The following is a 63,766-nucleotide window of genomic DNA, read 5'->3' on the forward strand; positions in this document are numbered from 1 at the left end:
TGAAACACAGAAAAAGGTTTGTGCAGCGTGTGGAGAAGGTGCTGTGACTGGCCGGATGTGTCAAAGGTGGTTTGCAGAGTTTCATGCTGGAGATTTCTTGCTGAACCATGCTCCATGGTCAGGTAGACTGGTTGAAGTTGATAGCAATCCAATTGAGACATTAATTGAGAACAATCAATGTTATACCACGTGAGAAATAGCCAACATACTCAAAATATTCAAATCAATAAACTTACTGGTGAAAATAAAAAATACCTCTTTTATTTTACAGAAAAAAAAACATGTGGGCTTCTTGCCAACACAATATATGGTCCTACCATCAAAATACAGACTGCTTATGGGGGACAGTTTGCCAAACCATCCTGGAAGCATAGAAAATATAGATCAAATTCTGTAACAATAGGTTTATGAAAAACCTTCAAGCCCCAATTCTGAGGCCCACTAACTGGAGCAATGTTTTACGGTCCAACTCCCAGCTGTCAAAAATGTGGTCAGTGCCCGCATTCCATGAAGCGGATCCTTCTTTCCCCGAATCCGACCGGCCACGTGAGACCCACGGCTTCAGCACCAAGGACAGCGCTCACGTGATCTGGGGCTCCAGGGCAGTGAGTGTCTCAACTCTGCAGACAAGACAGTTTTCCAAGTTCGAAATGAAACTACAGGATATTAATGCAAGACACAATTGAGTCGCTCAGCATTTTCATTTCATTGGTGAAGAATCTGGGTCCCCCAAAACATCAAACGACCCACTTAACATTCCAGAGCCAGAACGCTAGAACTCGGCCCCCTAACTCTGAGCCCTGAGTCCCTCCCCTGCACCACACTGAGACCCAGGGTCGGATTAAGATCATCTTCTTGCTGCTCTGCAGAAAGCTTCCCTGAGTTTTCAGAACTCAGTCAACCTTGGCGCCAGGAGCGAGTGTATGTGGGGGGTGGGGCGGGAGAGGGGTAGAAAACACAGAGGAAAGAGAAGATGCCATCGCTCCTCGTTTGGGAACACTTTGCTGATTACCCTCCGGGAGTGCAACCAGTTGGAAAGACAGAACAGGTAATGAAGCACAAGTAAGTGGATGGCTCCTGCCAAGATCGCAGCTTGAGAGAATGGACGGCAGATGGGAAGCCTGGGCCAGCCAAACCCAGGACAGAGGCCAGGGTGGAGGGACCATTCCCCAAGCCCCAAACCGCAGTGCGTCAGCAGCACACCTAGAGACCTCAACAGACATGCGCCATAGTAATTCTTGGTGTTAAACAGGCACCCCCCCCCCGCCCCGCATTCAGAGAGGGACCCGGGCCAGCTCAGTCAGCCACACCGCAGTGAGAACAAGTCCATGGCTCCCCCAAATGCGAACCCTCCCATGGGGTCCTGGAAATGGGACAACTTGTGTGAACTCCCCAAGCCTGAGACGCCAATGGCATAAAGTGAGTGGGCTGGTCTAGAAGCATCCTTCCAGGACCACCGTCCCGGGATGTTTTTCTAAGTGGGATTCAGGGGGCTGGGAAGATGCCCCTCCCCCAGCTTTCCCTGCTAACCAAGAGCCATCACCCCTCCGAACTCACCAGAGATTTTTATGTGCCTGGACAACAACGTGACTGTAGAACCGGAAGAAAGGGTGGACACTAATGCACAGGCTACGTGAGGCCAGTTGGCCGGACACCAGGAGGCAGCTTTTATTCTGATGAGTCCGCTGTCAACAGGACTCACCCTTACAGACTGATAGACTCAAACTCTATTAGGATCCCAAATCAAATTTGATCAATTCTGGGGATATTGACGTACATTAATAAACCTTAAATGAACCCGACGACCAGAGCGCCAACTAAATCACAAGGAGCAATGGAACTGTCAAAGAGGTTGGAAACTTACTCGGGCCGACCGCAATCTCTCCATGGGAGCCAAATTATAGAAACATGGAGGAATCCGCCAAGATGAGTTAATTAAATTACTTGATTGCTTCATGGCATCAGGCTCTCCTGCCCTGCCATCTTCACAACTGGGGTTCACCTGCCCTCAGACCAGCCCCCCAACACCGCCAGACAAGCTCCACCCAGACAGGGGTGGGTGGGCCCTGCCGTTCTAACCTGTCTGACGCTCCTAAACCTTCTGCTTCCGTTCGTGACCAATTACTCTTCCGACTGACGCTTTCTTGGTGTGAGTGAGTGTAGGTGTGTAAATGTATTACATAAATGTATTTACCGTAGAGTCATTTTGATCTTGTTGAAACTCTCTTTCTTTAAGGTCACTTTGTGTTCACTGTTCTGATCCATTATGTGCTGGTCAGTAGGTATTGACTACCACTTCTTCGCCAAGTTTGGGACGTAGTTACGGTAACGTGGCAGTTTGGGAATTAGATATTGTTACATCACAGACCACCCTCAGACTCAGGCTCAGTACCACAATCCTTTGCGATTTCTCCTGCACTGTGGGTCAGCTGACCGTGGACAGGTCTGCTGCTCTCTCCGGGGGTCTGCTGGGGACCTTCTGATCTGAGTTGAGCTCAGCTAGGCCACTCTGGTCTCGGTGGCCCTGGCCCTCCTGGGACTGGCAAGCTAGCTGAGCACTGTTCCTCTCAAAGCAACAAGGCAAAGGACGCCAAGCAGAAACCCACAAGGCCTCCTGCGGCTGGGGCTTGACTGGCACACCCTCACTCCCACCTCCTTCTATTGGCCGAAGAAGTCATGTGGTTGAACCCACTGTCAAGGGCCAGGAGGAGCTACAGAGGCACGTGACAAGGGGCAGGGATACAGAAAGGAGTCAAGAACGTGGCCAGTGACTCAACGGCCACAGGCACCTTGCTCCTGCCCCCTGTGCCCCCCAGCGGCACGACCACCACCGATGCCGTTAGCACACTTCAGGCTTGAGAACATTGTGGCACACATTGTCTCATTTGACCCTCCAAGAAACCTCATAGATTAGGACTACTGTCTTCCCTGCTTTGTTTGCAGAGAAGGAAACCGAACCCCCGAAGCATGTTGGTGAGTTGAGAGCAACAGGCTTGAGCCAGTTCCTCTGTCTCCAGATACGTGCCCTTGCCCCTGCCGCGCGGCTTCTGCCTGCCGGGCAGAGCTCCACGCGGAGTCAGGCGCCTCCTCCCCTTCCTGGACCTGCGGCTGGCCCGCGTGCTCCGGGCCTGGTCCCAGACCCTCGCCCGCCCCGGCTCTCAGTTGGCCGTCCCCCAGCTGGCTCCTTGGGCCCTTGTCCAGCCTCTCCCCCCCACACTGTCTCCACCTGCGCCTCCACCGCAGCCTGCAGCCCAAGCTGGCGGGGGTGTGGTGTACTCCCTCCTCAACCCACCGTCCTGGGGGACGGCGTGGACTCCACTGTCAGGGGTCCAGGCTCCTTCTGTCTCGTCTCTTCCCTGTGCCTGGATTCGACCTCGTGGTCAGGAAGGAACATGTAGGCAGCAGGGATGAGAAAGGGACAGGGAGAGCAAAGAAGAGCGTGTGAGTGCGGAGTCTGAACACAGGGCCCCAGGGGAGGCTGCCAGGGACCCCTCACTCAGTCCCTCCTTGGTCACATGACCACGCCCCGCTACCAGGGAGTTTGGGAAAGGTGTTCTTTGTTCTTGCAACCTCGTAGCCAAAAAGGATGGCGTTAAGCAAGAAGGGAGAACCACAATTCAAGGACAACAAGCCCCCTACACCATGAAAGGCATTTCCATTTTGCACTGTAGCAGATGGTGAGTCATTGAAGAATTCTGGGAAGTGGGGGGTGACAGGCCTGATTTGCATACGGAGCAGTCGCTGGGGGTGCTGTGTGGGGAGAGCGCTGGGAGGACAAAGGAGGGGAGACCTGTAGGAAGCCCACCTCAAGGCACCTATGGCCAGACAGGCAAGGAGGAGGAGGGCAGAAAGGGGGATGCCAGGGAAGTGGGGGTGAAGGGAGCAGGTGATTTCTTAGAACAGGAAGGGGGCGTGGCAGGCAGCCAGAAACCACCCCCAGCTTCTAGTGAGACAACAGCAATGCCCAATACATTGTTGTTAAAAAATTAAATGAAAAAAAAATAAATGAAGCCCTGGCCAGGTTGCTCAGTTGGTTGGAGCATCATCCGGTAAACCAAAAGGTTTCGGGTTCAGTTCCCATTCAGGGCACGTATCTGGATTGCGGGTTTGATCCCCGGTCCAGGCGCTTGCCACAGGCAACAGGTCAGTGTTTCTCCCTCTCTCTCTGCCTCTCTCTCCACCCGCTTCCTCTCTCTCTGAAAACATACCCTCAGGTGAGGATCAATAATGAATAAATAGGAAGAGAGGATTAAGTAAGGTAACATTTGTAAAGTGTTCAGAACCACGTCCAGCACACCATGAGCCCTCAGAAAGTGAGGAACTCTCTGGAGTTGGGAAAGGCTTAGCTTAACCGACTTTCCTACCGGGCCAGACACCCTCCTCCCCTCCCCTCCACCCCCTCCTCCGGCCCCTGTCCACACCCCAGCTGCGGGGAAGGAGCAGCCAGCACCCTGGTCCTGGTCGGGAGGCCCTGTCGGTGCTGGGTCAGCAGACAAAAGGAATGACCCAGATGGACCAGCGTTGTCCAGCCGGGTCACAAAGACCGCGCTGGCCCACCCAGAGCAGCGAGAGGGAGTTCTACTCTCAACCCAGCGGAGTGGGAAGTGCTGGGCCCATCGGTTCGCTCCGTGAGGTTTGGGGGGCGGGCGGCCGCAGGTTAGCAGCACTTGCTCTCCTGATGGGGGGTTACCTTTCCAAGCCCGACCCCAGCCAAGTCAAGTCAGCCATATTTAGAATAAGAATGTTTAAGAAATGGCGCAACTTATTGAGAACATCATAGTTTTTTATTTTACCCTTCTCTATGTTTTTACCATTTTTCTCTTGTGAATGTGTGTTTCTTTTCAAATAAGAGGAACATAAAATTTAAAAGCATTTTTTGACAACCCAATCTGCTGGCCTGCTGTAGCTCTGATGAAAGGTGGGACCGCGGGTTCAAGAGGAAGCTTGCTGGTTCTCATCAGCCACCCAGGGCAGAGGAGGAGCCCCCTCTCCCCCACCAAGCCCCCTGGCCAGGAGCCAGCAGTCTTTGCTCTTGGCCCGAGGGCGCTCCCTTCACCCCGTTGGTCAGCCCTGGACCCCGCCCGCCCGCCCACGCTCCAACACTCCCTTAATTTCAGCAAATATGCTGGGGTGCCTCCTGGGTGCCAGGAGCGGAGGAGCAGAGATGACGAAGCCCTGGCCGGGGCCTGGAGGCGCTCCCGCGGAGAGACCTTTTAGGACCGCCTGCTCTGGAGGTCGGAATCTGGCTGGAGCTGAGCGCTCACGCACCTGTGGCAGATGGAGGTGGAGGGGCCTGGGCCAGACACCTGCGGGACACAGCAAAGAAGGGATTTATGTTACCACCGCCCCCGACCCCCCTCCGCTGCCACCTTCTGGGAGAAGCCAAACTAGAGATACACACAGTCCTGGACCTGAGCCAAGGACAGGGACCCAAAGCGCTATTCCTGGGCCTAAAGCACCCTCCCCTTTCCACTTGGGACACAGCCCCCCTCCCCTATGCTGGTTGGACTGTGTGAGCATTCTTCACTACAGCGCCCCCTCCAGGACGCCAGTGAGAATGCACCCCTCACAATCACACTCTCCCCATCTTAGAGCGCCCTCCGGGGGCGGGGCAGGGCAGGGCAGGGCCTCCCCTCCACCCTCATCGCTCTTGAAAGGTGTCACTCTTGAGGGATTGGTCAGCGGGTTGTTTCGTAAGGGTAAGAGGGAGGCGGGGCCTCCCGAGGGGACCGAGCCCCCGTCTGACTTCATCAGACTAGAAACTGAGCCACTCAGAACCTGATCCAATGTGGGGTTTTTCCCCAAACCAGTTTAATTAAAGTCAGTACCACCTGAAACCCAAGACGAACGCATGTCCACAGGGTCTCCCAGGTGGCTCCTTGGACACGGGCACTCTCCCTCCCTGAAGCCTTTTGGAACAAACACGGACAGGCTGTAGGCACCGTTCCCACCAGGCCCTCGCTGGCCAAGACCCAAGGGCCACTCTGAAAAGCCTCCGGGCATCAATATTTCAAGCCTCCGGAGCTGCCTTTGTTTTTATGCAAATGGCTCTGCCGCCAGATGGGCGAGGGCGGGCAGCCTCCAGCATCACCAGGCTTCCCTCCTCCCAGCCCTGCCAGCTGCCGGACCGCAGCCTGGCCTCGGCTCTGGCCTGGCCTCTCCCTCTGTCTGCACGGCGGCCTGCAGCCGGGTCCCGAGCCCTGGGGGACACAGAGGGAGCCTGATTGCTGTGCTGGGGGCTCACAGGTCGAAGGACCTCAGTGTGAGGGGAGGCAGCGGGTCACTTCAGTGCCAGGCCAGGTGGCAGTCGTGGTAACACCCAAAGAACCTGTGAGGCCAGCAGGACAGGGCTTAGCGCCCCAAGATTGCAGATGAAAAGCCAGGGCTCTGGGCAGCTAAAGGAATTGCCCGAGGTCACCCCGCCAGCTAGTGCGGGGCTGCTCCGGGAGCCCTCCCCGCGTCCAGTCCCGCCTCTAATCTGATACCACCAGGAGCTGTGATCTGGAGGCACCACCCCCTTCCTGGCCCGGCCTGCCCACCAGCCTCATGGTGCCAGCCTCCATCCCCACAGCCGGACCCTCTGACCCCACTAGCAGCCTCGGCCAGGCCGCAGCTGAGCCCTGCCTGGTCCCCAGAGCCTGAGCCCTCGTCTGGGAACTTAGCCCGTGGCCCCTCCTCCAGCTCGGCGGCCTGCCTCGCTCTCGCCCATTCCTGCCCCCTCGGGACCAGGAGTGACAGGTGCCCCACTGCTGAGTCTTGCCTGGTGGTTCCACTCGATGCCATGACCCCAAGGGGCTCGTGGGGACCGTGGCCACCTGTGCCCAGCCTCCAATGTCGGCCTCTTCGTTGGAGTCACACACCCTTCGGGTTCCTCAGCACGACATTCTTCCTGAAGCTACTGTCAGCCTGACCCCCCTCCGAGAGCCTGGTCGCACCAGCCAGCTCCCGTCTGTCCCTTCGGCCCAGCATCCCTGACTGTGCGAGGACAAGGTCCCAGGCACGGCACTCAGTCCTGCTGGCCCGTCCCACCCCTCCAGGGTCCAGGGCAGTAAGGGGGATGCAAGGGACACTCAGTGCCAGACCCTCCATGCACACAGCCCTAACCCCAGGGGCAGAGCCTGCAGGGACTGGTCGGCTCCCTGTGCGGTCACCGTGCTGGAGTCCGCTCGGCCAAAGGCTGCTGTAGACCCGCCCTGCCCCGGGGAAATCAGGAGACCTGCCGGGAGCTCCCTGGGGGAACCTGGGGCATGTCCCAGCCCTCTGTGTCTGTGCCACTCAGAAATCAGGATCAGTGACAGCCAAGGCCCCGTCGATGTCTCTGCATCTCTGAACCAGGGGTCACGATTCCCAGTCACTGTCTTTGTTTCCTGTCCCTCGAGGCCAGCAGCTCAGCGAGATGGGGTCAACGGCCGTAGTCGGCGTTGCGGGGGCCCAGGACCTTCTCCCGGGCGAGTCCTGGAGCGTCCTGCAGAGTCGGGGCGCCACCTGGCCGTGCTGCGGGGCAGGGGCTGTCTGCCCTGGGAAGGGGCTGCAGCAGACGTCTCCCAACACCTCCCGACATCTCCCGACTCCAGACTTCGAGTCTGCTCCTGCGCCTCCCAGAAGAGGCAGGAGCAGACTCCCGCGGGCCTGTCCTTGACCACCTCGCTCCCTTTCTCCCTCGTCTGACAACAGTCCAGCAAGGTGAACAGCCAAGGCCCCTGCAGAGCAGAGAGACTCGGGAAGGAAAAAAGCAAAGAGTTGTGGACCCGAGGCTCAGAGAGGTTGGGTAACGGCCCCGGGCCACACCGCCAGGAGCCCAGGCCCGTCGGAGTCCCGAGCAGCAGTGCACCGGGTGGTGCTGCCCGGCAGGGTCCTGGACGCCGTGCCTCCTGTTGGCGAGACGTTCCTGAGCTGGGAGTCGGCAGGTAAGCCAGGCTCTCGCGGGCATTCGGCCTTCCTGTGCACGTGCTCCTTTGCATGTGCCTGGGATGCCCTTCTTGTACCGTCTTCTCTGTGTCAGGAGACCCCACTGTCCTCCGAGTCTCCGCCCAGGCTGCTCCGGAGAGGGAGCTCCCCCCTCCCCTGCGCTCCCACACCACGCGCCTCTCTGTCCCACCCCCGCCGCTCCCTGCAGCCGGCTCAGAGCTGGGCACTGTGCGTCCGACCGTCATCCAGCCCTCCCGCCTCCTGGGACGCGGCTCCCGATGTTTCCATTGTACAGTCACGAGTCCACACCTGTTTGCTGTTGGCCCCACCCTCCCCCCACTACTTCCCTGTCTCCACCACGGAGCACAGTGCCGGACACATGCCAGGGGCTGAGCAATCCCGGCTTGCAGGAGGACAACCGGCCTGCCCCGCTGTCCTCGGTGCCGAGAGACGGAGCGGGTCCTCGCCGTGGAAATGTGAGCCTGGGCCACTCGGGCCTGACGCGGTTTCCTATTCACTCGCATCCTTCAGCTCCCCCTCCCCCACCCCGCTGCTTCTCTCTCCCCCTCCCTGCCAGGTCTAGTCCCCGGGTACACAGTGGGGGTGACGGAGGCTCCCCTGAGAGCGCACGGCCCTGCTCGTCCTTTTGCCCCAGAAACTGGAGCGTGGGAGTTTGGGTCAGAAGGGCAAGTCCAGACCAGAGCCCGAGAGGCCCCAGGATGTGATAAGGGAGTTTGTTCTTCTTCGAGGCTCAGTGTCCATTCGATCAGGTGGGGGCCCCCGGCCCCGGCCCCTGCTCCCGGCTGGTGTTGGTAACGGAGCCGGAGGTCGGAGTGGAGAGCAAGGAGATCAAGTTCACGGGCAGGGACCAAACTGGACTGCGTCACCGACCTGCACGCTGGGGAGAAGGGGCCAGAGGACGTGTCCGGGGAGCGGAGGCCAGGGTGACTAGGAGGTCAGACCTCAACGGGGCAGCATGACAAGCAGTTAGGACTGTAGCCGGGGGTGTCGGGCTGTGCTCCCGGGCCCAGGGGAGGTTCCCAGGAGTAGGGGAGTCAGGGGTGCGGCAAGCAGATGCAGGACCCCGGTCCCACCTCTGCCTCGGGCAGAGCAGCTTCTGTCTGTCTGTTTTATGGGTCGAACACTCATGCAGAATTCCCTCTGAAGCGAGGAGGACGACTGGCCCTGCCCTGGACTGCAAACGCCCTGTGTCTGCACCTCAGCCGCTTCTGCCTCCCTGTCACCCGGTGGGGTAAGGGCGCCACCAGAGGCCCCAGACGTCTGCAGCGTCCTTCCACAGCCCGCGTGGCCTGTGTGGACACTCCCCCATGTACACCCTCTCTCCCAGCACCCCACACTTGTCTTCACAGGGCCACTCTTCTGGGCTTTCACACCATTTGCACTGAAAGGTCCCTCGTCCGGGACCGCCTTCATCACCTGTGTGTCCTTTTCTCGGCCTCAGAACCCCTCCTTGAGCTCAAATGCCACCTCACCAGGGAGCCCTCCCTGACTTCCTCAGGCAGAGTGAGTCCCACTGACACCCACTGGCCCTCTCCCACCTGCAGCCACATGGCTGCACCCCTGATGCACAGAGCTGGAGTCTGCAAGTTCACCTTTCAGCTCTGCCCTCTCCGGAACCAGATGACCTTGAGCAAGCAAACATCCCTGTGACTCGGTTTCTCCAAACTTGGGGTAACACTCGCATCCACTGCTGTTGTGGGGAGGAGCAGATGAGACCTGCCGGAAGCACGAGGACCCAGGCCTGGCAGGGTGAGCCACGGCCCAGCGCCCCGGCCTGTCTCCCGCACCTGCCCCACTACAAGACTTCCGAGCACACCAAGGACATTTGCATTTTTGTCTCAGTTTACTCTTTGGACACAAAGGACGGATTCCTGTACCAGTGAGAGAGAAGAGAGGCAATGTCGGGGAGAGAGTGCTGGAAGCAGCCTAAGTGCCCTTCAGTGGATGAGCGGATCAGAAAACCGTGGTCCATTTACACGATGGGATTCAACGCAGCAGAAAGACAGAGGGAGCTCCTCCCCTTCGCGACAGCATGGATGGAACTGGAGAGCATTATGCTGGGTGAAATAAACCAGGCGGCGAAAGACAAATACCGTATGATCTCACCTGTAAGTGGAACCTACTGAACAAAACAAACGAGTGAGCGAAAGAGAACCAGAGACGTGAAAACGAGGAGCAGACTGACGGAGCGGAGGGGAGGGGACGGGAGAGGGAAGAGGGGGAGGGGCCTAGTCAAACAACCTGTGTGAACAACCACGGGTGGAGACTGACTGAGGGAACAGCGGGGGGGTGGGGGGACAGGGGGAGAGCAATGGAGGGAAATTGAGACAACTGTAATAGCACAACAGTAAAAAACGATTCCTTTAAAAAATTAAAATTAAAAAACAATTTAGATGCTGGTGTTTGTGGTATTGCCTTGTTTAGCTGGGACTCTCGTCGCCGCATCATGCCCACAGGCTGCCTCGCTGGCCCTCCTTGAGACACAGCAGGAGGTCTCTCTCCCAGGGGGGCCCAGATACCCCCGGGAGAGGCCCTGGTGGAGGTGAGGCCCCGCCGCGTGGAGCCCTGAGAGCCAGAGCCCGCATTTCCCTCCGCCACGTCCCCAGGCCCGCGTGGCTCCACGTGTCCTGCGTGTGTCCATCAGACCCCACAGCACTGCCGCGAGGCAGGTGCTGTTAGCCTCGTCCTCACGTTACAGACGAGGAAACGGAGACCCAGAGAGGTTGGGTGCATTGCCCAAGGTCACACAGCTGGAAGCTGAGCCTGGATTTGGACCCTGGCCGTCGGCTCCACGGCCTGTGCTGAACCGTCGTGTTGTGACGGGGGTGACCGGCCAGGAGATGTTGTAAAGAGCAATGTCCGCTTACAGCCCCAGTGCGGTTCTGTCCCAGCTCCGCGCCTCTCCAAACAGAGCCCCTCTCGACAGGGAGGCCAGAGAGCACAGGGCTGTCCCCTGAGGGGACGAGGGGCCCTCTCTCTGCAGTGTCCTCCCCGGTCCTAGCTCTCCTCCGGCCCACGGCCTTCCCAGAGGACCTGAAGGGCGGCATCTGGTTGGAGATGGAGAACGGGGCTGGGTCCCAGCCGGTCAGGCCAGGTTCTGGCCCCCAGGTCCAGTGGGATGTCAGCACACCCCCAGCTGCACGCCTGCTCTGGCCCTGCTCAGAGGCGGGTGGGAGAGGCCTGGACAACGCCCAGGTCCCTGTCACAGGAACCTCAGGGCCAGGGTCTGTCACTGAGGAGCCCAGCAGAGCCAGGACGGGCTCGACCACCCACGTACGGGCCAGGTCCCCTACGAGCCGGGGGTAAAGTTGGGAGGCGCGAGCCCACCACCGCCTCCACCCTCTGTGCCTACACGTGCCCACCGGCTCTAAGGAAAGGGCCCCTGAGTAGGCAGCGAACCCAGGCCCTGGGTCAACGTCTGGTCTGGGCACCTTCTGCCGTGAGGGCGCAGCGTTGCCCTGTCCCAAGCTCACGTCGCCCGCTGTGCCCTGATGCCCTGCACCCCACACCCTGCCGCACCCGCCCCCCGGCCCTGATGGGTCCCCTCCCAAGCTTCCTCCCTCCAGAGAGAAAGGGAGACAGCAAGGGCGATCCCGTTTCACGGTGGGATCGGGTGTCTGAATCCAGGCATCAGCTGGCCGGCTCCTCCCGGCCAGAGCTCCCGCCTGCGTCGACTCCAGCGGGTCCCGGCCACAGACCGCAAACCCAGCCGGAGCACCCACGGGCCCGCCAGTGGTGCCTTCTCCTCCACCGCCCGCTGGTGAGTCGCTGGCTGTGTTGTCCCCCCGTTCTCTGCAGCTGGACCTTAACCGCCGTCTCAAAGGGCCCCGCGCCCCTTTCCCCCACAGCCCCCGAAGCATTCTGGGAAATTCAGCTGGGAACGTGGCAACAAGCACGAGAAGGAGGGCTCGGTGCCCAGCATGCTCTTAGGGAGACGTGTTATTCTCACGGTCCGCGTCCCTAGCTCATGGGGCTCGGAGCCTTCTAGAATACCAGTTTCAGTCCCCCAGGGAAGCCTGGGCCTTGTCTTTGCTCCAGAAGAAAGCAGCCCTCGGACCCCCACCCACTCTGCCCATTTCTGCTCCCGGAGCTCTGCAGCCCTCCTGGGTGTGAGGAGGCCCCGGCGGCCCCGCTGCTCAGTGGCCCCCACAGGAACCGGGGGGAAGCCCAGGCCCAGAGGCAGACCCGGGCTTCCTCGGGGCTTTGCCGGGCCGGGCACAAGGGCCGCTTCCACCGCCCACCCCACACAGCCCTGCGTGTTCCCGTCAACGAGTGATCCAGCTACCATTCCCAGGGGGTCTTCTCTGGGCAAGGCAGCACAGTAGGTTCGGGGTGACCCAGCCTAGCCGTCCGTCCTCCGCTCTCTCTGTAGAGACTGTTATTAACCGTGGTAATAACACTGTTATTACCATGGGAACCAGGGCACAGAGGGTGACTTTGCCCAGGTCATACAGCTTCATGCACTACACCCTGGAACATAGTAGCTTCAGGGTGGTTCCTTAGGGAGGGGACCCCAAGAAAATAACTTGAGGTTGGGGGTGCTTGCAGAAAGGAGAGGCAAGCATTTGGCATTTTGTTGTTTGGTGTCAACATTTAACCACAAGACCTGTGTCCCCACCCCCAGCTGCCTGAGCCGGAAAGGGGGGGAGCGGAGAGGTGCAGTGGATCCCCCCCACCCCCGCTCCAGCCCCCTGAAGGACACCGCATGGGGCCACAGACTCCAGATTGGCTGCAGAGACTGGATGAGGCCCGCGGCCCGCCACTGCTTGGCGGGGAAAGAGGGCGCACAGTCCCCAGCTGGGGGGGGTGGGGGCTTTGATCTGGGTGTGGAGGAACCGCTGGAGGCCTTGTGCAGGGGTGACTGGACGCACCTGTGAGCAGGAGCACCTGGGCACCACGTGGGGAGGCCGCGGCAGCAACCCAGGCCGGAGGGGAGGTCCGCACAGACCCGCAGTGTGAGAGGCAGCCGGGCAGCGGTGGGGAGACAGGGCCCTGCGGAGGCGGATCCCACAGGATGTGGAGACCGATGGGGTGTGAGAGTGGGGGAGAAGGGTGCCTTTCCCTGAATGGAGGACTGGGCTCGGGGGAGACGCAGTCGGGGGCGAAGAAGACAGCGTGAGCCCAGACGCAACAGGAGCCAGAGGAAGTCCCAGTTAGGCTCTCAGAACCAGGCCAAGGCCGGGCGGCCGTTGCCGGGGCAGCCGGGGCAGCCGGGCCCAGGCTCCTGGACACACTGGGACCGACCTTCCCGCAGCACAAACGTTCACTCCTCTCATCACCTGGACAGCCCACAACCTGAGGTGTCTCCCCGTCTTACGGGGGGCGGGGAACGGAGGCCAAGGGTCAATGGCCTGCCCTGGTCCAGTGGGTCACAGTGGCACATCTGGGCCTGCGGGCTCCAGAGTCAAGGCTGTCACTATGGTTACAGGCCCACAGGATGCGGGGGTCCAGGAGAAGGTCCCGCAAGTCCTGCCCCGCAGCGGCCTCCCAGAGCAGAAGGTGCCTTTGCAGGGTCAGGAGGGGCTGCTCCGGCCTCCGCGAAGAAGAGCAGCTGGACTGTGCACCCCGCTGCTCCCCCCGGAGCGAACGATCCCGTGACCCTTCTTTCCAGCGTCTGCTGCTCCTGCTCAGGTTTGAAACAAAGGAGCTCTTGTCATTCCATCTCGACGGGACGACGGCTCTGTCCTTGAGCTGTCCCCACAAGGAGAGAGAGAGACAGCCCCTGCTGTGCCCGCCCCACTCTGACAAGGAGGAGGGCCACAGCCCTCCCTGCCTTTCACTTGCTCCGAGCGACAGAACCTCCTCCTGTTCCAAGAGGCAGACAGACTAGGCGGGGGAGGGTCGGGACACCTGGATAGACATCTGTGACCAGGATGGGGTCAGGGCTGCAGGTGTGTGCACGGAGCCCACAGGTGTCTGCATATTTGTGCACGAGCACATGTCTGTGCACGGAATCGGGAGTCCTGGTGATTTTACGTGCAGCAGGTGTGTGTCTGTGACTATGTGCATGGGTGGGCGTGCGCCGCCATCTTGGTGGCGTGTCTGAGTGCGTGTCTGTGCATGTCGCACGCACACCTGTGTGTATCCATGTCCCTGGGTGTACGTGTCCCGGGTACTTTCCTGGGCTGAATGGGAACGGACCACACGCAGCGCTGGGTCCGCTGCGGTGGGACTGACCGGGAAGAAGGTTGGCTTTGGAACTAGAAACTTGAGTTCGAGTCACGATGGCATCACTGAGCGGCGGAAGGACCTGTGGGCAGTCACACACCATGCTAGACCTCGGCCTCCTTGTTTGTTCCGTGGGGATGATGGGCCCCAGCTACGCTCAGACCCTGCGCGGGAGCACGTGGCCTGCCTGAGTGTAGGGCCCGGGGCACCCGGAGGAGGCAGCTTCACCACAGCAGGCGGGTACCAGGAAGGCCACCTGGCCTGGGTCACCGGGACAGGCCTCTTCTGTCTGGCCCTAGGCCAGCCCGAGGTCGGCCTTCCAGCCACTCCTCCCTCCACAGTCCCCTCCGTCACTCAGCAGCGGGCAGTGGGAAGCCACCCTGCGCCAGGCCCACCTCCCAGCCCCTCGCCCACCCACCCCCGGCCACCCACCCTGTGACATCTGAGCCCTCCCTCTGCACAGCTGTGCGGTCCCGTCCCTGGGGCCCTCCGGGCCCGTGTGCAGTACACTCTGTTCTCTTCGCACAGTGACTTCTTCCATCCACTCTCGGACTCTGAGACGGCTCCCCTGTCACCTGGGGTTGAGGTTGCTAAGCAACCAGAGGCCAGTGGTGGGAAAGGCCAGGGAGGGGCGGGGGACACTGATGCTCCCTGTAGCTCTGTGACCTGGAGAGGCCAGTCGGACAGCCTGGCCCTCGCACAGACGGCTGCGGGACGTCCACCCTGGGAGAGGCACACGACGGAGCCCCCCGAGACCCTGTCTGCAGGAAGTGCCTGTCGCACCACAGAGCCACAGGTTGCAAACAGGCCGAGGAGAAGGTGCAGGGCTCAGGGGGAGCCACGAAGGACCCCATACTCGCGGGCAGAGCACGTTCCAGGACCCTGCTCAGCACGATGGGAGGAGGCCCCCAAAGACCCCAGCCCCCCAGATCCACCTTCCCTGGAGCACCCACCCACGCAGAGCACCCAGCTCCACCCAGGGGCCAGGAAGGCAGCCGGTAAGAGCCAACGCTAATCGTGGCTCACACGATTGTTGTCAATTAGTGGCTTGTTGTCACGTGGTTCTGAGGTAAGCGAGCGGGAGTGTGGACTCACTTTGGAAAGACTACAGGCTGGCCTCGTCGTCTGTCAGGGGAACTGCTCCCCGGGCCGGGACCCCCGGCCCCGCCAGCCGGCCTTCAGGGCACTGAGGCTGAGACCAAGCGTGAGCGGGCCTGAGGGAGGGACCCTGGTCCGTTCGTGGGAGTTCCAGCCCGGTGGGCACGCTCTCCTTAACCAACCCCCACCCCGGACACACACACTCAGTCACGTACTTCCCCCCCTGCCTAAGATGGTTTTTAAAACTCAGATCATTTCCCATACACATACTGGACGTAGGCAAAAAAAAAAAAAAAAGTCTCATTATTAGGAAACATTGCCTTCCAAATAATTTTAATTTAATCTTTAAATAAAAGAAATGTCTGCTCCCTCTTTCTTTATGGCCTCTGTGTGCTGTGATGTACGGGGCCCCCACCTCGGCTGGCGGAGTTCTCACTCCCCAGGCTCTTTCTGCTCGATCCCTTCCACTTGCTCGTTCACGCAGACTCGGGGTGAAAACCGATCCCAAGGGCGGAACGGTGCCCAAACCGCCAAGAGGTTCCTTCCCCAGCTGAACACAAGTCACTCCTTCATCCAACGACGTGCCTTATATCAATGACCCAGGGCCAGCCGTCCCGGTCCCAGCTCCGACATGACGAACTTCTTCCCCTCCGCAGCTCGCAGCAGGCCGGGAAGACAGAGCGTCCTCATGCCGCGGCCCTGAGTCCCCTAGAATGGATGCGTGCGGCTGGAAGGAAATGGAGGTCGCTCTGGTGGATTTCGACAACGCGGACGAAATCCAGGAACAGCCAGGCTACGCCACAGCCTTCAGCCCCACCGGCCCGAAAGGCCGGCCTGGCAGCAGCCCCTTCTCCAGCTGGAGGGTCCTCGTCAGCGACAGCAGCGGCCACGAGACGGCCTTCTGCAAGCTCCCCGGCGACTTGCCCGACCCCCCGGAGCCCGAGCCGGCAGCCATGAATGAAGGGAACCAGAGGGTGATCATCAACATCGCTGGGCTGAGGTTCGAGACCCAGCTCCGGACCCTCAGTCAGTTCCCGGAGACCCTGCTGGGGGACCGGGAGAAAAGGATGCAGTTCTTCGACTCCATGAGAAACGAGTATTTCTTTGACAGGAACAGGCCCAGCTTTGACGGGATCCTGTATTATTACCAGTCCGGCGGGAAAATCCGGCGCCCGGCCAACGTCCCCATCGACGTGTTCTCGGACGAGATCACCTTCTACGAGCTGGGCAGCGAGGCCATGGACGAGTTCCGGAATGACGAGGGCTTCATCAAAGACCCCGACATCCCGCTGCCCGCCAACGACTTCCACCGGCAGTTCTGGCTGCTCTTCGAGTACCCTGAGAGCTCCAGCGCCGCCCGCGGCGTGGCCACGGTCTCCGTGCTGGTGGTCATCATCTCCATCACCATCTTCTGCCTGGAGACGCTGCCCGAGTTCCGAGAGGACCGGGAGCTGAAGGCGGCGGCGAGGGAGCCCAGCCTCCACGCCAACAGGACCGCCCTCTCCCACTCCCTGTTCACCGACCCCTTCTTCATGGTGGAGTCCGTGTGCATCTTCTGGTTCACCTTCGAGCTGGTGCTGCGGTTCGTGGTCTGCCCCAGCAAGACGGGCTTCTTCAAGAACATCATGAACCTCATCGACATCATCTCCGTCATCCCCTACTTCGCCACTGTCATCACGGAGCTGGTGCAGGAGACGGAACCCACCGCCCAGCAGAACACGTCCCTGGCCATCCTGCGGGTCATCCGGCTGGTGCGGGTCTTCCGCATCTTCAAGCTGTCCCGCCACTCCAAGGGGCTGCAGATCCTGGGGCAGACGCTGAAGGCCTCCATGCAGGAGCTGGGGCTGCTCATCTTCTTCCTCTTCATCGGGGTCATCCTCTTCTCCAGCGCCGTCTACTTCGCCGAGGTGGACGAGCCAGAGTCCCACTTCTCCAGCATCCCCGACGGCTTCTGGTGGGCGGTGGTCACCATGACGACCGTGGGCTACGGCGACATGTGCCCCACCACTGCGGGGGGTAAGATCGTGGGCATCCTGTGCGCCATCGCCGGCGTCCTGACCATCTCCCTCCCTGTGCCCGTCATCGTCTCCAACTTCAACTACTTCTACCACCGGGAGACGGAAAATGAGGAGAGGCAGAGCATCCCGAAGCAGATCAACAAAATCCTCCACAGTGAGGATTCCAGGATGGGCAGCACCGGCTCCCTCAGCAAGACCAACGGCGGCTGCTCCGCGGAGAAGTCTGGGGAGTGACTGTCCCGCGCTTCCTGGCCCCTGAGTCTCTGTGTCTCTGCGTCTCTGCGTCTCTGTGTCTCTGTGTCTCTGCATCTCTGTGTCTCTCTGTCTCTGCGTCTCTGTGTCTCTGCGTCTCTACATCTCTGCGTCTCTGTGTCTCTGTGTCTCTGCATCTCTGTGTCTCTGCGTCTCTGCGTCTCTGCGTCTGTCTCTGTGTCTCTGCGTCTCTGCGTCTCTGCATCCCTGTGTCTGTGTGTCTCTGGGTCTCTCTCCCTCCCCCTGCCTCTTGCTCTCTGTTTTCCCAAAGACCAACATGCACGGCTCGTGCCCAGCAGGCTGTCTGTGACTGCAAGCCGTTTTAATAGACGTGTTCTGCTGCATTTTCTAAGTCAGCCCCCCGCAGGGAGAGTTCCTTCTCCTCTCGGGGGAGGTGGGCACTTTGGGTCCTTGCTGCTCGCCTGCGGTTCCGAGCCCAGCAGTATCAGCGTCACCTGGGTGGGCCAGGAGAGGCGGAATCCAGGCCCCGCCCAGACCCCCTGACTCAGAATCTGCATTTTAACCAGATCCCAGGAGGTTCCATTTCACAAGGAAGATGAGGAGGCTCCAGCTTGCTCTCCCTTGGAGGAAGCACGTTGAAAGGCTGGGATTGCCACGAGCCGTGAGTGAGAACTCGGGGTGGTTTAACAATAGTACCCCACCTGTGCGTGGCATCGTGCGCATTTTCTGAAGCGCTTTCCCTCCCATTATCTCACTGTACTGAAAAATAAGTGGTAGAACACCCCGGTCGGTGTAACTCAGTTGGCTGGAACATCGTCCCGTAAACCTAAAGGTCACAGGTTCGATTCCTGGTGAGGGTTTGGAGTTCGGTCCCCTCTCGGGGCATGTGCAAAATGCAACAAATTGATGTTTCTGTCCCTCTCTCTCTCCCTCCCTGCAAGCTGTTTTAATAAACGTGTCCCTCCCACCCCCTCTCTCTTAAAACAATAAGCATGTCCTCAGGTGAGGATTAAAAAAAAATAACCACTAAAACAGATTTTATTATTATTCTCATAATGTAACAGGGTACAGCCAACAGAGGTCCCCCAAATGGGGATTTGTTATGGGGTCCAGAACTCAGGGTGTCCGGGAAATATTAAGAAAATATATTTATATAGGATGTCCTCACCCCCACAAGTCTGAGCTGGGGGATGGGACGCATGGAGCAGGGCCATTGAGAACAGTTTTGCATAGCAACGGTTTTGCAGATAACCTCTAGAACAGTCATTTAATGTATCTATAACATTTACCTGGTTTCACGGATATGTTAAACAGCTGTGGCCATGCTTTGAGCCAAGGGGATGGGAGTGACTTCAACCCATGATGTAACTGGGAGGCAACTCCCCCTGGTTACAGAGCCTGCGTCAGAGCTTGGAGATGATTGGCTCCACACCACGGGGCCACACCTGCCCGGACTTACTATGGCAGCCCAGAAAAGCTGGAAAAATGCAGGAATGCTGACAGCTGTGGCCAATTGTGGGAGGAGTCAGAAATGATGCGGCAGAGGAAGATTGGCGCTGGGATTTAAACCCAGGCGCGGCAGCCACGGGGAGCTTTCTGGGACCGTGCAGCATTAGGGTGCGCCCTTTTTGCTATGTGGCTTAGGAGGCAGGAGAGACTTTGCCTGGAAGAAAAGGGGTGAAAGGATTCTTGCTGGTGGGCCGTGAGAAGATGCCTCATGGTTTTGGATTAACTGGATCGTGGTGGCGACACAGCGGATGGTGCCAGAACCGAGGGGCTGCCTGAACCACGGACTTCCACTTCTCTTCCTGAGATACCGCACCCCAGACTGGGCAGAGGGGAGAAGGAAGGACTATGCGTTTGTGGGTGTTCTAAAGGACTTGAGTATTTTTAATGAAGACATTAAGTCATTCCTCTAAGTCTGTATAACTTTAAATAAGTAAATACTCCCTTTTCCTTTTCACCAGTCTCTGGCATTGAGAGACGTCTTTCCCTGGCGGTGAGCAAGGTGAACCTAGTACAGTCGGCTGGGGGGGGACCCCTGGAGCACAAGGGTAACTCCATTCGGTAACAGTGTATCATTCACCCCTCCCCCCGGGTCAGTTCTGTAACAATAATACTTATGCAGAACAATCAAGGGGACAGCCACTTCCCGAAGGTCACCAGAAACAGTGACACGGTCAATGCTGGGACCCTAATCTCCCACCTACTGGTCTAGTGCTCTTCCCACCAGTGGGTGTGATGGACTGGGGGGTGGGGGACGGGCTGAGGGCTCTGTCCTTCAGAGGATTCAGGCAGCACACTCGGGCAGGAGCTCCCTTCCCCGGGGGTCGCCCCATCTGCGTGCAGCCTGGGGAGACCGTATCTGCCTGGCCCCAGCCCCTCGGTCCCTTCCTTGCGCAGAAGCATTTCCAGGTGCCCTTCACCTGGTGCATCTTCCTGAATTTACGCACAGACAGGTGCCCCCGAGCGCAGGGCCTCCTGCAAAGAGGAGGAAGAAGCGTCCACATTGGGGCCCTGGAGGTCCGCCCCAGGAAAATGGTCAAGGCCCCTGCCCTGGGGTTTGGCTCCCTCTGACTCATCGGGAATTGACCTGTGGGGCAGCTGGGGTGGGGGTAGCAGGGTGCTAGGACGTGTGCCTGGAGGCCAGGCCCGCTGAGGAACTGCCCTGTTGGGAGAGGGCCCCGCTCAGCCCCCAGCTCCCAGGAGGAGGGGATGGCGTTGGGGATCCCCAAAGGGGGGGAAGGATGTCTGCACTCGGTCCTTCCCTGCTCACGCCCTCAAGTATGGGGGCCCTGCCTTCCTTGGGCCCCATACTCAACATCTGGTCACAGCTCACAGGTGACAATGGCCCCGGATCACTGCACGGCTCCACTCCACGGGGCCCAAACCACAACCCACGACACACAGCCCAGAAACGCGCCCAGCCCCATACACAGCCTGCAGCCGCAGCACCACTCTGCACGGTGCTGAGGAAGCAGGTGGGGTCTAGAGGCTGGTGCCAGGGTGTGAGGCTGCAGGAGCTCCCCCTGCCACTAGGGGGTGCTGTCCCCTGCACGCCAGCACTGAGCCAGCTCGCTCTTCCCCAGCAATCCAGGGCAACGGGCTCTGGGAGCTCCCTCCCCACCTGCCCACCCAGACTCCTGTTTGCTGCAAGATCTGATGTCAGCCCCCTTGCAAGCTGTCCAGGGGAACGCCTGAGCCTTCAAAAGGCCGCGCTTCTCCACAGGCATCCTGGAGAGTCCCGCCTCCCAGGGCAGCTTGGACTCTGCCAGACCCCACGCGCTGACCCAGCCTGACCCCCCTCAGCCAAAGCCTGCTCCCGGGAAGTCCTGCTCAGGCCACCTTCACACCAGTGACGAGGCCCCTCCCTTCACCCCCTTCTCCCCTCCTCATGAGGTCCTGGTGACGGCAGGGAAGGGGGTTCCCAAGGTGCCCCTGCCCCTCCTGGCAGCTGTCCAGCCTCCTAGAAAATAAAATGCACCCACCCCACGCAGGGAAGCCTCTCCAAAGACCTTTTGAAGAGAGGAAGGAAGCTGCTCTGGCCTCCCCTGAGGCCACTGTGTCGCCTGGTGGCAGATCCTGGAGGCAGGAGCGCAGCCACCTCAAATGCAGGGATGAAAAGGGGCAGGGGGTGGGAGGGGGATGGGAGGGGGCGGCCGGGACCAGGAGGGGGGCAACAGGAAGATCAGACAAACGTTTGTCACTGCCTCTCGGGGGAAGCAGAGGCAGGAAGTCACCTGCGAAATGTCACCAGATAATGAATGCTGCTTCACTGTCACTGAGGTGTCGCCTGTCAGATGCACGCAGAGAGGGTGACAGCGAACCTCATCAGGAATTCTGGGTGGATCTTCTGTCTCTCCGGAGCCAGCAGGGCCAAGCTGGAGCCCCTCCTTCCCACCACCACCCTGTTGTTCCTTGTTAACAGCAACAATACTCGCAAACAGAACAGAAAAAAATAAATCGAACAAATGATAATGCTGGGCTGCCTGGGTGATGGTGGGAATTAAATAAGAAAATATATGAAATTCCTTGGCAAAAGATAAAAACGTGGACACAAAACAGGATGGAGACAGAGGAGGCATAGGATGGGAACCTGCTTGCAGGTGAAAAACCCTTCAAAGGCCACAGCTGTGCCCAGCGTCTGGTGCGTGGCAGACGCTCAACAAATAAAAGAAGGAAAAGAGTGAGCGAGAGCCCCGGCCAGGTGGCTGAGTTGGTTAGAGCATCGTCCTGGTACGCTAAGGTTGCGGGTTCGATCCCTGGTCAGGGCACAGGCAAGAGGCAACCAAGGAATGCGTAAGTGGAACGACAAATCATTATTTCTCTCCCTTTCTCCCTCTGTCTCCCTTCCTCTCTTCCTCTCAAAAAAAAAATCAATAAATAAACTGTATTTAAAAAGAATAAGGGAGAGCACTAGAGATGGCACAGAGATTAGATTATGTCCCTTGGAAAAACAGTAACTCCCACCTACCGCACGCGGGGCACAGTGCGAACCTCTCTGAGCCCCGTCTCGTGGACCAGGCAGCGGAGGCACAGAGCTGTCTCGCACTTGCCCGAGGTGCCGCAGCCAGCAGGCAAGTGAATCAGGACGCAAGCCCAGAGGCCGGGCTGCCAGTCTGCCCAGAGCCACCTCTGCTCACAGCTCTGTCTCGGGAGGGCCTGCATGGCTGAGCCCAGGGGGGCTCCTGCCTTTCAGATTCCACCCACCCCTCAAGCCACTCCAAATGCCCCCTCTCCTGTGAAGCTTGCTCTGCTCTTGCCTCGCCAGCGCTGTGTCTCCCTGTCCCTCCACCGGGAGCTCCTAGAGGGCGGAGTCTGGCCCACCCAATCACTGCAGCCTTAGGACCTCAATACTCCATGCCTGGCACATGTAGTCAGTGTTCAGCTGGACTGACCGAATTAAAGCGTGATGACACTGGGATTCTCTGGTGTTGAATGATGCTTGGCAGTGTGCATGAGCTAGCTATCGCCGCATAACAAATCACCCCAAGATTTAGCAGCTTGAGACAACCTGCATTTATTATCCCACAGTGTCCGTGGGTCAGGAGTCCAGGCGGTGCAGCCGGGTCCCCTGGCTCAGAGTCCCCCGTGATGTCAGCCAGAGCCCCAGTCACCTTAAGTCCTAACCGGGACTTTAGAGGGACCCCAGGCATTGGCAGCTTCAGGTTTTGAAGGTGGCTCCTTCTTTCTGTTCCCCCCACAGGAGGGTCCTCTACCCAGCGTAGACATCTACAGGCCAAATACTCCCTTCCCTCGTGGAGAGAGCTCGCAGTAAAGAAGACAGCAGTCTGGGTGGGCAGGGCCTGGGATCTGCAGGGACCAGTGTCTGGCTATGGTGTCTTAGCTTCAGTCCTCGGCTCTCTGAGGTTCTTCAAGACCTTCCTGCCGTGGTCTGGAGGGAGGGGTACCGACGTTGCAGATGCCGGCTGGCGTTCTGAGAAGGAACCTGACCCACAGCAGCCATAGAGAGAGGCCAGCCCGAGAGGAAGAGGACGTGGCACGCTCCACAGGAAGTGGGTTCTTGGCGCCAGCCGTCAGAGAGGCGGGCCTGGGGCAGGTGGAGGGGAGCCCCTGCCTCCATGAGAACCTCCGGGTCTTGCATCCAGACCTCTCAGGGGGAACTGTCTGAATATGAGCGTCAGGGCGGGAGGCAGTAAGACGGTACGGGAGGCAGACAAACGGCCCCTCAGAGATGCCCACAGCCTGCTCCCCGAAACCTTTGACTATGTTAACCTGGCAACAGGGACCTTGCAGGTGTGACTAGGTTAAGGATATGGAGGTGGGAGGTTACTCCTGGACACAAGGGTGAGCCCATTATAATCACAGGGTCCTAATAAGAGGGAGGCAGGGGGTCAGAGTGGGGCCATGTGCCAACAGCAGCAGAGGTCGCAGTGCAGAGGCCGCCAGGCAGAGGACGCGGGCAGCCTCCTGTAGCAAGGAGAGACAATGAGGGGATGGTCCCCGTGAGCCCCCGAAGGAAGGCAGCCCTGCTGAGATCGTACATCTGGGTCATTTCCAGACCTGAGTCTGTGATCATTTGCTGTAGCAGCAGCAGAAAGCTCGTGCAGCTGGAATCTGTTGTGAAGAATCATCTGGGAGCACTGCCCGGTGTGGCTCAGTGGGTTGGACGCCGTCCTGCAAAGCAAAGGGTTGCTGGTTCGAGTTCCAGTCAGGGCCTGTGCCTGGGTTTCGGGTTCCGTCCTCAGACGGGATACACATGAGAGGGAGCCGATCGATTGTTTCTCTCCCTCTCTCCCTCCCTCCCTGCCCCACTCTCTAAACATAGATAAATAAATAAGACTCAGCCGGGAGACGGAGTGGGTCAACACCACGGCTCCCACACCTGACCGTCTGGGTGCACGTCGCTTTCGTTCACTCCCCTTTGCGTCACCAGAGCCCGGGCTGGAGTCGCGCACCCACACTCCAGCCGGAGCGTCAGAGGAGCAGCACCCTTCCCAGGACCATGTGGGGAAGGCGGGGCACTCCCAGAGTCCCCCGGACAGGAGGTGACTTACCTGCGAGGTGCAGCCCCTGCAGAGAGAGCCCCCAAACCATATCCAGCCCAGAAGGTCAGCCTTTATTTCATCAAGGAGAAAAGTCGTCCCGGGAAGTGGTCCAGAGTCCTCAGCTCCGAGGCCTGAGACATGGGGGGGCTGCAAACTGTTAAAAACATAAACTGAGGCATATTTTCAAAATTTTTTTAAGAGTTCATTTGAGCCCTGGCTGGCATAGCTCAGTGGAATGAGCGCAGGCTGCAAACCAAAGTGTCACAGGTTCGATTCCCAGTCAGGGTACAGGCCTGGGTTGCAGGCCATGACCCCCAGCAACCACACATTGTTTCTCTCTCTCTCTTTCTCCCTCCCTTCCCTCTCTAAAAATGAGTGAATAAAATCTTTAAAAAAAAGAGTTCATTTGAGCAAAAGTTGATTTAAATTGGGCAGCTTTCAACCCAGCAAACAGAAAGGAGCTGCGAGGAGCAGCACGAAATGAAAGACTTTTGCGGGCAGACGGGAGTGGGAACAAGGAAGTTACAGGGGCAGGAAGCCGGCGGGCTGTTGCAAAGTCCCCGTCCTCCAGAGGACGGCAGGGGCCTCGGGCAGGCGGTTCCTGATTGACTGGTTTAAGATCCCACTGCTGGGACAGCTGGTACTGTCATGAAGCTACGTCTCAGTTTGGCCCTAACCCCTGATATGACTGGGTTTGGAGCCAGGATCTTTAAAAAGGCAACTGAGATTAACTGAGGCCGTAAAGGCAGGGACCTAATCTCGTAAGTGGAAGAGACTCCAGGGACTTTTGGGCAGAGAGGAGAGGCCACGTGAGGACACAGTGAGAAGGCCGCTGCCTGCAAGCCGGGGAGAGAGGCCTCGGGAGAAATCAGCCCTGCCGACACCTTGATCTTGGACTTCCAGCCACCAGAGCTATGACCCATAAATGGGTGTTGTTTATACCACCCAGTAGGTGACACTTTCTTGTGGCCGCCTGAACTGACTAGCACGCCACTGGAGACGAGGAGGAAGATACAGAAGTCGGGGTGGTCAGAGGAGAGAGGGTTACACAGGTGCCCAAGGACCCTTGCCCGGGAGTAGCCCCCAGGCAGGAGGAAGCCCTTCCTCCCTACTTGGGTCTAAATAAATCCTTGGAATCCAGGCTAAGTCCAGAGCCACCAGGTAACTAGGATATCTTCACGGCCCCTTCAGCACCAACCTGCCAGTCAGGCCGTTCGTCTGACTCTCAGGCCCAGGACGCCGATTTCTAAAGTCCCCAGACCCAGTCCACTCTCCCCCTAACTGGCACGGGACTCCCTGCCCTCAGGAAGCAACTTGGAGAGCCTCTACTCTTGGCACGTGATGCGAACCCACCAAGGCCGCAGGCCAGGTACTGGGGCTCGGGCCCAAGCACCCCTTCAGCTTGGGGCCAGCTGCCCCACCTGCCTCAGAAGCAGAGGCCGAGAGGCTGGCCACAGAGTGACTCAGGGAGTCCCAGGGCATATGCCAGGCCATCTGGACCCCCAGTCTGCCCCCAGTCCCCTTCATTGCTTATGAGTGACTCTCTCTCGATGAGAAATGTCCCCCGGGGGTCAGGCACAGGGGCAGCTAAGGTGTGTGGCTGAGCTTGCAGGACTTCCCAGGCCACAGTTCAGTCTGCAGGACGTGCGGCTGCTCCCTGCCCACGGCACCTCTTGACACGCGAGAGGCCTGTTTCCAGAGGCTCCTTGTTTCCTCGCACAAGCCCTAAAAATAAAGCTCCTAGGACAGTTATTCTGGTCTCGGTGCTCGGTGGAGCCCGGGGAAAGAAAGGGACTCTCAGGTTTCGTGGCTGGGGCCAGAGCAGAGAGAGCAAGGACAAAAGGTGGGAGGGGCTCAGCACCCACAGACGGAGCCTCGGCATCGGTGCTGAGGAAACTGAGGCCGCCAGCTCAGAGGAGGGGTCCAGGCCATGAGCAGTGACTGCAAAGGAGGCACAATTCCACCAGCCAGACCAGGGAGACGGCTTTGGTCTGCACCTCACCCAGCCTCGGCCCCGACACTGCAGGGAGTTTCTGATGCACCGGGTTCTGGCTGCTCTCCGAGCTCCCGGGGGCTGTAACTCCGGGGGGTGCAGGGCTATGCCACCAACTCGAGGGTAATGCTGCCCCTAAGCCCCTCGGGCACTTACAACAAGCCACGCTTGCTGTCCAGCTCTAGTTTAAACCTGATATCATGGATGATGCAGAGCCATCCGAGAGGGAGGACACCAGAAAACAAGGACTGAGAAAGGAAAGGCTAACCAGTGAGACGTGCACTGAGTGTGGGTTTCAGGCGGGGGCCACGCCTTCTGGGTCTATGCCTCCTGCCCCAGCTGGCCCTGTGCCTCGAGCATAGTAGTCACTCAGCGAATTCTCTTCAGTTGGCCACTACCCTGGGAACCCCGGGTCGGGTGGGGAGGAGGACCCGGCAGGGTGTAAAACAGGGCGTACAAAGTGGGCGTTTGGGATCTGATCACCAGAGGGCGCTCCAGGACAAGCCCTGAGTCCCGGCCGCCCTCACATTCAAACACGCCTGCTGAGCAATGGATACCCACTAAGTGCTATGAAGGATACACAATGATTTTTATGTGGCTCCTGCCCTCAGCAACGGGGTCGTCTCCTTAGAACGATGAGAGGCGTAGAAAGAGGATAATGTACCCCCTTTGTCTACTGGTAGCTTCCGTTTATGAAGCGGGGGTCAACCTCCACACACAGCACCTGTGACTCCCGTCTCTCCCTCCACCCCGCAGGCCTCAGCCTCTCGAGTCTCTGCTCAGATCCTCCTTCTCCTGGAGCCCCCCCCCCCCCCGCCACCCTCAGCGCTCCTGGTCATCCCCGACCCCCTCTGCGTCTTCCCACGACGCTTAAAACCAGGCGACCTGCCACACACGGAGTACCTCCCGCGTCCTCCGCGGCACTCCGCGAGGCTGCGGTTCCCCCTGTGGCGCTCTCTGATGGGCGCTGCACAGAACAGCGCCCCCCACGGCAGGCACTCGGGACACGCTTTTTAATAAATAAGGCCGGTGACCGTTCTAACTAGTCCCAGTAAACCCAGTGTCCAGGAGCCATCCAGCAATTCTGCGGTTCGAAGCATCTGGGGCAAGTGGGCTGCAAAGGAGGGGTCCGCTCAGGGGAGGTGACCTCGGAGCCGCTGTTGAAGAGCAGGGACAGGTCAGGGGCCGTGGAGAGGGGCAGCAGGCAAAAGGAACAGCAGGTGCCACGGTTCCGGGGCCAGCCCTGCAGGTGTGGCCAGGGCAGGCTGGACCAAATGTCCCTCAGCTGGGGGCTGCCACACCCCCTGCCATTCGGGGCCCCGGGCACGAGCAGAGCCACTGGGCAGCAGCCAGGCGCGTCCCTCCGCCTACCCGCGGCTCTCCCTAGCCCCCGGCTCCCGCTGCCCGCGCCTGCACAGTCTCCGCTGTCCAGGGCTCCCTGACTCGGGCAACCTGCCTCGGCTCCTTTCTCCCGGCGCTGCGAGCAAGAAACAAACTGCGCAGCGCGGAAAACAATCCATCATTGTGTCATAACATTTCCATTTCAAAGACTTCCTTTCCAAGCTGCTCTCTGGCCAAAAGCTTCCTCTCACCCACAAACACGAGAGGAACTGGCAGGAAGAAGGAGTGATGGGGTTGCGAGGAGGAGGAGGGCGGGGGCTCCAGGCCGAGGACTGCGCCCACCCGCCCCTCTGCAGGGCCCGGGCGGGCGCTGGTGGGATGCTGTGTCTGTCTGCCTCTGTGTGTGTGTGTGTGTGTGTGTGTGTGTGTGTGTGTGTGTGTGTGTGTCTCTGTCTGTCTACATATGTGTGTCTGTGTGTTGGTGTGTTTCTGTATGTATGCACATGTGTGTTTGTGTGTTATGTGTCTCTGGGTGTCTTTGTGAACGCATTTTCTCAGCACTCCTGATTCATGCCGCTCGAGCAGAGACTTGCCGGCTCCCGTCCGAGGCACAGCTCCCCCAAGTCTGTGCCTGGCCTCCTCGGGTGCCAGGAGCTCTCCTGGGTCCTGAGGTTCAGGGCACAGGCACTGGGGCGGGACCCATGCTGAGCAGTTAGGAAGTGGGAAGGTGGGAGCCAGGTGGAATGGGGGTGTCACCTCAGAGGACGCAGAGCTGCTCCTGGAGGATGGGGAGCCAGTCTCAGGCTGCAGAGAGTGGGACGGGCGAAGGACGGGGCCCTAGGCCGGCGCTGCAGGGTGCTGGGTGTGGCCGAGACAGCAGCCACGCAGCAGCAGGCGCACGGGGGCTGGGGAGGAGGAGAATGGCCATGGGGATCCTGGGCTGCCCTCTCCCTGCGCTGGAGGAAACCGGGCAGTGAGTCGGCCCAGCCCTGCAGGGCCCTCCCGGTTCCCCTTGGGCCTGCGGGCTGGCCCTCTCCACGAGCAGACAGCAGACGTGCTGACCGCACCTCCCAGCACTCCCTCACCCTCTCACAGACCCCACAGACCCTGCAGACAGCTGTGCCGGGGGCAGAGCCAAGTGTGGGCCCCTCAGCAGAACCCAGAAACGCCAGGGACAGCTCAGCCACCCTCTCTCCTCTTCCCCGCCCTCCCAAAGCGCACTGAGCCATTCATTCCCCAGGGACGCATCCCAGGACGGGAGTGTTCCGGGCTCAGAGATGGGGGGGCATGGTTATAGAGACCTAAGAGGGAAGAGGAGACTGCGGCAAGCAGCGTGGCTGTCAGGGACCCCCTGAGTGACTCATTCATTCGTTCGCCAGTCATCTGTTCCTCCGACCACACCTGAGTTGGGCTCTTCCGTGAGCCAGGTGCCCAGGGCACCAGATGATAGACACACAGTGTCTGGGAGGGGGACAGACAAGGACACAAGGGTTAGGACACTGAGCACAGGAGGGCCCCGGCCTGGTCAGCAGCATCCTGACGAGATCTGCGCTGAGGGGAGGCTTCAAGGACAGTTAAAGGTCAAAGGGGTCGGGGTGTGGAGAACATTCCAGGCAGAGCTTTCTCAGCAGCCAGGGAAGCCCCAGGACCAGAGTGTGGGGCTGCCAGCATCCCATGAGCCCCCAGAGGGAGCCGCCCCACGGTGTGGTCGCTGCCCTCTCGGGACAGGGGCGGCCACCAGGGCCAGGTGGGCGGGGGGGCCGAGGTGTGATGAGGGGCCACTTGGCCCAAGCTCCTGGTTTATGAAAGTCAACATGGTTAGGCTTTTTATCTCCAGCCGAGGCTCAGATGTTTAAAATACGATTTGTTAAGCATAAATCATTGAAATAGAACACGATTCCTGTGAGCCTGTTCGGCACTTTTTTTTTTTTAATCTACAAGAAGCCTAAAAATAATGAAGGTGGCCCAGTTCTGTCTCGTTGTTGGCAGGCACACGGCTCTGGTCTCAGATAAGGAAAGGGAGGCTTAGAGCCCTTGTCCTCGTCCTCGGGGGCCAGGGCTTCCTCCCGGGCCCCTGCCTGCTTCCCGACCCTGTACGCTGTCCTGGGAGGCCTGTGACCTTGACCTTGTCCTGTACCCTCAGCCCGAAGCCACCCCAGGCCCCTCGGCTCACCTGAGACCGAAGCCTGAGCCCCTCCTCCCCCAGCCCGGCCCTGTCCTTCCTGCCCGAGGCCCCACGCCTGTGGCCGGCACTGGCACCTCAGATAGCATCGCTGCCCAGGCCCCTCCTCTTGTCTCTCCTTGGGCACGGCTGACAGGGACCCCACAGAGGCCCCCAGAGGGGCCTGTCACCAGGACCCCATCCTCCCCTCCACAGCTGCTGCTGGGACACACACACACACACACACACTCACACACACACGAAGCCCAGTCTCCTTTGTGAAGCGCCGGGCAAACCTGCAGCTTCAGGCTGCCGGCAGGGTCCCTGTGGGCAGGGGCGCAGTGGGGACAGCAGACTGAGGGACCGCACCGGCCCCTGTGAGGGGAAAGACTCGCCTGGCCCCTGGCGCAAGGGACACACTCTCGGTCGCTGGCGGGTCAGCTCTGGAGCCTCTGGAACCGAGGGCGGACCTGTGGTCTGTGGCTCTTCTCCAAGGTCATGGCGACCTCAGGACCCACAGACCTTCCCAGATGCCCTCTGCCCACTCCCCTAGCTTCTTCTCCCTGAGGCATCGAGGCCTTCTCCTCACAGACCAGAGTCTTCCTCTCTCAGGCCCCAAGTCCCAAGCCCCAAGCCCTCGCTCCCGGCCCAGCCCTTTCCCCAGAAAGATCTCTCGGAGGAGAACGGGAAGGAGAGACTTTCCCCAACCTGAGCTTGAAACGGCCAGTCCCCTGGTGAAAGTCTCACCCATCAACAGCGGCCCCCACATGCCCCCACCCATGGGGTCCCAGCTCCGCCAGACGCCCCACAACAGGGCGGGGCTTCAGCCCCAAGGAAAGCCAGGCTCTGCAGAGACATGGTGTTTATTGGGAACTGATTTGTGTGTGTACACGCGTGTGCAGGCGTACAGGCGTGGGCACACGCGTGTGTCGGGACAAGGGTCGCAGCCAGGTGCCATCAGATGGCTTTGGCCAGCCCCACGCGGTTGTTGGCCCTGTCGAAGACGCTGTAGTACTCGCGAATGAAGACGTCCCCGAGGATCCACTGCTCCGAGCTGTCGTCAGCCTGGAAGCCGCTGAAGCAGATGCCCTCGTCCTGCAGAGGCGGGGGGTGCGCTGAGGCCAGCGTGCTGAGGCCGGCGCCAGCCCCGCAGCACGGTGCCTGCAGGCCGCCTACCCCTCTGCCCCCACCCCCCCACCCCCACCCCCCAGCACTCTCTCATCCGTTCCGTCCTTTCATCCTCGAAATCACCCTCCGGGGCAGGCGAACAAGTGTCCGACTCCTCTCCCTCAGCAGGTGAAGACACTGCCCCTCCAAAAACTCGGTGAGGAAGTCCAGAGTCAGCTGGTGGGGTTCCCTCACCCCACTCCTCCTCATTCGTTCTTGCCCGCACCCCGGCTTTCCACTCTCAGCCCCTGGTGCCATGGAGGCCTGCCGGAGCAGGTTGGGGGCCAGGGGGCCTGACCAGTTTGGGGTGCTTAGCATGAGGTCAAAGCAGGTCAGTGGGGGTGAGGGCTGGGTCCCCACAAAACCCAGGCTCTGTGAGAAAATGCCAGCAGAGCTCTAGGCCCCTGGGCTTAGAAACTGGAGCTGTGGGCGGAGGTTCCCAGGGCGGAGGGGGGCAGGGCCGGCTATGGCCCTGCCCGCCCCCTCCCTCAAGCCCCTGGACTCGGTCCTTCCCTTCTGCCCCATTTCTCCCGGGGGGCGAGGCTGCAGCAGCCGCAAGGGAGACCCAAGGACCACGGGGGCCCCTCAGAAGACCAAGTGCTCGCTCCGTCGGAGCCCTGCCCCTAATCACCAACTGTGCTGACCTTCTGGGCCGGCGGGGGGCGGGGGGGAGGTCGAAGCGAGCCTGGGGCTCCCTCTGCTGAGATTCATACCTGGCTGGTGTAGGCAGAGGGCAGCAGTGGGTACTTTCTGCCGTTGATCTCGAAGACAACCATAGGCATGCTGCTCAGGCTCCCGCAGTTGATGTCAAACTAACCAACCAACCAACAAAACAGACTCACAGATGCAGAAGAAAACGGGCGGCTGCCAGAGGGGAGGGGGCGGGGCGGGGCCGGGGGCGGTGGAAACGGTGTAGGGGCCGGGGAGGTACAAACTCCCAGCTGTAAACTAAGTAAGTCGCGGGGTGCCGTGCCCAGCTTAGAGCAGTCTGTGTTATTATTACGATATCACTACTAACAGTCACAGTTAGTGCAAGATTGTTACTAATATCACCGAAACTCTGTACGGTGACAGATGGGCACTAGACTTACGGGTGATCACCGGGTAAGATACAGAAATGTCGAATCACCGTGCTGTGCACCTGGAACTAACACTGTATGTCAGCTAGACTCTACCAACTCATTGAAGACTATTGTTTAAAAGGCCAGAGGGAGGCCCTCTGCAGGGGGGGATGGGTGTGCCGGGGAGCCACGGAGAAGGTCCCGGGCCATCCTCTGCGCTGGAAGCCACGCAGCGGGGAAGGGCCTGCCTTCTCAGAGGACCCTCAGGTTGGGGTTTGGTCCCAAGTCATGGTCCCCAGAGTCACGCTGAGGGGGGACCAGCTGTCAGCCCACCCAGGGGCCGGCCTCCGGCTCGGGGGACTGGAGGTCAGGCTCCGGCGGCTGCATGGGGCCTGGGAGCAAGGCCCCGAGATGTCCCGACACCTGGGGCTCCCTCCCTTGGGCCCCCTCCCCGGGGGAGGGGGGTCTGGGAGGGCGTGAGAGCCTGGCCTCACCATGCCGAACTGGCTCTCGGTGGCTCCGATGGCCTTCTGGATGTTGAGGATGCCGCTGCTGGGCCCGACCAGCAAGGAGGTACCCGTGTCCAGGATGGCCTGGCAGCCGCCGTCACACGCCACCACCACGCCATCGACAGTGACACTGCAGAGGGCAGACAGGACAGCCCCGCCGCGTGTCCCCTCGGGTCCTGCCTTTCTGGGTCCCCTCTGGCCTCTCCTGCCAGGACCCTCAGGCAGGGAGGCCGGCCAACGCCCCAGACCTGGTCCTTCGGGCCCCTTTCTGGAGGCCCCATAACTTCCTGAGCTCAGAGGAAAGGCCTGGAACCGGACCCAGGGGCTGGATCGAGACCACCCACCTTCAGTGGGGTGAGGACCACAGTAAGACAGCAAAGGCACGCCCACCCAGGGTGGAACGGGCACCTCGCTCGTGGCCTGAAGGGCCGAGTTCCCTCCCCCCCAACCCCGCACATCTCAGGCGACTTCCCTGACCTTCCTCTCTCAGGCTTCTCATCCACAGAATGGGCACGTTAACGGCCGCTCCCTCGACCTCCTTAAGGCCTTTAACTCCACATTAGAAAACTAGAAAATGAGGACGCAGCCTCCCTGGGCTTCAGCGAGGACCGGACGAGACAGTCACGTCGTCACTCAGCCGACGCCCCGCAGGCAGTGAGTGCCGGATCAGCCTGGCTGGTCCCAGGGGGTGGCCGTCCCAGGCCGCGGCCCTGGGCGGCGTCTGCTTTGGACTCCGATGGGATGCGCTTCCGAGCTGCCCACACCAGGCCTCCCGCCCCCGCACCAGCGGCCCCGGCCACCGCGTGCCCACCTGTCCACGGTGAACTGCCAGTACTCCTGCACCGTGATGGGCACCCAGTGCAGGGAGCCTGTGTAGTAGGATGGGTCGATGGCCCCCAGCGTCAGCATGCTCCCCTGGCCGTTCCTGCAACAAGGACAGGCGTGCTGTGGCCCTCGGGCCCGGCTGCAGCGACTTGCCCGAGCTCGGCAGCCCCCCGGGGGCCCAGGCTGCGTGAGGGGGTGTCAGGAGCCACGTAGCCCCATGGGCCACAGGGCTGCCAGGCTCCGCTCAGAGCACCCTCGGTTGTTCCCGGCTGTCACCCTGCGTCCCTGCGCTGTCGCCCAAGGGCATTGACTGTGATCAGGAGAGAGGGTCGTCAGCAAAGTCCCACACACTTTGCATGAAACCTGCCCCTCAGCCGAAGCCCCTCTGTCCCTTCTGAGGCTCTGGGTCACAGCCGGGAGACGTGGCACACTGGCGTCACCTGCTTCCCACTCTGCCGTCCCCCCATTCTTAGACCTCACCCAGCCCTGTCCCCCCTCTGGGCCCCAGCGCACACTGTCCCCTCGCCTAAGACGCGCTGTCCCTGTCTCATCTGGACGGCTCCCACTCAGGCCTCAGCAAAGCTTCCCGGCCCCTCCACAACCACCCTCGGTGAGACCAGGCCTCCCCGCTACGGTTCAGCCTGTAATACAGGGAGACGTCCCCGCGGTCCTCTCCACACTTGTCATCAGACCGTGTGTGTCACTGTGTGTTGTCTGCGTCCCCAGCTAAAAAGTTCCCCTGCCCACAGGAAGGACCCACAGACATCTGTGGAGTGAATGAGCGAGCGAGTGAGTGAGTGAATGAACCCGTCTACCCCTGGCCTGGGCTCCCCTGACATCAGCCTTCTCCCGGCCCTGCCCCCGCCCCTCTGTCCAGCCCAGCGGCACCGTCCCAGGGGCAGGCGGGAAGGTAGGGGCCGCTCAGCTGGAAGCAGGACCCCTGGGCAGCAGGCACGGCTGGGCCACCAGTTCCCAGGGTGATTGTTCCTCCCGGCCTCAGAGTTTCCCAAATTGTGAAAGGAGAAGGCAGGCTCCTGTGGAGCGGGCTCTGCGAAGTCTGTGACTCTCGGTGACATCGACAGGTGATGACCGAGGCCTGCCACTTTGGGAAAAAAGTGTAAAATCCCCTGTGCAGAGATGGCTTGTTTGGGGATTTGTTTTTAATGCCATAAATGAAAGTCAAATTTCAGCTCAGGGGACTCTCGCTCCATCAATGGCCACGTTGGGGACCTCTGGACACAAGGTCGAATGAGCCCGGAGGCCGGGGTCCACCCTGGAGCTGCGGCGTCCCTGAGGGGTGGGCACGGTCCCCGGCCCATGGGCCCCGCAGGGCGCAGCCCCTACCTGCTCATGTACACGGAGAACAGGTCTTGGGCCACCAGGTGCTTGTCCATCATGTTGTCGAACACGGGCACTGAGTACTGGGAGGCCAGCGAAGGGTAGCCCAGGCCCAGGATGCCGTCGAACTGGGAGTAGGTGAAGACATTCCCGGGCTCCTGGGTGCTCAGCCCCACGGTCTGCTGAGGGTCCACGATGCCGGAGACCTGCGGGGGAGGCGGAGACGTCCACGGGGGAACTTGGACCCGACGCAGCAGGGCCCGGGCCACCCCCTGCTAGCCAGCCTGCCTTCCGCTGGGTGGAGGGGCTCTGGGAGGCCGCAGGACCCTGTGCCGGCCTGCAGGCCTCCCGTCAGCGGCTCCCGGGGAACAGATGCAAGTGGACGGGAAGGACAAACATGCATGTTGCATCTGAAAGAGCCGGATGTGTGTCCTTAGCGTGTAAAAGACCTCAGGCACCGTGTGACCTGGGACCAGACCTCTCCCGGCCTCACTCTCCGCGTGTTTCGTGGGGTAGTGGCGCCCACACCCACCTCCCGACAGAACACTGGCCCAGCACTCGCCGAGCGTCCAGTCGTCCAGCACTTACTGACACTCTGCTGAGGAAGCGCTGACCCCGAAGTAGCCTGCTGGGCTGCCCACTTCTCTGGACGGCGGGGGGGGCGCGTCCCCAGCCTCCTCTGAGCCACCTCAGTGGCTCTGGCTTCCGTGCTGTCCCCACTGACCCGCAGCCCTCCACACGGGCAACCCGAGTGATCTTCGAACACGGATGTCAGGCCCTGTCACCGCTTGCTACGCCCCCCCAAGGCTCCGGGTGGCACTCAGGGTGGAGCCTTCGTCCTAGAGTCCCCTCCTGTGCTCTGGTCCTGCTCCTTACACCTCTGCTCCCTCCTCTGGCCCCTTAACTCCCCCCCACTGATCTTCCTTCTCTTCCTCGGGTCCCCCAAGTCGCCTTCATGTCCACGGAGCCCCCTGCACGGGGCCTGGATGCACCTGAGGCTCCCCGTCCCACCCGCTGCCCACGATGAGCAAGTGAAGGCAGCCGAAGCCCTTCTCAGAATTCTTACCCACCACTGGGCCATGGCTGGGAGCGACAGGACACAGAGGGCCCCCCAGCACCGGCCCAAGGGGCAGGCAGCCTGCCCGCCAGAGCCGGGGGTCAGGGGAGGCAAAGCGGGGGCGGGGGTGGGGGGGGTGGGGGGAGGGAGAGGCGCGCACTGGCCGGCCTGGGCCTCACTCACGGTGACGGTGTCGGAGCCCAGGATGCCCTCCATGCTGCCCGTGCCGTACTGGATGCTCAGGGGCTCGCCCAGGTCCCGGAAGGTGGAGGACTTGGACGGGTCGAAGCGGCGGTGGTTCTCTGGAGCACAGACCAGGACGAGTGGGCCTCAGCAGGCCTCGCCAGAGGACGGGCTGAACGCCCACCACTCTCCCCCCGGAAAGCCAGCCGCCCGCCCTCCCTGGGGCCCGCAGCGAGAGTTTCATAAAGAAAATTAGCCTCTGCTGTCCCACCCACCTCTCCGACCCCAAGCGCGACCTGTGCAGCTTCCAGCCAAACTAAGGAAGAGAAACAGCCCTCCCCGTGGTTTCCCGGGGCGCTTCACTTCCGCCAGCTCCGTGATCCCAGGCCAGCCCCTTTCCCCCTGAACTTGGTTTCCTCATCTGGTACACGGGGCCGAAGAGAGCACGGGGCTCCCGGGTTGTCGGGGAAGAAGTGATAACATCTATTTTTCCCCAGTCGTGAGAGGCCTTCTCGCTGCATTCGCCCGGCGCCCCTGGCGTGTTGCAGCCCCATTTCACAGAAGGAAAACCGAGGACCCGGGAGAGTGAGCAGCTCGTCTTGGCTCCCGACGGGGACAAAACTGGAACCACGCTCCCCTCCCTCCCAGCTGTTGGTCACCAGCTGCCGTGCGGCACGTCAGGGCTGAGACCTGCGCACCTCCCTGTCTGGGGCCACTTGCGAGGGCTGAGCAAGCAGCTGGGACACACGGGGAGGCTGGGACCCTCAGAGCAAGCTCTCCCGTGACCTCTCAGGGCCCGCCCGCCACCCTGTCCACTGCCGGCCCGAGCGTGCAGGGGTGGGCGGGGAGGCTGGCCGGTCACTCACGGCAGGCTTCGCTCTTGCAGTAGACGGAGGGCACCCAGAGGTCCGAGGAGCCGGTGTCGAAGATCACGGTGAAGGCCTGGGGCGGGGTCCCGATGTGGATCTCCCCGAAGTACTGGGACTGCGGGCAGACAGACGGCAGGGCGTCAGGGGCCCAGGCACAGCGTGCGGGTGGGTGAGGGCGCATGCTGCGCGTGGAGCCCGTTCGGTTTGGAGGCCACGTGCTTTCTGCCCAGAGACCCGGGAGGTCGGGGGGCACGGGAGAGGCTCACTGGGGGCGGGGTCTGCAGCCCCCTTGTTGAGCGCCCACCCCGGCCCTGCCTGGCCTGACCCTCCCGCGAGCCCAGCAACACTGCAGCAGACATCAGACCAAACCTCAAGTCCTGCCTGGTAGGGACACCGGCCACCCTGCCAGGGGCAGGGACAGAGGGGTGGGCACCAGCTAGGTACGGGCCCCACGTCCCCCCAGCGGTCGGTCCCTTCTCGCTGTGAGTCAGAACTAGAGCCCAGGAGGGGGGCGGGGGGCAGGGAGACCCCGACGGGGAACGGAGCACAGAAGGGAAGAAACCGGCCGTTTCCCGCCACCAGCGACAGGTGAGAGCGAGCCAGGCTCCGGAAAGGAGCCGGGCACGCGGGGCCGTCCTGCTGCATCCTGGGCAGCGGTGGGCCGGCCACCGGCTGCCCCACCCTGCCGAGCCCAGAAGGAGACACGGGCTCCGGGGCCGGGAGAGGCAGGTGTGAGCTTGGACCTGGGGGCGGACCGCGGACCTGAGGGACGCTATCTGCGGGGAAGCCTGTCTGAGCTCAGACCCCTCCACCGGCGAGGGCCAGCGCCCAGCGCTGCGAAGTTGACCCAGGGGCAGGGATGCGGCCACTACACCCCTCGGGTCTGCGTGACTCCCCCAAACAGGGAAAGAGGTGGGGACCCGGGCAGGGCGAGGTGGCCACCACACCCTGGGTGACCGCTGTCACCGGGAGGCCGGCGGAGCCACTCACGTCCAGGTAGTTGACCAGGGGCTCGCTGGCCACCTGCCCCGTCTTGGAGTGCTTGCTGCCGATGGCATGGCGGTGCGTCCTCAGAAAGTCGTCCAGCAGCCCGTGCTCCTTCAGGGCCTTCCGGATCGACTTGCCTTTGTGCAGAGGGATCCTGCGGAGACCGGAGGGCCACCCAGTGGGCAGGGCGGCCAGCGCCCCGGGGCTGCCTGGCCTCTGCGAAGTGCCGGAGGCTCGGGGCTCCGTCAGCCACGCCCCCGCTGACGTCTCACAACCCAAAGGAAGAAAATACATGTTTTCCCTCCGCTCACAAATCAACGCCTACCCTTAGTAAAAGCAACACAAGCTATTTTCTATTTCTTTCTCTTTTTTTAATGCTGGTAGAGACTCAATGGATACATTTTATAACCAGCTGATGAGTTTTGCAACTCTGAGGTTTAAAAGACACTACGCACATGATCACTCAGTCTCCAAAGTCTTGCTGTGCACCTACTATGTGCCAGACGCAATAGTGAGTAGGGTGCATTGTCCCCACGCTCTAGCAAGTGCTGTGACAACACTCCAGCCCTTTGCGCGGCTCTCTGAGGGGCCCTCGGCGGGCGGAAACCCTTCAGAGGTCCCCAGCCCCGAGTCTGGTCCCCGGGGAGCTCCCAACAGAGCTCAGGTGTCGGGTGGTGGTGGCAGGTGGACAGGGGAAACCGCAGAAGCTGGTCTGTGGCAACTGGGCGCTGCCCCCCCTCCCCCAAAGCCCTTGGAGTTTCAGCTCAATCCTCCACAAAACAGATTCAGTCCTTCCTTTGCAGCCACTCTCCCCGCCCTGCGCTCGACCAGCCCGGGGGCTTAACCTCTCTGGCTCGGTGTCTCCTCTCCGGGAGGCTGAAGGAGTGGAGGTCGACCGGCCCCCTGTCCTAGCCAGCTCCGAGGGTCACGCGCTCCCCGGTGTGGGGCCGATGGAAGGATGCCTGGGGACTACAGGGGGGATGATAAAGGGCAGCCGTGTTGAGACCCCTAAAGAAGTGGGTTTTCTCAGTGGGTGAGCCCAAAGGGACCCCACCCGGCACAGCCTCGTGTGAGCATCGAGGCGTCTCCCCGTCTGGTGACCCCCGCCCCCAGCCCTCCTGTGTGGCCTCCGCTGGGGCCCCACTTACAAGCGAAAGGCTCTCGGGATGGGCCTCAGCCCCTGTCTCTAGGACCGACAAGGGCGAGCGCCCTAACGGGAGGAGCCCAGGCAGGGCTCCTGGGCTCGGGCCCACGGCTGCCCTCTCCTCTGTCCCACGTCCCGGCCCCCAGCACTGCCTGTGTGGTGGGCTGCAGTCCCTGAGCAGCTCAGGGTCACCCACAGTGGGAGCTGTGCCTCTGCTGAGCTGTCCCAGCCCAGCCCACGACCCCCGAGAGCCTCCCTCAAAGGGACCTTGAACCTGATGTGATGTCAACAGTTCAAGTCCACGTGGGACCGAGTCCTGGCTCCGCCTTTCCTAATTACGTGGACGTGCGACCCTCGCTGAACAACAGTTTCTTCGCCGGTAAAATGCAAATAACAATATCCACTGCACCCGTGAGGATTCACGAGAGTCTAGGGAAGACCTCGGAGTGTCTGGCCCCTGGTAGCAAGCGGCTCAGTAAAGATCTGTTACTATTTCGGAAGGAGAGCTTGACCCACAGAGGACCTGCTGCATCTGAGAACGTGGTTCTGCGGCAGAAATACACGTGCAGCTCTCACCCGGCGCCAGGCAGGGTTCAAGGCTGTTTGCAAATATCAACTCCTCTGGCCCTCGCCATAGCCCCCACCCTACTTGGGCAACGGACAGGGAACCTGGGCACAGAGTTAACTTTGTGGCAAAGTCAGGGGTCAAATCTCAGGCAGCCCGGTTAAGACCCTGTGCCCTTAGCATCAGGGCTGCCCACCCCTGACCCTGAAGTGAACAGAGAGAACAAGTTCCCAAAATGGGACAGGAAGACCGACAAGAGCACATGCCCCGGGGGCCCGCCAAGTTCCCCCCGAGTTCCCCCCGAAGGCTCCCCAGGGGGACCAACGGCGGCCGCACGGCCAGGGAGGGGCCCACCAGTGTGGACGCCCGTCCCCTCCTCTGGGGCCCGACACCCACCTGCTGATCCTGCTGCCCTGGGACAGGGCGAGGACTGCCAGTAGCACCACGAGGCTCCTCATCCTGGACGGTGGGCAGGACACTGCTGCCACTGGTGCCCACGGCCCTGCCTTTATGGAGGGCGCCAGGCCCCCTCTGGCTAGAAGCCCGGGCTGCAGCCACAGCCCCTGACTGCGGGCTGCTCCGCAAACACATTAAGGCAGCGCCCACTCTGATAAGACCCCCCCTTCCACGTCACAGGGACTTCAAAGGCCTCGCTGGCCCGCTCTGCCCTTCCCGACAAGACTCCTTAAGCTAACACAGGTGGGCCACCTGCACAAACACGTCTCGGGTTCCACTCTCGGGTCTGGAAAGAGGCCTGATGCAAAGGACCCCACTCCCGTCCTCGCTGCCCTCCCCCCACCCCGGGGCCTGATGCACAGGAGCCAGCAGCCAGCCCCGTCCAGGAATATCCCCCATTTTCCAGGGGCACTCGGTCTGTTCCCAGAGTGGCATCTGAGGCAGAGAGTGGTCAATCTGTCACCAGGATCTAGGAGAGACAGCAACCCCACGATTCCCGCACCCCCAGGGCCGTGGCCCTTGGCTCCCCGCTGGGAAGGTGTGGAAGGGGGAGGGGGAGATGCCGGTGCCCAGGAGCTGTCGGAGGCCCACGGCGGTGAACCGGGGAGGCCGACGTGAGCCCCACACAGAGGGGAAGGGGAAGGACGGGTGAGGCAGAGGCTTGGCATCCGAGTCCCACGCCGGGGTCCAGCTTCGGGGGGGCTCACGTGCAGGGGGTGATGACTACAGGGGGCCAGGGACCGGGGGCCAGGCCAGAGAGGCACTCCAGCCTGCAACCCCAGAGTAGGGTGAGAAGGAAAACCAGACTGAGCCGTGAAGAGCGGGAACATCACCTCCCGGGGTGGGGGGAGGCTGCAAACCAGAAATCAAGGTCAAGTCAGGATAACAAGGCAGGGGCTTTGGGACCACAGTGCGGGGAGGGGGACCACGGTGCCAGCCTCCGACCCAGCAGGCCTGGTGAGGAGGCCTGGTGTCCACGGAGGAGGAACTCGTGGACCTGGAACCAGGAGGGCAGGCCAGGCAGCCGGACAGGTGGGCATGTGCGGGCGGGGTCCCCAGACACGGCTGAGGGCACGGAAAGGGACAGACTCTGGAGCATTTGACCTGGGAGAGCCTCGGGAGGGAGCCTCAGGGGGCCTGCCGTCAAGGAAACTGAGTGTTTTAGGACAGGAGGCGCGGAGGTGGCCAGACGCCCGTCCCTTCCCTGATGGCCAGACCCCGGCTGGTCTTCAGGCCCCAGAAGCGGCCACATCACGCCCTGCTGTCTCCATGAGCCCGCCCTTCGCCAAGGCCGGGGAAGCAGCTGGGAGAAACACTAAACGGTACTGCTCCCTCCTGTTTCTCCCCCGAGGGACGTTGCCCTGTCCCAGCGGCTGCATCTGAGTGGGGTTCCCCCCACACACCGCCCCGGAGCAGGACACGTGGTAGCAGACGCTCAATCCGCGTTGGGCTAAGCCGGTGAACGGAGGAACCTGATTCCGCCGCGGAGGCGCATTCATTAAGTCGGCGGACGGGGAGAGGGAGGCTCCGGGAGGCCTGCCCGTCACGGAGAAGAGTCTGCACGGTCGCAAGGCCCCTGCCCAGGCACCACAGGCCTAAGCACACAACGGGCACATCATCAGTTCACAATGTCAAGTCCGGGGGCAGCCCTGCCCCTTGTCACTCCTCCCAGCCTCTGGGCATCGCTTGGGACAGCCGTACCCACGGGTGGTGGGCCCACCTGGGGCTGTGGGCAACATCGGGCGGGAGCTCTGCTCCACGCCACCGGTGCCCCGGGCTGGCCCAGCAGCCAGCACTCCTGGACAGTGAGCGCTGGAAGTGAGGCTCCGCCGCCTCTCCCACCGCAAGGTGACCCTCAAAACCAAGAAACGCAGGTCCCTTGGCACGGGCTGCTCCGTGTGTGTGTTCACGAGATTGGGATCGCTGCAGCCGCACGCGAGTGCCCGCTATCAGGAACGCTGCCCCACAATGCACCGCGCGTTATGATTGCGTATCGCGGGGCAGGGTGTGCAGGCCAAGACCTGCAAAGGCTTTTAGAAAAGCTCGATAAGATTTCATTACTGATCACCCAGTGCCAGGCGGGGACGACTCCACTTGCCCCGGACTCCTGGTGCCCGGGAATGACCCACAGGAGCAGCTAAAACACAGTCACAGCCCAGGACAAGCTGCCCTGGGCGCCCAGCCTGTGGGAGCGCCACTCGACAGGGGCAAAGCCAGCGCAACTCGGTGTCTGGAGCACCTTCTACGGGCTCGCGCTGGACCCGGAGATGTGAAGCTGGCATCATCTCCAACGCCGGGGAGCCCACAGTTGGGTGGGGACAGGTCGAGCCGGTGACCCTGTGTGGTGAGCACTCGCAGAGGTGACCCAACGAGACAGACCCCTCCGGCTGGGAAGTGCAGGTGTGGCCATCCTGAGCTCAAATCCTGGGCCCGCCACAGGGTGAAGTGACCTTGAGCACGTCCCTTTACAGCTCGGTGACTCGGTTTCCTTTTCTGTGAAGACGGTGATCCCAGGCGGGTGGCGTACGCATCAAAGCTAAGGCAAAGCCTGCCATGTGGTTCGCAGAACTTCCAAAATTGTTTAAGCACGATTAGCGCCGACACCGAGCAGACCAAATGACTTCCGAGGCAGCTGCAAACCCCAGCCGCCAGATGGCGGTGTGAGGCAAGTGTGCTGGAGGCCCCATCATGGGTGGGTTCGGTGCGTCCAAACTACCACCGACAGCTGGCTGCCACCACGGTCAGCTAGTGTCACTGTGGGAGCCTGGCCCAGGGACGCCAGGACTGTCCACTGTTCAAGAGATACAGGAAATGCGATTTGGGGGGGAAATCCACCAACTTTTATAAAAGGGTAACCCTTTATTTTAACACTGTGCAGATGGCCTGACCTGTCTGCAGGCCATCCCCCCTCAGTGACGCTCTCCAGTATGCCCCCTAGTGGTGGTCTCCAGCAGGAGCCACTTCACCTATTGGCAGAGCCGAGAAGAAAAAGTCTGGCTGCCAGGCCCTGATCCGGCCTGGACCGCGGGGACGGGAGGCCGAGGTCCACGGAGAAGGATGGACGGAGGGAAGGAAGGGCAGGACGCCCACAAGAGCTTCCGACTCAGGACCCACTCATCTCCTCCCGTCGGACCTTCGCCTGCAGCCACACCCAAAGATCTCAGTGGTCCCTCGCCAAGGGGAGGAATGCACAAACCCAGCCTCGAATCAGAGGATTTTTTTCCCTCTGAGATGAATGTGTGTTAAAAATATCAAGTGTTGATCACTGGCAACATTAATTTATGAGAACGTTTGTCTCCTTCTCAACTTCTGAGTCGACATCTGGCGTGAGGGCTTTGAAACTAACACCCGCAGGGCGGCGGGAATTATAAATAGCTCGAGTTAAAATCTTCACCTTGAAATAAACAGACGGACTCTGTGGGTCGGGTTACGGCAGGAAGAAGGCTGCACTGTGCAGTGAGGTCCTTCGCAGTCTGTTTGGGGAGGAGCGTAACATATTTTTTGTTTAAAAGAGAGCGTGCCAGGCCCCCTCTCCAGCCATTAGGATCCAGCAGCTCTGGGGTGGGGGACAGGCCTGTGGGTGCCTAACAAGCACCCAGGCGGCGCCCACGACCAGGGAAGGCTGGGGAAGCAGTGTGAGGGGTACCCCTCAAGACAGCCCCATAGGTGGCAGGGTCAGTGTCCCCGCGTATGAGACTCGGAAACAAGACTGAGAGCTGCTGGAGCCTCAGGGAGCTGAGAATCTGAACCTTTGTTCCCAGGGCCACAGGGAGGGGCTGGGCCACCAGGCAGAGGGCAGGGAGAGGACAGAGCCACCGTGGAGGAGGGAAGGCAGGTGGGGCGTGGGAGGGCAGCTTCTGGGAAGGAGGCCAGCTCCATTTCTGATGGTCCCCAGCCCCCAAGGGCTCCAGGTGTCTCTGGGGCAGCGCAGTGAAGCCCCGGCAGACCCACTCACTGTGCTGTTAGGCTGTGTCCACGGGTCTCCCCCATCCGGGGCTCCTGGGAGGGTGTAAGCTGTTGGGGTGGAAGTGGCCCCCAGGCAGCCTTCCCTCCCCACGGTCAGAGGCACCCACAGACGCCTCGCCAGTGAGAGCCCGGCCGATCTGGCCCACCCAAGCATGCAGCAGAAGCAAGGCGGGGGCCTGCACGCCCACCGCTCCCCAGCTGGGGCTCGACGGCCCTGCTGGGACCTGGCCCCCCAAGGGCTCAGCTGCCTGAGAACACTCGTGGCTCCTCTCTGTGACCCCACCTCTGGGGCCTCTGCTCAGTGTCCCTCCGTTGGGATTATGGAGACCCGGAGGGACAAGCCTGGCAGGGAGGGCTCTCGCTGTCTGACTCCCTTCCCTCTCCCTGGGAGGGAGCTGCGGGCTGCTTCTGTCCTCGAGGCTCCTCGCCAGTTCACCCGCCCCAGCAGGCCCCAGGCAGCGCAGGCCAGCCCCTGGCCCAGGGGCATGGGCCCCCTTCTCTGCAGCCACGACTCCCTAACACCCCCTCCAGGCACCGAGCACCCCAGCTGGGCCCCATGCGGGAGCTGGGGCCCACTGGACACGTGTCTGCCTCCTGACTGGGGCCTCGGGCGGCCAAGGGCGGCCTCCTCACCTGCGGGGCTTTCCAGCCCCCAGCTGCTGGGCCAGGTGCCGGCCTTCTGTGAGCGGAAATGACAGTCCCCAAGAGGGGCCTTCGCCTCTCCTGCACGGTCACCCCTCCCTTTGTATCCTTTGTCCACTTTGCCACTTCAGTGACTGAGGTGCATTCGGGGCAGCCATCCCCCCTTTGAGACCAAATCCTTGCTGGACGCAGACCCAGGCTCAGCCACACGCCCCCTTCCACTCCCTCGGCCCCCGTGTCCCTCTTCTCCTGTCTTGCTAGTCCTTGTTTTAACATTAAGGCCACACTCTAGCTTGACTGGAGCACTTTCTTTTATTAAATATATTTATGCTATTACAGTTGTCCCATTATTCCCCCTTTATTCCCTTCCACCCTGCACACCCCTCCCACCTGCATCCCCCCCTTTCGTTCATGTCCATGGATCGTACATGTAAGTTCTTTGGCTTCTCCATTTCCCATACTAATCTTAACCTCCCTCTGTCTATTTTCTACCTGCCATTTATGCTACTTATTCTCTGTACCTTTTCCCCCTCTCTCCTCCTCCCACTCCCCTGTTGCTAACCCTCCATGTGATCTCCATTTCTGTGATTCTGTTCCTGTTCTAGTTGTTTGTTTAGGGGTTTTGTGTGTTCAGTTGTTAATAACTGTTTGTTGTCATTTTAATAACTGTGAGTTTGTTGTCATCTTACTGTTCATATTTTTTATCTTCCTTTTCTTAGATAACCCCCTTTAACATTTCATATAATAAGGGCTTGGTGATGATGAACTCCTTTAACTAGACCTTATCCAGGAAGCACTTTATCTGCCCTTCCATTCTGAAAGAAAGCTTTGCTGGATAGAACAATCTGGGATATAGGTCCTTGTCTTTCAGGACTTGGAATACTTCTTTCCAGCCCCTTCTTGCCTGCAAGGTTTCTTTTGAGAAATCAGCTGACAGTCCTATGGGTACTCCTTTGTGGGTAACTGTCTCCTTATCTCTTGCTGCTTTTAAGATTCTCTCCTTATTTTTAATTTTGGCTAATGTAATTATGATGTGCCTTGGTGTGTTTCTCCTTGAATCCAACTTCTTTGGGACTCTCTGAGCTTCCTGGACTTCCTGGAAATCTATTTCCTTTGCCAGATTTGGGAAGTTCTCCTTTATTATTTGTTCAAATGAGTCTTCAATTTCTTGCTCTTCCTCTTCTCCTTCTGAAACCCCTGTGATTTGGATGTTGAAATGTTTAAAGTTGTCCTGGAGGTTCCTCAGCCTCTCCTCATTTTTTTTTGAATTCTTGTTTCTTCATTCTGTTCTGGCTGAATATTTATTTCTTCCTTCTGCTCTAAACCATTAATTTGAGTCCCAGTTTCCTTCCTGTCACTGTTGGTTCCCTGTACATTTTCCTTTATTTCACTTTTCATAGCCTTCATCTTTTCCTCTAATTTGCAACCATATTGAACCAATTCTGTGAGCATCCTGATTACCAGTGTTATGAACTGTGGGTCTGATAGGTCGGCTATCTCTTCGTTGCTCAGTTGTATTTTTTCTGGAGCTTTGATCTGTTCTTTCATTTAGGTCTTTTTTTTTTTTTTTGTCTCTGAGCACCTGTTACGTATGAGGGACAGAGCCTTAGGTGTTCACCAGGGCGGGGCAACCCAGGTGCTATGATGCTGGGCCTCCCCTCCAGCTGCTGCCTCGCCAGGAATCCTCCCCACCCCAGCTACCCTGCCCCTCCTACTGGTCTGGGTGAGTGTTTCTTCTTTGACTCCTTGGTTGTCGGGCTTCCTTACAGTTCAATTTTCTGGCAGTTCTGGTTGTTTTTTGTTTTTAAATTTGTTGTTGCCCTTCTTCGGGTTGTGCGAGGAGGCACAGTGGGTCTACCTGCGCCTCCATCTTGGCCGGAAGTCTTCTGGAGTGCTTTCTGATGGGAACTAACCTCTCTGCCTCTTGGAAAGAAAGTTAGAATTTTTATTCTCTGTTTAACTGATTTCCTCTGGAGCTGGGGTGGATAGGTAGTCCCATGTTTCTCCAGGGAGGTGGGGGCAGGGGAACCACCTGTGTCTGGCACAGCTGGGAAGGGCTCTTTCCAAGCCTGCTGAATCGGACTGCAGGAATCAGCCCCCTAACCCCTCCCTCCGGTGCTCCTCTGGACAGTCTGGGAATGGGAGTTCCTGGGGCTTCCAGCTCCTGGGGGGCTTGGAGGGGGGGCAGCCACCAGTCCCAGTGACACTTGTCTGAAGGGACACTCACACTTTGGCAGGTTTAATTTGAACACAACCCAAGAAGAGCTAGGAGAGAATTCAGAGCCCACTCTCCTGCTTTCGCTAGAAAAAGAAATTGAGTAGCGCAGGATTAAGATCGTGAGCAAACATTTGCACCTCACTACGATATGGCGACTCGAGTGTTTAAGCAAGGGGTCCAGGCGCACCTCGATAAGATTGGCATATCTGTGTTCCCAAACGGAGTTGTTCTGGAGCTTTGCCTGCGTAAACTGTGCTTCCAAACATCCTGATAATAACAGAACACAGTCTGGACTCGCAGCAATCTTCTTCCCACCGAGTGTGAGTGCTGGGCACTCGAAGCCCCATCGGGTGGAGGGTTTCACCCCTTCCTGGCAGCTGGGTCAGGCCACCCCGCTGTGGAGGTGACTCCAGGTGACGCTGGCATAGGAGCCAGTTCCCAGCGGCCCAGGACCCCCAGTGCCAACTGCCCTTGATGTCTTCATAAATAAACAAAAAAAGTACGAGTCGTTCCCAGGGATCTCATGCATGCTGGGCCCATCCTAAACACTTCGCGTGCACTAACTCACAGCAACCCCCGGGAGCAGGTACTATGGTTATTAGCGCCATTTTACAGGTGGGGAAACTGAGGCAGAGGGGTTCAGTCACTTGGTCAAAGTCCCTACCTCGTAAAGCTATTCACCACCGGGTCCCCGGCCCGTGGGAAAACATCGCCAGGGTGGCTTTGCTGCTAATTCCGAGAGAAATGTCAACCGAGCAAAATGCAAAATGACAGAACTATGTCACGCTGACACCTGACACACGTGTTCGCTTGGTTTTCGGGCTGTTTTGTGATGGAATGTCACAGGCCCCTACGTCTTGTCTGGGTCCGAACTGTGCCCACAGCCTCTTACGGTAAGAACGCCCAGAGCCTTCCAAGTAGGCAAGGGCTGAGACACGAAAGAATCTTCTGGACTGAAGGTCATTCCTCCATGGCCTGGGCCAAGTGGTCTTCCTAAGGCCCCAGCACGGTTCTCTCGGGCTTGTGGCTGGCCGCAGGCTCCCCTGGGGCCCCTTCTTTATAAACTGTGAGTGGAAGGCGTCAGTAGCAGCTTGTCAAGGTCGACAGGAGCCTCGGGGGCTGAGGCGGTTGGAACACGGAGGGGCTGGTGCGTCATGCAACTTTATTCCTCCCCAGGGTCGTCAGTTCAGGGCACAGGTCTGAAAGAGACCCACACAGCCCTCGGCGGCCACCACAGGGTCTTCTCCGCCCCCGCCAGCGTGGGCACTGCTCCCCCCAAGGAAAAATTAAAAGCGTCCTTGCAGGAGACAGCCTGCCTCCCGCACAGACCCTTGAGGCCGCAGGTGCAGCTCCACGGGCTCTGAGTGCAGCCAGCTGCCCGATTTTCTTTTTTAATCCTCACCCAAGAATGTGTTTGCATTGATTTTTTTTTTTTTAGAGAGAGAGGAAGAAACAAAAAAACATAGATCTGTTGCCTCCCATACACACCCCGACTGGGGTGGAACCCCAAGACCTTTCAGTGTACTCCCACAAACTGAACCCCTCCCCCCGGCCAGGCCAGCCGACACACATTTTAAGATGCCGTCACAATAAACGGAAATGGGTTAAGTAAGGTGCCATTCACGTTGGCTGGTGGAGAAGACCGCTCAGGGCAAACGCCGTCTGTGTCCCATCCCTCTCCCCACCCCACCGAGTCAGGGTCGGGTGAAGGAGAGGGGACCCCAGCCCTTCGCCAGCCCGCAATGCCTCCGCCCTGTGGTGCCCAGACTGGAGACCGCCCCCCTTCGGGTGCCTGGCAGCCCCAAACCGCCGGAGCCGAGCCCTGGTTCCAGTACAGACGGGCGCTCTGTCCGGCCCTGAGGCAGGGCCCGGCCTCAGGCCGCCTTCCCTCCAGCCTGCGGGCACTGGCCTCACCCGGCCAGCTGACCCTGGGGAGCATGTTTTCCAGTGTGTGGGTTTTCATGTTCATTCCTCTAAATAGCTTTATTATGACATAGTTTGCATTGTGTCCCAAGTCACCCACTTAACACGTGTGACCCCGCCGTCTTTAGGAGTTAGACACGGTTTTAGAGCTCGGCTGCCGCCCTAGAGAGAGGCCCCGCCCCCCATCCCATACTGGTCCGTGTTCCCGCCCTGGCAACAGCCAAGCTGCTTTCTGTCTCCACGGGTCTGCCTACTGTGGACCTTTCACGCAAAACGAATCAGACAGGATGTGGTCTTGGGGGTTTGGCTCTTCAGCATAGTGTTCTCCAGGTGCTTGGTCCCACTTTCTGTGCCTAAGGAACATGCCGTTGCGTGGAGCTCGGGAAGAAGGGATAGTGGGAGAAATTAAAATCTAGGCTGACCTTGAACTTGGATACTCGGCGGCGGGGGTAAGTTGGTTGGAAACTCTAACACAGGACCAGCACACAGATAGATGGGGAGGGACACCCAAACGTCCTTGTCTGACCCCGCCCACCTCACACTTTCCTGATCCTGGGCAGGGGGTGACAGGTGTCTCGAGGGAAGGTGACAGTGGCTTCCAAGAAGTACCCAGGCTGGGGCAGGACCCAAAGGGGCAATTAAGCCTTTCTCCTGCGCTCCTTAGAATGGCGGTCCTCTTCCCACAGGTGGACACATTGCCCCTCTAAACCTCTGAATGAGTCTAACTCTTGGGGTTATCGGGGCCTGGTCCCCATCTGCTTTGAGAAGGCGACGTCCTTCTGAAGCTTCCTTTTTTTCCGTGCAGCTTTTCTGTGCCATCCCCACTTTAGCCACTAGATGGCACCAGACTCCAGCAATTGGAGACAAAGGATTGGGGTGAATGGGGAGGCCCAGTCCTAAAAGACCTGCATCTTGAGGGGTGTCCATTTTACCCAATCCTAACTTAATTCTTCTAAGATGCATCCTTACTATGGAAATATTCTACTTATCAGTAGATTCTTTTTATAGCGACACATCCACTTTCTCCAAGAAACCGTCCTAGCTGGGAGGAGGCCCAGGTGGCACCTGTCCCCCGCCTGGACACAACCCAGCCTGCCCCCAAGGCCCCGCTCGGGCACAGCAGGGACACCACAGCCACACACCCCTTGTTCACACTTTTATTCTGCGCCCAGCAGGCCAGGGCGCACAGCATGTGGCGTCACCGCCCTGTCCCCAGGGAGCCGGGTCCGGATGGGAGGTGCTCAGTGGGGCTGGGGGTGACACAGCTCCCGGACAGACAGCTGCGGACTTCAGATGCCCTTGCTTCCCAGAGCTGGACACCTTCCCCGGACACCTCCCCTGGCCACGGGGCCCTGCTGGCAGCTGCCCCTCTCCGCTCCCTTCTCCCAGACCTGCTCCCAGGGGCTGAGCCTTGGAAAGGGGCTGTTTAAAGCAACTCCCTAATTACCTCCTAAAATGTGGATTAGATTAAAACCCACCATTGCCTCTTGGGGGGCCCTGGGAATTGAGGGCGTCCCTGTTCACCGGCAAAGTGTGTGCACAGAGACCTGGGAGGCCCTGGGACTCTGACCCAGGGGCAGGGGGCCAACCTCCCTGGCTCCTCACACCCGCCTCGAGGTCACCGAGGTCACCATCCAATCCCCTCCGGGCAGGGCTGACCTCGGGCCTGTGACCCAAAACTGCGGAGCCAGGCGGTCAAAGGAAGGTGACCGCAGGGCGACCCCCACAGGCTTCAGGACCAGCCGGATGAGGCTCCAGCCAGGACCAGCGGGCACCCCAGGCCTGTGCTGGGACGGGGCTCGGGCGGGAGAGCACGTGTGAGGAGGAGAGGAGCAAGACCCAGAGGACGTGTCAGCTCTGAGAGGAGCAGAGGGCAGGGGGGGCAAGGACGCGGGAGGGAGCCCCTTCCTGTTCCTTAAGCCCCTCTGGCAGCCTGAGCAACAGAGAAGGGAGAACCAGCCAGGCCACCTCCAGGGCCACAGCCAGGGCTGGGACACCCTCGGGCCAGCGCAGGGAACCAGGTCCCTGGGCGAGTCCGTGCCGGGCGGGAGGGATCGAGGTAAGCGGTGATGGGAGTGGCAATGCGGGCAGCTGGGGGCAGCGGGGACGGGCCACGTGGCAGAAATAAAGCAAAAGTACGAAAGAGACTATCCTGGCTGCATCAGCAAGAAGGCTGGTGGGCATCCTGAGGCTAGACGGGCTCAAAAGTTGATGTTCTTCAAGTCCGCGGAGCAGCGGTACCTGCCGCCCAGGTACCGCGAGCACAGCAGGTTGGGCAGGCAGGGGCAGGTGTGGTGCTGGCGCTTCCTGAAGAAGGGGATCTGTGGAGAGGGAGGGGTGCCCTCACCAAAGGGACACGGGCACCAGCCCTGACCGCCATCTCATCACCCCCACCCCAGCCCAAAGGGACAGCCACGACAGAGGGGCAAACTGAGGCACAGAGTGGCCAGGCAGCGTGCCAAGATGACACAGCTAATTTTTGGAGGAGCCAGGATTTGAACCCGAGACTATAAGATCAGCCACAGCACAATGCTGCTCACCCCCCAACCCTACAACCCCACAGCCCCCAACACTGCCTGCTCCCGCTGGCCCTGGCACACACATGTGCACACACACACGTGCACACACTCACACACGCCTTCCTGGATTGTACGTCACTTGTGATTCGTCCACTGTGTGTGGGACACTGCACTGGGGCTGGGGGGCAGCTGGACAGGACCCACGCTGTCTCTGCGCTGGGACCCACAGCCAGAGAGGAATGCTCGGCCACCAAGGGGATTCAATAGGAGCGGTGAAGAGCATAGCTAGTGTCCAACGGCCTGGGTTCAAATCCCAGCCCTGCCACTTACCGGCTGTGTGACAAGTGACACAGTATTTAGCCTCTCTGTGCCTCAACTTATTTCTCTGTAAAACGGGTTAATAACAGAGCCTTCCACCTAAGGTTATAAAGAGGCTTGAGAAAGCTAAAGCACTCGGTGGGAAGAGGGGCTCCAGCCCCACTCTGTCTCCCTGACCGCGGCCCCAGCAGGCCCCAGCAGGCCCCTGCAGCACCTTGCGGCTCCCTGGGTGGCACTCCTCTCCTTCCCGGCCCAGCGGGGTGCACATCCGCAGGCCCCGGAGCCACAGGCTGACGGCGCAGCAGGTGCCCGCTCCACACTGGACATCGTGCTCACAGGCCTGCAGGGGGCGACAAAGGGGCGGTTCAGGTCACCCAAGAAAAACCAGAGCAAAAAAGAACATCCAAATACTACTGGGGGGAGGCGCCGAGAGCGGCACCCACCCCCCAAGCCCCACAGGACACCTGGGACCTTGCATTATTGCCCCGGATCCCCTTGCAGCGGGAGACTCGGCGGGGCCTCAAACCTGGATCTGAGGACCCCCCCCCTACCCCCCACCCGTCCAAAAGCTCCTTCCAGGCCACTCAGCAGGGAGAGTCCTCCCCTTCGCACAAGTCCAGAGGTTAGGAGACGGCTTCTCGGGCACAGTCCATACTGCTGGGATTGAATTAGCTCACGTTCGTGGGGCAGGGGAGAGGCCCTGAGGGCCTGGGTTCCCAGGGGGTTGGTGCTGAGTTTCCCTGGACCCAGCAGCACCCAGTGGGTGCCTGCCCTCCCCACGTTGGTGCCCCACTCTCTCACAGGAAGCCCGGCTCCACCTAAGGCTCCCCCCGGAGCAGCTGCCTCCCCCCTCGACAGGAGTGAACCCCTCCGGGCAAGGCCCCCAGGAAGGGGCTGAGTGGCCCTGCCAGTGCCTGGAAGGGGCCATTTGTGAAGAAGGCCCCGTGAGCCCCCTTTAAACAGAACAGCCCCTGACTCAGCAGGGCCACGACAGAGAAGCACGGGACCCCTCGACCCCTCTGCCTCCAGAGCTCTGCAGCTTTGTGTGGCTGTGTGCAGAGCTGGGTGTGAGTTTGCTCCCCCCCCCCACCCACAACTACAGGCCTCGGGGCACCCGCTGCTGCCTGAAGCAGGTGGCAGGACCTGGGCACTGCCCACCTGCTCAGCCCCGGGAGTGGTGTGGGGGGTGTGCACAGCTTGTCGCCCCGAGGAGCTGCAGGTGGCCATCTCCTGGCCGTGCTGGTCCCCGGGCCAGTGAGCGAATGTCTCACACACCAGAGGGCCCCTGAGAGCTCAGGATCAGGGCCAAGTAGACCCCACCCGACCCTCCCCCCAGAGGCGGGGAGTCGCTGTCCCTCCAGGGGGGAAGGGCCACCCAGGCCTGAATTTGGGATGGGGTTGGTCTGGGAAGCAGAGGAGTGTGGATGCTGGAAACCAGCTCCTCACCGAGAGTCAGACTAGGTGGGGCTGGGGGAGTTGGCGGGGGAGGTCCTGCCTTCAGCACAGGCTCTGCCCTCTGCTCCCATGTCACCTCTGTCACCAATGTCCTCTTCACCTGGTTTCTCTCTCACGGTGCTTCTCAAAGCGGTGACTCAAAGGAATCAAAGGAAGGCACTTCCTGCCTCTCTCGCACCTGCCTCCTGCCTCCGCTCTGGGCTCACAGTGTGAGGTGACCTGGGCATGGGGTCAACCCTCGGCCCCCACCCCCTCGGCAGGGGGACCCGGCTCCTCCCCTCTGACTCCCCTCCTGGTCTGCGAAGCCCAGCAGGAGGCCAGGCTGCGGGGTTTGCTTCGCTAGGAAAGATTCTGCACGAGCAATTTTATCTCCGCTCTGGGTCTCCAAAGCATCCACTGGCCTTTCACGTCTGCCCTTTGAAACTCAGCCTCTGTCCTTTAACCAGGAGAAGACAGGGGCTCTCCTTCCTCTCACCAGGGAAACCGGCCTGATTCCAGGAGCCCTCGGGCACTCCCCTGCAGTGTCACTCTCCAGGGGGAACGTGGGAGAAGGTGGAAACGCCAGTGAATTTCCCTTCCCATCCTAGTGGCTTTCACCTGCAACGCTCTCGGGCCAACTGTCGCTTTCTTTTGGACCAAGAGCGTCCCGCCGTCGTGACACAGCGCGCGCCCCTCCGAGGGCAGCCCCAAGGAAAACCACGCTCTGGGAGAGACTCGCCACCAGCGTGTCTGGGGCACTAACGTGTGTGGGGCCGTGTGCTCCGGGGGGCCCCACGCTTGCTTCTGGGCGCGCTCGGCCCACTGTGGAGCCGCCCCTGTTCCCGCCGGAACTGGGCACAGAGTGAGGACACGTGTGCAGGGAGGGAGGGGGGGACAGTTTCAGGACAGCCTCGGTGAGAGCAGGGAAAGCAGAGGCTGACGGTGCCCAGCAGACGCTAACAAGGTCCCTGCCTTCAGCGAGGCCAACGCGCCGCCGGAGGAGTTGAACTTGACACACGGCCCCGGCTGTATGCAAAAACCCAGATTTGCACAAAAGACAAATTAAAAGACGCTGATCCATTTTCTAAGGGTGTATTACACCAAACAGGGATCTTCCAGTCACCAAAGGCCCAGACGACAGAGTTTTCATCGCTCTCCGAGTACACAGAACACAGGGTTTGATTTCCACGCGGCTTCTGCCAAGCACACGCGCTCAGCAGGGCCGGGCCTGAGTAATGGGGAACGCGTGTGAGCCGCGGGAACGCGGGCGGGGGACGGCTCAGCCCCCTTCCCCTCCATTGGCCCCCGGCGGTTCCCGGCTCATTCCCCCGGCGACCCCGATGCCCTCCAGAACCCCGGGAAACGCCAGCCGACTCACCCCGGTGATCACGGCACAGTCGGACACCGCCACCAGCAGCAGCAGGACCGAGACCCGCGTGGCCCCTCTCATGGTGACCTTCCACTCCGCCACCTCTGGCTCTCTGCGGCTCAGCCTCGTCCTCCCACCAGCAGGGCCAGGCTCTGGGCACCTCCCCTCCCAGATTTATCCGGTCGGATCCGGGCTGCCTGTGGACGCCTGCCTCCTCTCCTCCCTTTCCCATCCCCAGATGATCTCAGACGCGGAGATGAGACCTGAATCCCTAATGACATCAAATCACCATCCACACCAAGACAAATGGATGCGCCGGGGCCTGTGCTCTGTGCCTCCCAAATCCCGCTGAACCAGGCCGTCACGGACACCCCGCCGCTGCTGGCCCCTCCGCCTCCGGGGCACCCCTGTCTGCCGGGGCTGAGGAGGGACTCTGGTCGAGAATGAAGGGGGTTGCAGCCTCGCCATCCATCCTTGCCCCACCAAACCATGCAGCAAACAGGATCGTCAGTCCCCCATGTCCACACCGGAGCCACCGGGAACTGTCTGGGCAGCTAAGGCCGGCTCAGCAGAGTGCAGGCCGCTGGGGGGGACACACATAGGTAAGGCAGTGCCCTTCTAGAAGGTTCCAGTGCCGGTGAGGAGACAGGAGACAGTGAGAAACAAGGACGAGTGGTTGGGGCAGCATGCATGGGAAGAATTGCCCTCTAACAGACTCGGGACAAACACCAGTGTCCCTGGGTCCAGAAACCAAAGGGCGGAAGGTGAGCCAGCCCGCAGGTCAGCGCCGGGCTGTGGCCAGAAGGTGCCAGGAGCCACGCTGCTGCCTCCCTGTGTCTGGGGCGGGCAGGGGGTGGGCAAGCAAACACGGCGGGGCCTGACTCTGGGCCCCTGGCCGGGACCCTCCCCACAGGACGACCCAGAGAGGTCCCAGGACCCTTCACCTGCCTCCTCTCCACAAGGACACACGCCGTGATTTCCGGAGGCCACTCCTGTGACATGTTCACAGGCGCTACCCACGCCGATAAGTAAACAAACACCCGCGGTCAGAGCTTCTGGACACACTGATTCCCCGAGCCCAACCGAGGTTTTTCCCGCAGGACTTTTCAGGGCCTTTCAGGTGCAACAAGCATTGGAAACAGCAAGTGGAGAAACCCAGTTTGCCGCATCTGCCACGTGGGTTCAGCCACAAAATGCGTTTGTCTCGAGCGCCTGGGGAAGAGGGCTCTCACGTGGGGACTCGGCTTCGAGTGCAGAGAGAGGCAGACCCACAGGCAGGCGCCGTGCCTTCCGATCCCACCTGGCTCTTTGGTTCCATGACCCTAAGGACAGGGTCAACCCTGCTCGGCCTCAGTTTCCTCATCTGTGACCTGGGTGGAATCCTGGCACCGACAGCACGAGGTGTTGTGAGCACCCACCCTCATACTCATTCATTCACTATTTCGTGGTGGCGGTTCCATGGGAGGCACCTCCCTGGTCCCGCAAGTGGAGCTGTGAGCAAAACCAGGCCCCGCCTTCGTGCAGCTTTGATTCGAGGTGTGCTGGGCGCTGTTGGAGACGAAGGCAGGGAAGACACAGAGCGTGATGATGGGTGACATTTCACATGGGGGGAGACCTGTCTGAGGAGACAGTGGCAAAGGCCTGACAAAGCGAGGGCGTGAGCCGGGCGGAGCCTGGGAGAAGAACCCGTGCAAAGGCCCTGTGGCAGGGGCAGCGCCAGGAGCAACAGGGCGTGGCGAGCAGGGGAGGGGCAGGCGGGGATGGGGGGCGGGGTGGGGGTCTTGCCCCGTCAGCCTGGCGGGATGGGGGAGGCGGGCCTAGTTCTCCAGCTGGAGGCAGGGGTGGGGCAGGATGTGATCTGCACTTTGAAAGGATCTCTGCCTGCCTTGGAGATCTGAGTGCGGTGATACAGGGGCAAGCGCTTAGCACAACGCCTGGTACGTTGCTGGTTGGTGACCTATTGGCACTTTTTAATAAAAGAAGAAGATGGGCCCGTCTGCCTTAACACAAAATCCTGCTGGGAAGTGGCCTTCACAGTGATGAGCCTGCACAGTCCCCGCAACTCTGGCAGAGCCCGGCAAACGACAGGGGAAGTCGGCAGGCCCACTCTCCTGACCCTCACTCCCTCCACCCCCACCCCTGCTAGGGCAGGAGAAGGCAGTGCCTAGGGGCGCTCCCAGGCTTCGGGGACAGACCGCCCACCTCCCACAGAGACCCTTCCACCAGGCGGTGCCAGCCCACAGCGGTTTCTCGGCACCCATCCCCCACCTCCCATGCCCCCCCCACCCCCCGCCCTTGCCGGCGGGACTGTCCCGCGCAGCGGCCGGAAGGATGGGGGCAAGAGGCCCTGCTGCGGACGGAACCAAGAACCCTCACTGGGAGCCTCTTCTCTCTCCCAAACGCCGCGCTCGAGGACAGGCCGGTTTAGCCAGAGGAAGGTGAGGGGTAGACGGTGACTCCGTGGAAATCCCAGAGGAGACTCTGGGGAGCTTTAGGGCGTCTGCACCCAGTAACTCAGTGAGGCGAACACCCCCCGAGCTCACAATTAGTGGGTCCAGTTTCTCTCCCGAACGGAGAGCTCCCTGCGCCTGCGAAGGGGAGGGTGTCAGCCATGCCGGCCAGGTCAGCGTTCCCCTCCGGCTGGCAGGCTTAGTGCAGAAAGGGAGCGAGGGGGGCCCAGGGCCAAGCAGAGGGAGGGAGGACGTCAGAGGTCAGAGGCCGAGTGGGGAAAACGGGGGGGGGGGGGGACGTGATGCCAAGAAGGCACCGCGTCCCTGGCGGAAGGAGCAAGCTGGCGAGAGGAGCGAAGTGCGCAGCGGAGGGCCCGGGCCTCCTTCTCAGCTGCGGGTTGTGCCGTTGCCACCCTTCCCCAGGGCTGTTTGTGTGTGCACACGTGTGTGTGTGTGCACCCATGTGTGTGTGTGTGGTGAGCAGGGGCCACTCTCGTGGGCGCAGGGCAAACCCCGGCAGGCGCGGTCCCGGGCAGCGCCAGCCCAGCAAGCTCTCTGCTCAGAGCAGCTCCTTCCGCTCGACCGTGACCATTTGCCCGCGCCTCTCCTATTTCTCTTGTCTATTAGTACCATTTTTATTCTGACGCAGCCAGGTATGTTTTACTTTAAGACAAAATTATTTTTTGTACGGTAAAATGAAACATAGCCATTCTTCTGCAGAAATACCCTTTGCAATCACAATCTTTTTGTTTTGCTCTAAGTATTTGTATTGATTATGCTATTGCAGTTTTCCCAATTTTTCCTCCCTTTATCCCCCCTCCATCCTGGCCCCCAACCCTCCAGCATCCCCCCCCTTAGTTCATGTCCATGGGTTGTACATATAAGTTCTTTGAGTCCTCTGTTTCCTGTACCATTTTTTATCTCTCCCGTCTATTTTACGCCTACTAATTATGCTGTACCTTCTCTGTCTCTTCCCCCCCATTCCTCCCTTCCCCCGCCCTCCCTCAGTGTAATGTCCATTTCTCTGATTCTGTTCCTGTTCAAGCTATTTGCTTAGTTTTTGTTTTCGTTGTTTTTCTTTTATTTTTTTTAGGTTCACTTGTTGATAGTTTTGAGTTTGTTGTCACTTTATTGTTCATATGTTTTATCTTCTTCTTCTTAGATAAGTCCCTTTAACGTTTCATATAATAAGGACTCGGTGATGATGAACTCCTTTAACTTGACCTTATCTGGGAAGCACTTTATCTGTCCTTCCACTCTAAATGATAGCTTTGCTGGATAGAGTAATTTTGAATGTAGGTCCTTGTCTTTTATGACTTCAAATACTTCTTTCCAGCCCCTTCTTGCCTGCAAGATTTCTTTTGAGAAATCAGCTGATAGCCTTATGGGAACTCCTTTGTAGGTACCTGTCTCCTTTTCTCTGGCTGCTTTTGGGATTTTCTCTTTGTCTTTAATCTTGGGTAACTTAATGATGATGTGCCTTGGTGTGTTCCTCTTTGGGTCCAACTTCTTTGGGACTCTCTGGGCTTCCTGGACTTCCTGGAAGTCTATGTCCTTTGCCAGATTGGGGAAGTTTTCCTTCATTATTTGTTCAAATAAGGTTTCAATTTCCTGCTGCTCTTTTCCTTCCGGCGCCCCTATAATTCGGATGTTGGAACATTCCAGGTTGTCCCAGAGGATCCGCAGCCTCTCCTCATTTTTTTGGATTCTTGTTTCTTCATTCTGATCCTGTTAGATATTTATTTCTCCCTTTTGCTCCAAACCGTTACTTTGAGTCCTGCTTTCCTTCTTGTCACGGTTGGTTCCCTGAATATTTTGCTTTATTTCATTGTGGGTATCTTTCATTTGTTCTTTCATTTTTCGACCAAGCTCCATCAGCTCTGTGAGCATTTGATCACCAGGGCTGTAAATTCTCCGTCAGATAGGTCGGCAATCTCCTCCTCGCTTAGTTCTGAGGTTTTGCTGTGTTCTTTCATGGGGGCCATACTTCTTTGTCTTGGCGCACCAGTCCGGTTGTTCTGGTTGACTTTTTTCTTTAATTCCTTGGTTGTCGGAGTTCCATGCAGTTTGATTTTCTGGTGCTTCTGGTTGTTTATCAATTTTAGATCAGTTGTCATCCTCCTCCTGGTTGTGCGAGGAAGCCAAAGGTCTCTGCCTGCGCCTCCCTCTGGGCCGGACCCCCCGTGGCTCTCCTTCATTCCCCGCCATCCCTACCCAGTAGGTTTCTCGAAAGATGGACTGCAGCCCTCTTCCCCTACCGCCCCTACACCCACACGGGGCCAGCTTCTGTCCCCACCACGCCAGTGCAGCCTCTCCCTCGGAGCTAACCTGCCCTCCTCCAGGCCGACAGCCCAGTAATCCCTCAGCCCGTTGCGCTGCTGCGGTCTTTGACAGAGATGCCCACTCTTTCTCTGCACCTTTCCAGACCCTCCCCTTCCCTGGGTCCCCTCCGGGGGTTCCCGTCCCCCTCCATCCCTTAAACGAGGCTGCTCCCTAGGTTTAGTCTCCTATCCCGCCACACACGCCCACATGAACTTCAAGGCCCACAGATGCTTGAGATGGTGGATCTGTATCCCCACCCGGGCTCCTGGCCTGTGTGACCCGCAGCCCCCTGGTGCCAGGCGGTGAAAACTCACTGGCGCGCGCGCGCGCACACACACACACACACACACACACACACACATGCCCCTCCCTCCAGCCTTTTCTCCACCCTCCCCCCACCACTCCCTCCAGTTTGCCAGAATCACCTCCGGAATAAACCACTGGCCGCTAGGACTTAGCCTCAGGCTCTGCTTCCAGAGACACCCACGCCAGATGCCACACGGCACCTTAGGACTTCATCTTCCTCCTCTGCAAATCGGGGGTCCTCGGACGCTGTGCGGGAGGAAGGGGGACCTCCCCTGGCTCGTGAGGCCCCGCAGAGGGGTCCCTGCCCTGCCTGACGGGAAAGCTCCCACCTCGGCTGTGGCGTCCCACGTGGGTTCCCTCTCTCAGAGGATGTGGGCTCTGAGTTGTCGAAGACCCAGGGGCTGCTCCGGAAAGGAGAGCCCAGTCCCCACGGCCGTCCTGCTCAGGTGGGCCCCTCGTCGGAGGCGGCGGGACTGGGGTCTCCTTTCCAAGGACGCGCGCACAGCCCTTTCTGGCCCAGTCGTGAGCTGGCATCACAAAGCAGCGTGAGTTTAGTCCGTGGCCTTGGCTGGATGTTTCCAATAAATCTCTGGACAGTCCTGTCTGGGATGATTTCTTCTTCCCATCAGAGGATTCCCCAGGCACCAGAAGTCTCTCTGGCTCATTAACTTGCTGGTTCCCCTATAAATGTCAAAGCCACCCCCTCCGCGGGAGCCCAGCGCTGTCTTTGAAGTGGCAGAGACCGCAAACAGGGCGGGGCGGGGCGCTCCCGCAGGCAAGGGGCGGGCTCAGCCTCCCGGGGACCTAATTAGTCCCAGGTGAGCGAGCAGACACCCCGGAGCTGGAGGGAAAGGAGGCCCATCGGAACCAAATCGGGGTAACGCAGTGGAGGGAGGGGGAGGTTTTCACAAAGGCGTGGGCACAGTACAGGCCAACCACAAGGGCTAGTACAGGAAGCTGGGGCCTGTAACCACAGGGTGAAAGGGCTTCTACTCTCCAGGCCCCAGGGGGCTGGCCGGGGGCGGGGGGGGGGGAGGAGGGGGACAGTCACCTGGGCCAGTAGGCCAGAGTCTTGTAGAGAGAGGTCTCTCAAAAGGATCTGTGACCCCTGGCCAAGGGACAGCCAACCTAGGGACCTTCCTGGGAACGTGCCAGAGGAATCAACGCCTGGTGTCCTCCCTCCGGTCTCCTGCAAGCTCCCCAGCAGCCAAGCCCAGCGGGAAGCCAGCGGCACTGGGCCCCGTCATGCCACCGTCCCCGGGGGTCAGCCTCCGGGACACAGAACAGGGAAAAGAAGGTGGCGCGTGGAGCTGAGGAGCACAGCACAGATTCCGAAAAGCACAGCACAGTCCCAGGGACAGCCTCTTCCCTGCGGCTCCTTGCTGTGTGGCCTTGGCCAGGTTACTTAACCTCTCTGACCCTCAGAGAGAGGTTGGGGCTGAATACCGGGGAGTCCTCAATGGGGAGTAGAGACTTGGGTGTGGCTGCCATTTCCTAGAGAATGAGAAGTGGGAGCAGAGGGCCTGGGGGGCACAGGGGAGGCTGAGGGGGGGTTCTATGGAAGGAGCTGGGAAAGGGCCACCAGGGAGGGTGGACAGCGCCCTCTGCTGGGCTCCTCTGGCACTTTTCCTTCGGTTCATCTCACAGGATCTTGTGGCCACTGTTTCCATGTGCCGCCCATCAAAGTGTGAGCGCCCTTGCCCACCTGCCCGTCTCAGCCCACACATGTTCAGCCCTTGTTGCTTCAGTGGCACTGAGGAACCTGCCCCTGAGAGCTGGGGGAAGGGTCAGCGGCTCCAGCAGAGGGCACGGGTCAGCCCAGGGTAGGAGACAGGGCCTGGGGCTGAGTCACGGCCGCAAGCCCCTGCGTCCACTTGATGGACATGCCCTGGGGGAGCCCATGTGACGGGCACCACACTTGACCAGAGAGGCGCAGTCCTGGGCTTGAGGACAGCCACCTGGCCAAGCGTGACAGTTTCCCTGTAACAGAGCATGTCCCCACAGCCTCTCTCAGCCCAAAAGGATACCGGTGAGTAAGGAGATTGAGAGGCAGGGAAGTCGAAAAGCATCCTGGGAATGAAAAGAGCTCATTTGGGGTGAGGGGGAGTATGTCAGGGGGATGTGCGGAAATGAGCCCAGTCCAGTTTTGTTTGCAGCACAGATTCAGGGCAAGCAGGAGAGACCAGAGTGGGCCTGAGAGGAAGCAGGAGCTCCGGAAGGCCTGCGTCCTCACACATGGACTTCTAACCAAGCCCCAGGCACCGGGGCCCCCCGGATAGGCTCTGAGCAGGAGAAGAGCATAGTCAGGCGTGGTTTGGGGGGGGACTACTGCCAGGGTCCTTCGTGGGCCGCACCGGAGTGATCATTTCAATAATAATGACTGTGGCAAGGCTTCCTCAAGTGCAGCTTGCGTCCTTGCAGACGGGCCAAGGCCCCGGCCCACCAGGCTGTGGAGCAAAGCCCAGGTCCCTGGCGAGGCCAGTCCCTCAGTGAGTCAGCCCTCTCAAAGGCAGCCCAGCCCCGTGTGTCTCGTGTCTGCTCGTCGGAGGAGCCCACCCACCTGGAAAAGCTAAGATATGCACAAGGCCTGTTCCCTCCCGCCCTCCCACCCCTCTGCGCTCTGCTCTTACAAACCCAAAAGATTTTACCAGGGGTTTGTGGCAATCCCTGTGAGTTGCCAGGAGGGAGCAAATGGTGTTTGGCAGAGCTGCTGAGCTCCATGATGCCTCGCACAGGATGAGCCACGGAAACACTCGGGGGAAAAATTCAGGATGGTCTGAACTGGGAGCTGCCGGAGCGTCGGAGCTGCGGGGGCACCTGCCCGTGGTCGGGACACAGAGCTGGGGCTCACCCCCAGTGCAGTGATTGAACGAGGCAGTAAACGGAAGCTGCTCTGGGAATACTGACAGCCAAAGCTCCATGTGTGTAATGAGTCTGCACCGGACACTTTCCCACTAAGAGGCGGCAGCAGCATCCCGCTGGGGAGCCCCTGGGGGCCCCTGCCCCGTTCAGGAGCTACATGGCTCTCTTCTTCTCATCTGAGGACAATCCTCCCATTTCTGCAGCTGTAGAGGGTCTGTGGCTGAGGGCTTTCATGGCATCCTTTAATCCACGCACTTTTATGCATTTGAAACATTTCATTAAATAAAAGCAATTAAAAACAAATAATCCTCTTGATGGCAGATTGGGGACCTTCCCCAGCGTAGGGGTGTTTATTACTTCCTTGTTTTTCCCCCACGATGGATTTAATGACTAAACTGGCCTTTCCTTGGGAACACGAGCCGCAGGGTTGGGAGTGGTGCAGCTGGCCTCTTTGAAGGAGAGGGACTTGGGAAGAGGGCGGCTGAGGGACACCAGACCCGAGGGCACGGGCCAGCGGTGCGGCACAGGGACACTGCTCCTTGCCTGCCCTTTGGGGGGAGGGGTCCCCAGGCCCCTGCTTGCAGCCGTTCTGCTCAGAGGTGGGAAGAGTCCCAAGCTGGACTAGGACAGGCAGGAGTGGAGGTGGCCTGCGACACTGCGCACTGAGACACATCTCGCCTTAACTAGGAAAACGGCGGGACCAGAAAAAGCCCCCTGGGCTCCCCTAAGCTCAGCCTCCTCCATCTACCCACCCCCATCCCGGCCAAACATGCCATCCAGCGGGAACTTGGCACAAACCCCTTCCTGTGATGGTGCACCGACCCAGGGCAGGCGAAGGGTTTCAGTCTGCAGACTGACTGATCCCCTGGCCGTCCGGGGACGTGTGGGGGTCCGCCCCGTGGAGAAGTCGGCCGACGCTGACTGGAGCCTGTCACAAGTACAGACGGGAACGCGGTGGCACTCACGCCACGTGTATTCTAACCGGGGACTCTGCTCCGAAGTAATCCACTTCCACAGGAAAACATCAGTGAGATAACAGCCACAGGCTCAGGACTGCCTCAGCTCCCGGTGGGAGGCCCGGGTGTGTCTTTGCCGCCGTCACAGAAACGAACTCCAGCGGCGACGCCAGCCTCCCGGGCAGGTCGTGTGACAGGACTCACAGTCCTGCCTGTCAGAGCCGTGGGCCGGGGTGATGGAACAGAGGTGTGACCCATGCAGCTTTCCCCACCCCCACTGGGCATGGAACAAACTGCCCTTTTGTTTGCTTGTTTAACCTTTTGTCAAAGAAGCCAGGGCTGAACCCTGGAGGCCCTGCCTTTCCTGGGAGGTCACCCCGCCCTGGCCGTCCTGGACAGAGGCTACGTGACACATGTACGTGCCCGTGAGACATCACTTTGGGAACTGTCTCCCAAAGCCACACCACCTCCGGGGGCATCCTCTGGGCAGGGCGCTCGACCGCGGCTGCGTGGCCTCTCCCCCTTCCCCGTCCCTCCCTCTCCAGCACGAGCTCGAACAAGAGGACAGGCCGCCCTGAGCAGAGCGGGGCAGATGCACAGACAAAGGGGGGGGGGTCCCTCACGGAGCAAGTCCCTGGGGTGCACACCAGCCTGATCTGCTGGAAAGGACTTCAGGGTCCCCAGAAAGGCGCCACACGACCAGACAGAGAGAAAGCAAAGTAGGGCGGAGCCTGCCTTGCATGAGGACGTTCCGGGGCATGGGACCGAAGACCGTGTTTTGATGTGGGGAAACGTTTATACTGTCGAGTGGAAAAAGCTGGAAACCAGAAAGAAGGGGCAACGCGATTCCGTTTTGCACGTGTGTGTGCACACACCCTCAGGGAGAAAAA

General features: G+C 60.1%; 3 protein-coding genes across 3 annotated transcripts; 1 reads left to right on the top strand and 2 right to left on the bottom strand.

Moving 5' to 3' along the window:
* The first annotated feature begins 15,908 nt into the window (after nucleotides 1-15,908).
* On the top strand, nucleotides 15,909-17,447 carry KCNA10 (potassium voltage-gated channel subfamily A member 10). The gene has a single exon (XM_045817057.1). The coding sequence runs from the start codon at nucleotides 15,909-15,911 to the stop codon at nucleotides 17,445-17,447; it is 1,539 nt and encodes a 512-aa protein (XP_045673013.1).
* Nucleotides 17,448-30,275: 12,828 nt separating this feature from the next.
* LOC123804452 (chymosin-like) lies at nucleotides 30,276-39,687 on the bottom strand. The gene is made up of 9 exons (XM_045816750.1): nucleotides 39,532-39,687; nucleotides 37,430-37,580; nucleotides 36,437-36,554; nucleotides 35,571-35,689; nucleotides 34,337-34,536; nucleotides 32,979-33,092; nucleotides 32,153-32,297; nucleotides 31,311-31,409; nucleotides 30,276-30,525 (listed from the first exon to the last, which is right to left on the bottom strand). Exons 1-9 carry the CDS (start codon nucleotides 39,591-39,593, stop codon nucleotides 30,388-30,390), a joined length of 1,146 nt encoding a protein of 381 aa, XP_045672706.1. The 5' UTR covers nucleotides 39,594-39,687; the 3' UTR covers nucleotides 30,276-30,387.
* A 10,854-nt stretch (nucleotides 39,688-50,541) lies between these two features.
* Nucleotides 50,542-54,061, bottom strand: PROK1 (prokineticin 1). The gene is made up of 3 exons (XM_045817309.1): nucleotides 53,990-54,061; nucleotides 51,392-51,517; nucleotides 50,542-50,661 (listed from the first exon to the last, which is right to left on the bottom strand). The coding sequence occupies exons 1-3, from the start codon at nucleotides 54,059-54,061 to the stop codon at nucleotides 50,542-50,544; spliced, it is 318 nt and encodes a 105-aa protein (XP_045673265.1).
* Nucleotides 54,062-63,766: the final 9,705 nt, after the last annotated feature.

The sequence above is a fragment of the Phyllostomus hastatus genome, unplaced genomic scaffold (assembly GCF_019186645.2).
Source record: "Phyllostomus hastatus isolate PE091 unplaced genomic scaffold, TTU_PhHast_1.1 phas_scaffold_216, whole genome shotgun sequence".
Classification (NCBI taxonomy): domain Eukaryota; kingdom Metazoa; phylum Chordata; class Mammalia; order Chiroptera; family Phyllostomidae; genus Phyllostomus; species Phyllostomus hastatus.

Bases quoted from the DNA above. Each gene is read 5' to 3' on its own strand.
- KCNA10 (XM_045817057.1), top strand. From the start codon at position 15,909: ATGGATGCGTGCGGCTGGAAGGAAATGGAGGTCGCTCTGGTGGATTTC.
- LOC123804452 (XM_045816750.1), bottom strand. From the start codon at position 39,593: ATGAGGAGCCTCGTGGTGCTACTGGCAGTCCTCGCCCTGTCCCAGGGC. The intron at 36,555-37,429 runs GTGAGTGGCTCC...GTCTGCCCGCAG, and splicing joins CCCTGGTCAACTACCTGGAC to TCCCAGTACTTCGGGGAGAT. The intron at 31,410-32,152 runs GTGAGGCCAGGC...TTGGTTGGTTAG, and splicing joins CCGAGAGCCAGTTCGGCATG to TTTGACATCAACTGCGGGAG.
- PROK1 (XM_045817309.1), bottom strand. From the start codon at position 54,061: ATGAGAGGGGCCACGCGGGTCTCGGTCCTGCTGCTGCTGGTGGCGGTG. The intron at 51,518-53,989 runs GTGAGTCGGCTG...CGCCCCCTGCAG, and splicing joins ACTGTGCCGTGATCACCGGG to GCCTGTGAGCACGATGTCCA. The intron at 50,662-51,391 runs GTGCTGCAGGGG...CCCTCTCCACAG, and splicing joins GCCACCCAGGGAGCCGCAAG to ATCCCCTTCTTCAGGAAGCG.